Consider the following 72,089-nt stretch of genomic DNA (forward strand, 5'->3'; position numbering starts at 1 on the left):
TTTCTTATACTTCCAAAAATTAAAAATAAATAAAAAGCAATTCTTTAAAAAGAGAAAGAAAACCTCTGCCACCTTTCTGTTTCACAGAGGGAAGCTTATTTTCACTGCCAATGGCATGTCTAAATTGAACCCTATCAGCCTTTGGAAGGAAGACATTTCTGTCCGATTTTGATGACATGTTGACTGCATGCTTGTTTCATTGTCAATCGTCAGATTTGTCTGCTGTTATAGATATTTTAGTAGGAATCTTGAGAGAAGGCTTACTGGAAACCATTAACTTGTTGAGAAAATACTACCTCTCTAGAATCTAAATATCTCTTTTTTAGATTAAAATTATTGAAAATGAATAAAGTGATTTATTATAAGGAACCACTATTTCTATATGTTAGTAAAAGTTCTTAAAATGATAAAATGCCACTTCTGTAAGATATAGTAAAACTCAAAAACTATACATTACATTTAGAAATTAGTTATGGCAATCAAACTGATACAAATCTTTTTGTAAAAAAGTAAAACATATTGAAGAGCTTTAATAGCGTTTTTTCCTTCACAAGTATGTTTCTTTGAGAAATTTATCATGAGAAAATACTGTTAATAATATTAAAAGTAAAGATAAATTGAAAATGACTCAATTTTAAGTAGTAAGTAGTTGTAACTATTTACTGTAAGAAATGAGATACTAAGAGAAGACTAAACAGAAGATGTTAATGAAGTGATTGAAAATGTAAATGTATACAATTGTTGAATTCAATAAAATATAAAACGAAAAATTGTTGGTAGAATGAATGAAGTGGTGTTGAAAAAGAGGAGTGACTATGTGATTGTGGTTTCATATATTTTCTTTCTGAAATTTTCAAATTAAAATAGTTCAGTATTACATCGATAATGCAAAAATAAATGTCTATCAAGCATTTTAAATGTCTAAGGTGCTCACTACACACTAGCACTACACATGCTGTTTTCCTGGCTGATGATCTTAAAGACAGAAAAGCTGAGAACTGAAGATTGGGATCAAATTCTGAGGGATCACCATAACCTCTTTTACTATTACTAAAAAGTGACTATTACTACAACTTTGTCATCTGATTTGATTTACATGTCTATGCGACTCTAGCCAAATGTAATAACCATCTTGGAAGCAATTCTGACAGTATAAGGGTAATACCCCTCTTAATTGGTTTTTTTGCAGCTATAGAATGAAGGGTAAGGAGACCCATAATTTATTCCAGTTTTCCAGGTTCTGGCTGTGTAACCTTTGGTATAATCTTTCTATTTCTTCCTTCATTCACTGAAAAAGGAGTGAATTATAATATAACAGTACATTTATAAGGTATCTTCACACTTCCAGTTTTTCTGGATCAGTGCAAAATTTCACTAGCCAAGTAAGCTTGTTATATTAATTTGTTACTTTTATAATTCTGAATCTGGAAACATTTTTTTTAGTTAACGGCAAATGGCAGCTTATTTGCAATTACCAGGAAACTCCCTAGAGACAGTAGTTATAATGGTAATTCGCACCACAATTTGAATTAACTTGATCATTATCTAAAAAATTAACTGATTTGCTAACATTTTGATGATTTATTTTCTTTCTGAGATGGCAGCTTACCCAGTCACACTTAAAATTATCTGTGAAATGTATGAAGTCACCATCAATTTCGAGGTATTTTAATTTAATGTTGCAGCATAGGATTTTTTTTACAACATTACAGTTAACCTAATGGAGCATGTTTTGGTTTTAAGTTGCAACTAATTGAGAGAAATATTATTACACTTCCCATTGGAAGTCTTGCACTGGACTTCTCCAAAACACACTATTCTACTCTGCTGTTTTAAAATCCAATTTATATTTTATTCTCTGCTGGCTAGCTTAGAGTGAGATACAATAATTTATATAGGTACTTATCTTTTTTTCTTTGTTAACTTCTGTAAAAGGCATACAACATGACAGCATGTTCTATGAAGTCATTACTTTCCAGAAATACCCTGCAGTCATGGAACACAGACTAAAGTTATTTGACAGTGTTTTGCAATTAAATTGACAAACAGCATCTTAAGGTCTAGAAGCATGGCCTGCTATCTCTGCATTTGATCGGTCTCTTATAATGACTCTCATACATATTTTTAAAAAAGGCTTTAACGTGTAAACAAATTTTCTAGTTGCCTAATTTTTACAGTGTCTTTTAAGATCTTCTGCATATGTTGCCTTATTTAATCAGGTAACCTGAAGCAGGCAAAGCAACTTTTAAAGACATTATCTGCCGGTATGGGACCTGTAGCGACAGGTAATCTTTTACCCAAAATGTGTTACAGCCAGGGAAGTGGCTGAGCTACAGGGACAGACATGATTCTAAGAAGGCTACTGGGGCTGGAAAACATTCATCAATTCCTTCTTTCTAGAAGTGTTATTTTGTGTGTTTTTCATTTAGGAGTCTTATGCTTCCTACCTGATTAAGTGAAAAAATTTACCTGAAAGTCTACTTGTTCAGCCATCCATCATTCATTCATTCTTTCATTCAGAACGTACTGCAGAACTCAAGGTTTGAAGCCCTAGAGGAGAGGCCTGTACAGACTATGAAGACTGCATTTTATTTCTGAGCCAGCTCAGAATGCATAGGGGAAACAGAGAGGAAGTCAACACACCGCTGGGCAGCTCCTTCCATCAGCACCCTGGGCTTTGGGATGGCAAAGGAGGAGCTCTCCAGCTCCGACTGCCCTGCAGGAGGCTGGGCCAGCACAGGGCGCTTCTGCGATCGGGTGCACACTGTCAACACAGTTTTGGTGCCTAAAAATGGTGGTGGCAAAAAGCAAAAAACTTAGAAAATTTATGTATTTAAAATAGCCATAGAATAAACAATATAACTAAATATGTTTTCTGGCTTCCTGCATTAAAACATGTTTGGTGGAAAATAACTATTTTCTTCAATAAATAATTATTTAAAAATAAGGAATTACTTAAAATTGATAGTTTGAATACAATCGAATGACTATAAAACTCTGTTACTCTAAAATGTTGTATTACAAACTGAGTAGTCATTCAGAGTTTTCATTGCTTCCCAGAATAATGCACAGTACAGACAAATGTAAACGTATAATAAGACTTCCCACAATATTCCCATATAATGAAATTCCATTATTAATATTTTTTGATGTTTTCTTTAAAATGTTCTATGCATTTTATGATTTGAGAACATATCTTATATAAAGTTTTATCTTCCTTTTTCAGCAATGGCCTCTTTGCCTTAAGCCACCATTGGAAGCGTCCTGAGGCCTCTGCAGAAGCTAAGCAGATGGCGGTGCCATGCTTGTATAGCCTGCAGAACCATGAGCAAATTAAACCTCTTTTCTTTAGAAATTGACTAATCTCAGATATTCCTGTAAGCAACACAAAGAATTTCTATGTTATAAAATTCTTGTGAAATAATGTTAAAGTATATTATTTTTTACTGTTACACATTTAATAAACTGAAAAATTTAGAAAACACAAAAGATCAAATACTAGATTCAAAACAAAAAAAAATAATCAAAAATGATGCCACCCAGCTAATAAATTTGTTTTAACCACATGGCTGTCTTTCTTTACCTCATAATTCAAAATTAAAACCATTAAGCTATAATTACTCCACAGTTTTATATTTATATAGTCTCTCTTGATGCGTGAATGTGTGATATATTATTTTTTACAAGAGGGTAATTCCACTATGAATATTATTTTGTAATCTTTTACCCAAAATGTGTATCATGATTATTTTCTGATTTTCTTAGTCTTATAAAAACATGTTTTATATTGTTACAGATAAGAAAAAATATGCATATATATATATAATTTCATATATACTATTTCTAACATACCTTAAAAGCTATATATATATATGATAAATACACTTGTGACTCTGAGAAATTTACTTAACTCTTTTGTGTTTGAATTTTCTCATCAGTAAAATGGAAATGAGGATAATACTGCAACAGTTAGGTTACAGTCAACAGAAAGCACTCTGGATATTTCACTTAGGAAATCTGACATGGGAAATTGGTCATTCAGTTATTGGAAAGCTGAAAAATCAATAAGCCAGTAATACTGAAGTGAAGTGAGATTCATATCCTTAAGAAGCAAGTATGCCCCATAGAACTTGGGGAACAAAGGGCCTCCAACTGGCAGAACCTAAACAAAAAGCCAACAGGTGAAGGAGTGTGAGAAATACACAAAATCCCAGGACACACATCAAAGTACCTAGTATAGGATGGCCTCAAAGCTGAGAGACCACAGACAAATAACTAGCACAAGTCCCCCTCACAGGGTTGGTGACAGAATTAAACGAACTGATACACACAGAGCATTTACAGCGAAGCCTGACAACAGGGTAAAAACCAAATAGCTGTTGACTGGTATTATTATTATTTAATTAACTTAAATATCTCATTCCTTATTTTCTTCATTTTTTAGCTGAAATTTCAAAATCCTTGTGGTCAATTAGCTGAAGAAAAATTGAACTCTAAAAACTACATGATGCAGGAACTCCGAGCGGTGACTTACTCTGATTATATTTCTCTTTTCTCCAATAAGAAGATGCTCCTGATTGAAACTTTATCAAACCAGTTCTCTTTGTAAACTTTTTTCCTCTCTCTTTGTAGGGTTAAATGCTTTGTTTGCTTATAATTCTTGAGGAGTCTTTTTTTTTTTTTTTTTTTTTTTTTGAGATGGAGTCTCTCTCTGTTGCCCAGGCTAGAGTGCTTTGACATGATCTCGGCACACTGCAACCTCTGCCTCCCAGGTTCAAGTGATTCTCCTGCCTCAGCCTCCTAAGTAGCTGGGACTACAGGCGCCTGCCCCCATGCCTGACTAAGTTTTTTGTATTTTTAGTAGAGACAGGGTTTCACCATGTTGGCCAGGCTGGTCTCAAACTCCTAACGTTAGGTGATACACCCGCCTTGGCCTCCCAAAGTGTTGGGATTACGGGCGTGAGCTGCACAGTAGTGATGATGTTTTCTGATGCACAGCAGTGATGATGTGGAAAGAACGCTGGAGGTGCACACATTAAATTCATGGCAGAGCCACACATGAGGGGTGAAGTATGGTTGCCAAGCAGACCACGCTGCACGAGTCCCTGTGTCACTGCAGGTTTCTAATCAGAGAGTGGCTTCGTTTGACTTATGTTTATAAAAATCACTTTCACATCTGTTTGCAGACTGATAAGGTGAGGATGACAAGTGAACAATCAGGGTGAGGATTTAGGAGTCTACTGATGTAATCTAGATGGGAAGTGACTGTGCCCAGACTCAGCTGAGGAAAGTGCACCTTGATGGAAAAGCAAGTTTTGAGATCTATTTTTAAGAAATAAATGACTCACAATAAGTAATACTTCCTTTAGAAAAGAAGGGAAATTATCTCATCAGTACTTCAATTTTTATATATTTTAGCTGCATATTTTATTCTATTGTCTATACAGAGGACCTAGTTTTACTTACCATTATTTGAAAATAGAAATTGATGACTACTTTGATCTTAGAAATGACAATTTCTATGATGTGTACATATCCAATATACACTTATCTTAGAAATAATATGTAATATATATTAGTTCTTATTTTTACGTATTTCCAAGTATTTATATGCAATGGTACTATAAATACCATAGCTTGGTTGGTTGTAATTTTATTTGACTGGAATGAAAGAAAAATCAGAATGCCTTACAAAAAAATTGAGTGTTAAGGAAAACCAGCATGAATAAATTCTAAATATTTCATTTAGATCACACTGTGGCATAAGTTTTAGATTTAAATTGGCCAATTTTAAGTCATTTCAGTGCATTTCCATATTAATAGATTCAAGAAGAGAAAACTTTATTTAAGACACTTAATAACTGAGATACTTAGAACTTGAAATAGACTGAGAAGAAATGCTTGTTTCAGGATAGTAAATGGTACTTCTTTTGGAGGCCTAGAATGATCTGAAATGTAGTATCTATTAGCAAGTTAACCAATATAAGCATTTAAAGAATAATGCTGAAAAATACTCTAAAGCTCTTGCTTCAACCATGGAGGACTAGTCTTACACTTTGGGAGTTAAAAGCTAAACAAAATTATGTTAAAATAGCTAGAAATCTAACTTTTGGTCATTTTAGAATCAGCCTATGAATTGGAAAAGGGGTGTGATAAACAGCCTCTTCCCGACCTCACTGTTGCCACAGTTACCAGCTAGAAAGCAGAGAACAGAGTCACTTACTTCACAAAAGCTGAGGGTCAGTCAGTGATCTCTTCTGGCACCTCTGTAAACAAAACCAGGAAGAGAAATCACAGCAGTTTCTACTACATCCGAGTTCTTAGAAAAAAAAAAAAAAAAAACAAGAATGGAAGCATATGGCAGTCAGTAGTATTCATCTTAGTCTATTTAGTATTGCTAGAAAGGGATACCTGAGACTGGGTTATTCATAAAGAAAAGAGGGTTATTGGCTTGTGATTTTGCAGGCTGTACAAGAGGCATGGTGCCAGCATCCACATCTGCATCTGGAGAGAGCCTCAAGCTGCTCCCACTCATGGCAGAAGACGAAGGGGAGCTGGCAGGTGCAGAGGTCACAGGGCCAAAGAGAAAGCAAGAGAGAGATTAGGGAGGTGTGAGGCTGTTTTTAACAACTAGCTGTTGGGAACTAATAGAGAGAACTCACTCATTCCTTGAGGATTGCACCTAGACATTTATGAGGGATTCACCCCATGGCCCAAACATCTCCCACCAGGACACACTTCCAACACTGGGGATCACATTTCAACATGAGGTTTCAAGGTGACAAACATCCGAACTATAAAATATTCTCTTCAAGATGTAAACATGTCAGTTTATTTTTAGGGTCTGTCAGTCTACAGGATGTTAAAATGCTAGCATCTCTAATGATTTATTGTCTAGAAAAGCCAGAGAAAAGTTAAAATTCAACTAATTCAGATCAATCTATTGCATTAAATAATGAACATATTATAAATTTGCACATTGCTATTTGGAAATAAGTTGATAGAATGCCTTTAAGGTGCCACCTAGGGCCGGGCGTGGTGGCTCACGCCTGTAATCCCAACACTTTGGGAGGCTGAGGCGGGCAGATCACCACGTCAGGTGTTTGAGACCAGTCTGGCCAACATAGTGAAACCTCATCTCTACCAAAAAATACAAAACTTAGCCAGTGTGGTGGTGTGCGCCTGTAATCTCAGCTACTCGATAGAGTGAGGCAGGAGACTTGCATGAACCCCAGAGGCAGAGGTTGCAGTGAGCCGAGATCGCGCCATTGCACCCTACCCTGGGTGACAGTGCAAGACTCCGTCTCAAAAAAAAAAAAAAAAAAAAGAAAGAAAGAAAAAAGAAAACAACAACAAAATGCCACCTAGAAGGAAAAGGCCAACAAATTGGTTTAACTCATAATAAAAACTATGTTTCTTATAATGCAATAATTGATTTACTTCCATCAATAAAGACCCAAGTGGTTCAATCTTTCAAACAACATCAGAAGATATTAGAAATCAAATTTCAAATGAGTTTAGAAAACATATGCAAAATATTTAAGAAAATAATCTGCTGGAAGATAGTTGTGGTGATTATTTGGCCATTTCCCCAATGCACATGCTGATTTCAGGAGAGGATACTGAGAAGCTGAGAAGCACATCAGAACTTTGGACAACTCACAAGGGTAGTGTTATACATTCAGGAGTTCCAGTCTGCTGAGGGAGATCTGCTAATCCTTCCCAGGACTTTAGGTCAGGCCAAAATGAACTAAACTCACGTCTCAAGGAAATTTTTTCATATACTATAACATGAATGAACCTGTAGGATGCTATGGTAAGTGAATAAGCCAGTCACAAAAAGACAGCTTCCATTATAGGAGGTATCTAAAGCAATCAGACTCAATTAACCAGAAAGCAGAGCAGTAGTCAAAAAGTTAGGAGCCGGGGGGGAAGGGAGAATGGGGAGTTGTTGGTTGTTGAGTACGGAGTTTCAGTTTTCCTGGATGAAAAGCATTCCGGAGGTGAATAGTGGCAATGGCTGTACAACATTATAAATGTATTTAATACCCCCTAATACACTTAAAAATGGCTAAAATGACAAATTGTATAGTATGTATCTCTTACCACAGTAGAAAAAAATTGGAAGAAAAAAAAACTGAATTCTTGATTAAATTAAGATGAGATCAGTTTGCCAGAGTTCCTGATTAACTCCTGAAAGGAAAGCTAATCTCTAAAGGAAAATATCATCCAAGGTTGCAAATAATTTATAAAATCTTAATAGTCATTGACCAGCAATAATGATGCATAACCAGAAATTGGAGGAGGTGGGATGATATGATATTCAAATAAGAATAATAACGTAAAATGAGAGCACACTCACAGAGGATCCGGATAAAAGTATTATCTTGCTGGGTGCAGTGGTTCATGCCTGTAATCCCAGCACTTTGGGAGGCTAAGGCAGGCAGAGCACGAGGTCAGGAGTTTGAAACTAGCCTGGCTAATATGCTGAAACCTCATCTCTACTAAAAAATGCAAAAATTAGCTGGGCGTGGTGGCATGCACCTGTAGTCCCAGCTACTCGGAAGGCTGAGGCAGGAGAATCGCTGGAACCCAGAGGGCGGAGGTTGCAGTGAGCCAAGATAGTGCTACTGCACTCCAGCTTGGGTGACAGACCTAAACTCTGTCTCAAAAACAAAACAAAAAAATTATCAGACACAGCCTTGGAGAGCTATGGCTATTATGCTAAGGAAATATAAGATTGAGAACGTTGGGAGAGAAATAGAAAATATACAGAACAATTAAATGGAAATTAGAAAACTGAAAAATAGAGTAACTGAATAAAAAACTTAATGAAGGAGTTTAATAAGAGACTAGAAACAACAAAAGAGAGAAGTCAAAAACTGGGACACAGGTTAGAAAACTTTCAGAATAGAGCAAACACATTGTTCTTTTTTCTCTCTGACTTTTTCAAGCAATTCTTTTCTGGCTTTTGGCTCTAGTCTCACCTTGCATCTCCTCTGTCCCCGCCCTTGAATAAGTCATTTGTCCTCAATAGATTATTTTTAAAATAATCTATAAAATTCAAAGGAAATTTTTAAAAAAATATTTTTTAAAGAATGATGATTGGGAGGCCGAGGAAGTGTGGATCACCTGAGGTCAGGAGTTCAAGACCAGCCAGGCCAACATAGTGAAACCCCGTCTCTACTAAAAATACAAAAAATTAGCCAGGCGCGGTGGCGGGCACCTGTAATCTCAGCTACTCGGGAGACTGAGGCAGGAGAATGGCTTGAACTCAGGAGATGGAGGTTGCAGTGAGCCAAGATCACACCATTGCACTCCAGCCTAGACAACAAGAGCAAAACTCCCTCTCAACAAAAAACAAAACAAAATAACAATAACAAAAAAAGCAAAGAATGATGAATACAGGAAAGAGCATCAGAGACACAGGGTACCAGTGAGGGGTCTAAAGTACATGTAATTGGTGTTCCTGAAGAAAAGGAGAGAGTGCTGGCAGAATTCATAGACATGGGGATTATTATACAAATCCCAGGCTGGATAAACAAAAAGAAAATTACATCTATTCACACAGAAATAAAAGTGTTGAAGGGATACAAAAAATATAACTTCACAAATAATACGTTACCAAAAATTAGACTGACACCTGACTTCTTAACAGAAACAATGTAAGACTGACATGAAATGATGTACTTGAAATCACCACAGGGAAAGTCAGAGATACTGGAAAAAATAAGAAGAAACGAAAGTGGAAAACAAAGCAATAATAGATCTATGTCACAACCGTGGAAACATAGAAAAGCTATTGAAGGTCCTTTAATTTTCTGGGATTAAGTACAAGAAAAACTCATTAGAATTTGTTAAGTAAGAGGTTCATATTGCAATCTCCAGGGTAACATATGAAGTAATATTTGAAAAGAATGTAATTTCTAATATAACAGAGATAAACATTGGAATTACAAACAATACTCTGTTAAAAGGTCATAAGTAACAGAAATAGATACAGAATATTTGGAAGAAGTAAAAGAAAACCAAATGTGAAGAAAGTATATTAAACACAAAAATATCAAGTCTCACATTAAATATAAAAACTAAGATTATCAGACTAGATTTTAAAAAATCATGTACTGCTTTAAAGAAATATCTAAATTTATAAGGATATAGAGATGTTGGAAGTGAAAGAATGGAAATAGATGTATAAGAAAACACACAAGAGCATAAACCAATAAATAAATAAATAAATAAATTCTGGATGTACTATAATAATATACTACACAAAGATCAAACAAAGAAAGTGTTATTATGCATTATTAGAGATAAAGCTGAACATTATAATAATAATATTTGAAATCGCCAGACAGTTATAACTATTCTAAATTTTGTGTGCACCTGATAACACGCTTCACACTACAGAAAGAGGTAATCTATAAAATTCAAAGGAAATATTGTTTTTAAATTCTAACTGTACTAAAGGATTTTCATGTCTCTCTCAATATCAGATAGTCCAATCCAATAACAATTTCGAGAGCACTAAGAACTTACATAGCATGATTTCAAAAGCACACTCATTGATTACAAGCGGCACTATGCCCCCAAACTGTAGAACACACCTTCTTTTCAAGTGCACAATTGACCATGTCGAATAACAAAGCAAGCCTTGATAAATAGACAAGATTGATATCACATAGAGTATGACACCTGATGAAAGTGCAGTTAAAGTAGAAATCAATCATTAAGAAGAAAGACGAAGAGTAGGAGGGGAAGGAGAAGGAGAAGAGAAGGGAAAAAGGAAATAGCTTGGTCTTCATTTTCCCGGCTGACTTCCCATTCTATTATCCAGAGGGAATGCTGTCAATTATTTTAGATTTGCTTATTTTTCTTTGAACCTAGAGTCTTGTTTTCTTTACATCCTCTAACAGATCTATACAACAGCTCTCATTACAATTCTTACACAGTCCAATGTGTCAGTTCCTTGGAGAAATGACTGATCCTACTGCAGGAGCAGAGGAAATGCAACATGAAACTGGAGCCAACACCAAGAAAAGAAGTGCTTAAAAAAGACAGAGCGAGAAAAAAAAAAAAAAAAGAAGAACAATGCATTTAAAAGGACAGAGGAGCCAACCTGAAAGAACTTCTAATGGCAAATGCTGCGAAAATGTAAGCTACAAAATCGTGATACTATTGGATTTTAACACAAAGAGTACAACCCATGTCTGTGAAACTATGCTGATATAAGTAAACAATAGCATAAATGATAAGTGGGGGGAAAGGGGCACATCTTTCTTATAGAAGAGCATCAAACAGTAATCATGGGAGGAACGACGGAAATAGAAAGTCACCATCTCTGTGGCAAGCTGACCGAAAAACCATAAACCCAGTCTAGTCATGAGAAATCATTAGGCAAACCCAAATTGGGAGACATTCTACAAAATATCTGACCATCACTCCTCAAAAGTTTCAAGGTCATGAAAGCTAAGGAAAGACTGAGAAAGGGTCATAAATGAAAGGGAACTAAGGAGATAAAAGCAACTCAATGTAATATGGGATCTTGGATTGAATCCTGGAAGAAAAACATCAACGATTTTGCAAAATCTGGGTAAAATCTTTAGTTTAGGTAATAATATTGTACCAATGTTAATTGCTTAGTGTTGATAAACAGACCATAATTTGTTATATGTTAACATTGTGGGGAAGCTGAGTAAGGGATATACGAGGACTCTAGACTTTATTTGCAACTCTATAAATCTAAAATTATTTCAAAATTAAAAACTGAAAAATAAAAATCAATAAATAGAATTCTTCAAAAGTAATATCATAAATAAACATGTGATAGTTTCAGGAGTGTCATCGTAAGGGTTTGTCAGTGGAGTTTCTGGTGAAGTTTCTCTTTCTCTCACTACCTGAAGTTTTGGATGGAAATTATTCTCCATACCTAAGAGAAACCTAGGAAGAATATGCTGCAAAACTTGCACACTTAAATTTCATACATGGTGTTAATACTCTGGAATTAATTTTTTGTAATTTGTTTCATGTGATAATTAGTGCAAATGACATAAATATATTTATAACATAATATGTCATATTTTGATTATAAAATGTAAATCTATCTATATTTTACAGATAATTAAAACATAAATGAAATAGTATCTACCTAAATTTCTCATTTGCAAATAACAGCATTTAGTGAATGTATGTATTAGGTAGTAAAATAATGTATTCATTATTCTAAATGCCTATTCTTGTTATTTATATTACATATAGAGTGTTCTTTCTAGATATCCATGGAATATTTTTGTGATATCTTATATTTAGATTAATCAATTGTCTTTTCTAATCTATTTTTGCAATTGAAAAACTGAATGAAAATATTGATTCCTACCTAGAGAAAGATTCCTATGGGAATAAAACTCAGGTTACTTTCTTAAAGATATTGAAAGTAAAATCTATTTTTATAATGATATGCAGAAAAATTACATGTGTAAATGGAGAATTATTAAATTAATCAAAACACATTGAAAAAATAAAAATTATATTTTGAGGTTTATAAAGATAAATTCATTAATTATTTTTGAAGAGTCGTGTAAAATACCACTATTTTCTCATAATTTAAAAGTACTAACTTAAAAATCTAAATATTATGTAGATCATGTACAAAACACTTTCAACCACTTTGACACTGTTTCAGCATTAATCACATTATTAAGACCATTTTCTTCAAATAATGGTTACACTGATGTTAGCAATATAATTTTTCTTTGGATTGTTTCTATAGATTGTTCTCATATTTGTATATGTAGAATCTCAAAATATTTTTTAAAACCCTCAATTGTGTAAAAAACCTTTCAATAAATACAGATATTTTAGTCTTGGTAGTATACTAGAACTAATTTTGAAAGTAAACTAAGGAGGTCAGCAATGTAATATCGATAATTTTTTCAAACTTATATTAAAAGTTCAAGATGCAACTTTTTGAGGAATCGTATTTTTGCTATATGTTTCAAAACATGCACATGTACATACACACAGAAATAGCATATTTCAGTTACATATTTATATTTATGTTGTTTAAAGATAATCCCTGATATAAGTAATATCTTGACAATTTGGGAACCACTACCCAAGGGTTAAATTTTCAGTAAATCAGAAAGTGTAGTTACAAGTTATTGCATGTAAGGTTTTAACACAGGTGTTCAAATATGAGCACTAATAAAGCTCATACAAACATTTTTTATTTCTGTATTCCATTACAAATATACCGTAAACGCAGACAGAAATCACAAATGCTATTTTTGGGGCTTTTTCTGGTTGAAATTTCTACTAGCATCACTGTGTTTGGGATGTGATATTGACAGGCACCAACCAAGGAAGCTGTCCAGATGTGTGGCTTCTTATAAGTGCTTTGTGGGGGTCACTGATCCTTTTTGTTTTGGTTTGGTTTAACTATTTCAGAGCTGGTTAGCATGTGGCTTCTCTCTATGTGATCCCAAACCTAACATTAGATAAACTCTTTGTTGAGGACCCTTAGTAGTAATTGTTCTTGTTTTGCATGCCTAGCTAATGTCTACATTCAGCAGATAGTACAAGAAGAACTGAAGGCTCCTCCATTTCCACCACTCATCTCAGAGTTAGTTTCAGGAAGGGCCCTTGGCCTGGGCAGCTGAAGAATCAGCACATTCTGGCCTGACTTTGTAGACAGATGTACCTTGCAGACAGAGCTCAACAGACGCCCAAAGGGCTGTGCCTGAGAAATGTTTGTAATGAGACCAGCTCTACCCAGTCCACTTTTTGGCATAGCCTGTTTCCCAGACTCCCTTTTTGTACCCCAGGAAATGCAATGCCCCTTCCTTAGGTCCTGACTTTAAACACAGAGACCGTGTCATCTGAGGAACTTTCTGTTTCTTCAGCCCATTCCTGCTGCTTGCTGTACACTGAGGTTTTGAGTGCCAGAGCTTTTAATACTAAATTCACCAACTTTTATAGTCGATACCTTATTATAAGGTATTAATAACATAATATCCTCACCTTAAGGATGATAAAGTGTGGAATATGGCAAAGTTTCTCTTCAAACAGCCTGATCAATCCTTTACTCTTTAATTTCCAGTACCAATCCCTCCTTCTCTTTCTTCTTCTTTCCTTCTTTCTACTGTTACTACATACCCAGGCATGCCACATCACCAGTGGTGTTATCAGCAACAGCTCCCACTCCTTTCCTTATTTGGGAAAAGACTGACTCTCTAGCTCGCCACAGACAACCCCTTCCCCCTCTCCCTTCTCTCCCTTACGTGCCCACCTTAGCTAAAAAAAAGTTTAAATATTTAGACAATCGGGTCTAGCTTAGATTCTGAGGTCTGACCCCAGCCAATGGGGAAAGGGCAGAGGAGCAGAATTTGCATCTGGAAAAAAAACTTTCACTCTCTTTGTTCTGTGTGCTCTCATGCTGACCGGCCATATGGGATGCACTCCTCTGCACAGGAGGAAATTTGCTTTGCTGAGAAACCCTTTGTCTGAGTGCTCGTTTTCCTTACGACTCTAAGCTCTATTTCTAACATAAAGTTTGTGACAAGTTCCTCATGTACATTTACTGCAAATGTTAATCCATTTTAAATGCAGTCAATAGAGGGAAAAATAATTATCTTTAAGTGTTTTTATTTAAAGTGCACATCAATGACAAAGGTCAGTAGCAAAAATTAGTTTTACATAAATTTTTCTATTTTTCACAAGTGATGGTTTTAAGTCTAAAAACAATTTTACTCTTCTCCCTGAAGGACCCTAATCTAAGTAGACAATGATTTTTACACTCTGTCAGTAAACACAATTCTTAAAAATTTTTGTAAGAAAACATGTCAGTCTGAGAGAGATACCTGTAAGAAGTATTTAGTATACATAATTTAAAATGGAGCAGCTAAACTAAGTTTTTATAGAGACATTGTATATCGCTTAACTTTTTATTAGGTAAGGCATTTTGCATTTCTAACATTAATAAAACAAATGTTAATAGCATTATCATCACACACAAAGAATTATTACTGGCATTATTAAGATAGTTTTAAATAATATTTTTATATGTTACTCTCCCTGGATTGTAACACCATAACTTAATTTAATGTAATTTTGTTCAGCTGTATAACCCCGGACAGCTACCCAACTTCTCTTTTCCCTAGTTTTGCTATCTGGGGAAGGAAGATAGAGAAGGAAGACAGGAGGCCCTGCATCAAAAGACTGCAGTTAGAAAAAAAACACAAAAAAAGTAATAACATAAAAAGCACCAAGAAAAGCATCTGACACACATCAAGCCTCAAAGAATTGTCCATCATCATCACTGTCGTTTATACTATAAAAGCCCATTTATCTTCTATTAAAGAAAGAAACAATTATTCTAACTCTTGTTAAAGGTGGTCAGGAAGGCCGGGCATGGTGGCTCACTCCTGTAATCCCAGTACTTTGGGAGACTGAGGCGGGTGGATCACCTGAGATCAGGAGTTCAGCACCAGCCTGACCAACATGGTGAAAGCCTGTCCCTACTAAAAATACAAAAATTAGCCCAGCGTGGTGGTGGGCGCTTGTAATCCCAGCAACTTGGGAGGCTGAGGCAGGAGAATCATTTGAGCCTAGGAGGCAGAGGTTGCAGTGAGCTGAGATCACACCACTGCCCTCCAGCCTGGGCAGCAAAGCGAGACTCTGTCTCAAAAAAAAAAAAAAAAAAAAGATAGCAAGACTTTCCTCAGAACCACAGGGATGAGCATATGGATTTACAGCCAAGGAGCAGGGCCGGGGTCATGGGACAGAAAATGACTAAGAGGAAATTCGGGGTGAGTAGGATTCTGGCTAAATAAACCTGAAAGGATTCTTGCTGCAGGCAGGCCAGGGTGATCAGACACCATTTGGAGGATGGGAGAGGATGAAGAATTTGACCCAATATCCAGGGTGATGTAGTTATCATTGGTGTGGGTGCTTCCTAAAATGACTTAGCAGGATCTTTTAAACCTGGGTGATATGGATCTGACAAGGACAGACACTGGAGGCCGACCTGAGTTTTCTTTTTAACTTATGAAAAGCTCATTGCTGTTGATTGTAATAGATGTCGTTTATCCAATCTATATTTTTATTAACTGTCATCCACCAAAATATTGACTCAAATCCTGCAGCTATTTTATTTCGGGCTTTAAATTGATCTAGTATTCCCCGTGGGACTCCAATTGCGTCTAAATAGACGTGAGTGTCTAAAGACCCATAAGGGACTTCTCTCGCTTTAGGGTGTCTTATTTTTCCTCCTTCTGGCTGATGAAATGCCAGGGTGAAAGGGATAGCCAATTGGACTAATGCACAAGTGCCACTCCAGTTATTCAGCAGAGTGCCCAGTAAAGGTCCACCACAATACCACCACACATCCACTCAGGGATGAACAAGGACTGATTGATTGATAAGCTCTTGAAAATTCTTAAGCTCACTGCATCCCTTCAGGTCTCCAAGGAACGCTCAGTTTTCTCTCTGTCATGAGAGAGATGAAGTGAACTTAGTGTTGGGAGACGAAAGCTGGATACCCCTTCAGGGCTGACCCGCAGGGTGCTGGATTTCAGGATATAGCAGAGAGAGCTTGGCACGACTTGTTGCTCCAGGCTGTAGAATCCTGAAAAAGAGCTACCATGCGCCCACGCCTGGCCGACTGGAGGACTACCTTAGTGGAAAGGGGACAATCTGGACCTCTGGCCTGCCATGTGCACAAACGTAACAGCTTTTGTTTAATGTATGGACGAATATTTGATCTATTCCAACCAGGCATTTGTATCTTAGTATCCTGTCTTAATTGCCAAAGTTTGTTTTACATCTTTAACTTCTATGATCCTCTAGTAAAATGAATGTATGGTTTTAGGAAATTACAAAAACCGGTTGGGGCAGTCCATCCTTGCTGTTTAGTGGTCTGCAGAATGTTGGACCAACTATGGCATAAAAGCTTTACATCGGGGGTCGGGGCAAGACTCCTGGTTGACACTGGGGCCTTTATCGAAATCTCCCCGGATTAAACGGTTCCAATTTACTAATGCCAAGTCTGAGGAGAGTCAAGAGGGACAGAGGTACCTTTCTGAAGTAGAAAGCTGTCTTTGACTTGGCGAGTCCCCCAGGGTGTAACAAGGCAAGCATTAAATATAATAGTTTGAGGTGAAATTAACTTGGTTATGTTAATAACTAGATGTTCAGCAATAGAGTGAGGAAAGAAGAAAAAGGAATAGAATAGATGAAAGAGTTACATTTTTCTCAGCTTTAGTTTGGTAGGGTTTTCCCCTGGGACTGTGGCCTGTGACTCTGGAGGGCATGGTTCTTTGACTCGGGTGTGATGAGTCCATCCCTTTTTCGCTGTACAAACAGCAGTCTTGGTGGTTAGCAGCACAAGGTAAGGTCCTTCCCAGGCTGGCTCGAGTTTTTTTTTCTTTCCACCCTTTAATTAGAAAGCGGTCTTCAGGCTAGTGCTAGTTTACCAGAAATTTTAGGAGTGGTACCTGTGCTAAAATACCTTTAGTTTTGAGGGAAAGGGAAGTGAAGATAAACCAAGTATATAATTTTTAAGAAATTAACCTTTTGTTTTAAATGTGGGGACAGTAGCAGTGGACTTTATAGTCCTTGGTGCCTTCTTACTGAGAAATTTCCTTTAGCACTTATTTTTATTAGTTTTTTAGACCAAAGAAAGCCAAACACCATTTTATATTTGACAATGCTTCCTGTATGATTTTTATACCAGACAAGCTAAATTTCACCTTTATAGTAGTGTGTTATTAATGTTAAACTTAGTTTTAATAAAACTTTGTAGACATATATATTCAATTTTTAATGTTTGACCATAAGGTAAGATTTTTAGAGACTCTTTTTAACCTTTTATAATTTTTGTTAAAGAGCAAGTTAGTGCTTAAGAAAAACCCATTGTGTTTTTATTTTAATGTTCAGTTCACAGAAAAACTGGATGATACACTTTCAACTTTAGCCAATATGGTTATACACAGAATTCCCTTTACAATTAACGTTTTAAAACTTGCTTAAGCCTTCAAAACAATTTTTTTAACTTCTTAATGTAGGTAAAAATCCACATTCTTATGCCTCCTTATAATCCCTTTACCAAAGGTATATTTTATTTTCCTTATACACCTTGCACATAAACTGTTACTTCAATAGTATTTAGGAGGCCTAATTACTTTTAATTTATGCAACATTTCTTGCATAAATTCTTTTTTTATATATAACTTTTTTTCTTTCACAACTTTCACAGACAATTCTTCGACATGTCTTAACTTTCTGACTTATTACAAACATTTCTTTCTTTAAACAACCAGTTAATTTATTTCAGGACAAGAATTTACCATATAACATTCTTTTTACATAAATCCTGCCCCCCCTCACCCCTTTTTTTTGCCTTTTTTTGCGAAGATAACCATTCTTTTCCAAAGTGAACTTCCTTTATGTCTGTGGACTAGACTGTCTAAGGTCACAAGATTAGAAGTTACTATAATACATGTTACACTGTTAACTTTTAGCAAACTTTACTTTTGTTGAAAACCTTGTAAGTTTGGGATTTCAATTATCCTTTACTATTAATAAGACCTTGTTTAGTCCAAATTAACTTAGAATTTGTATAGATGGATTTTTTTTTTTTCCTTCAATTACCTGGGAGGAACCATTTATCCTCCCATCCTGAAGGGTTTAGATCCCCTGTTAGGAAACCTGCGGGGTTAAGGGAATTTTCAGTAGTTAATGTGAAGTCACCTTTTTTTTTTTTTTAACTTAGGATACTTCAGAACTGGTGAGGTGTACTCACAGTGAGGTTTCCTCTAAAAGTTACTTTTCTACTTTCTTCTGTTAGCAAAGCAGTTGCCACTACAGATTAAATGCATTTGGGCCATCTGCAGGTTACTGGGTTAAGGATTTTTGATAGGAAGGCCTCAGTACTTTTGGGATACGCCCTTTTTTACAATGACAACAAAGTGGTATTGGAGTGTTAATAGGGCTACTGAGAATACCTTTAATTATCCATTATAAGTTTTAAATTTACCTTGGCTTTTAAAGGAATAGGGTACACTGTTTTTATTCTTAACTACTTGTATATCTCTATCTTTCTCTCTTTCTTTCTGTCTTTGACTTTCGGTTTCCTTCTCTCTTTGACTTTCCTTTTGCCTCTGTCTCTTCCTCTCGCTCTACCTCTCTCTCTCTCTTTCTTTGACTCGCTCTTTGTCTTTCTGTCTCTTTCCTCTCTCTCTCTCTCTCTGCTGGTCTTTCCTTTCCTCTGCCAGCTGCTTATGCTGCTGTTCTCTCAACCACTGTGTGTGGGTGGGGGGCATCCAAAACCAGCTGTAACCAAGTGTCTATGTACAGGAACTGGTCTGGGGGCCCTGGCTTACAGGTTATCTTGTGCCATACCTTTGAAACAAGGGACATGTCCAGGCTTCCTTCTGATGGTCAACCAACATCTAATGCTGGCCAGTGTATCTCACACAAAGTTCTAAGTTTTCCAGGTGTCATAGTAACTCCATAGTCTCCCTTAAATTCCTTTTTGAAAATTTTCAACGTATTTCCTAGTGGGCTGGGCTCACTTTGTGCCTGACCCATGCTTCCTCGAGACAAAACACCATGCTCATACCACACGCGCATCACAAAACAAAGAACGGGTAAAAAGGGCACACATACACTTTTACAGTTTACACCAAACCAGAATCAAAACCAAAATCAGAGTATCAAGAAATCCAAGCCAGGTCAAAACCAAAACTAAAATATCAAGCAATCCAAGTCAAGTCAAAAACAAAACCAAAGTGCCGGTACAGGCATGCTGTCATGATCAGGCCACGCTTCCACTCAAATGGAGTGGGCAAGTTCCAAAGACCAGTCTTACCAAGTTTCAGATGTCTGGACTCCAAGTGCCAAGTTCCTTTCTGGTGTTCAGCCACTGCGTTGATCCCCCATGGGGGCCTGCCACGCACTGCTCTGGTGAGGCATTCCACCCGGGCAATTGCCTTCCCAGGAGCACTCTCAGGATGTGTGTCACTCAAGCCGGCCAGAGTCCCCCGCAGGAATGCTCCACAGGGCAGGCCTAAGCCACCTAAGGGGCTGCCTTGACCATCCATTAATCACCTCGCTTCCCGGTCAGGGAGCCAAGAAATGCAGCAGGACGAGCCATAGACAAAACTCCTCAGACACCGAGTTAAAGAAAGAAGGGCTTTATTCGGCCGGAAGCGTCGGCAAGACTCACGTCCCAAAAACCGAGCTCACCAAGTGAGCAATTCCTGTCCCTTTTAAGGGCTGACAACCCTAAGGGGGTCCTCGTGAGAGGGTCGTGATCGATCGAGCAAGCAGGGGTTACGTGACTGGGGGCTGCATGCACTGGTAATCAGAACAGAACAGAACAGGACAGGGATTTTCACAATGCTTTTCCATACAATGTCTGAAATCTATAGATAATATAAGCAGTTACGTCAGGGGTTGATTTTTAACTACCAGGCCCAGGGCGCAGTGCTGGTCTATCTGCCTGTGGATTCCATTTCTGCCTTTTAGTTTTTACTTCTTTCTTTGGAGGCAGAAATTGGGCATAAGACAATATGAGAGGTGGCCTCCTCCCTTAATCTTACATCCCAGAGACCACCTGAAACATGCATGCTGGATATGAGCAGAAAGGGGTGAAAACACCTAGGCAGAAAGGAGAGCCTTTTCACATGCCCAGTAATCATTGGCTCAGCAGTTAAAATGTCAGAATGTCGCTAGGTGCATGCCTAATAACGAGGTGAAGAGCGCAAAGGAGAAATTACTGAGATACACAGGCATGCGAAGTACAGGTTTACGGCCTTCCTGGGGTGATGGGAATAATCAACGCTGCTATTAGGTGGAATTTGTATCCAGTATGGCGAAGGGGTATGCCCATCAACTAACAGTAAGGGGGAATCCCACAAAATCCGGGCAGGTTCCAGGAGGGGAAAAGGCAGAGACTCATGGCAGAAGCAGGAAAACAGACAAAACCAAAGGACGAGATTTGACACAAAGAGGCAGGAACGTCAAGAAAGTTTAACATCATGAAAGACAGCAAGGCAGCTGTCTTGGGACTGTTGGCTCGTTTTCTCTTTGGAGCAGCCCGCTCTGCCTCCTGTTTCAGAGTGGACTGTCTTGGCTATGACTTAACCCCTGCTGCTACTGCTGCTGTCTTTCCAGCAGGGCCAGCACTCACCTCTCCTGGAATGTACTTTTATCTCCTTAATAAAACTTTTGCTTACGTTACTATTTGTCTCTTGGTGGAATTCTTTCTCCTAAACTAGACAAGAACTGAGGATTCCTGCACTTCTAGGTAACAAAGGCAGAGTCTTTGTCACCCTTGGTCAAAACTGGGCTTCCTAACGTAGCGCTTATAGTCCTTCTGGAGGTTGCTGAAACAAATTGCCAGAAATGGGGCAGCTTAAAAAGGAGAAATTTATTCTATCACACTTTAGGAAGCCAGAAGACTGACACCAGAGTGTCAGTGGGGTACATGCCCTCCAAGGGTTCTAGGGAAGAACTTTTCTTGCCTCTTTTATTGTACAGAGGCCGCTGACTGTTCCAGGGTTTTCCTGAGTGTTGGTCACATCACTATGGTCACTCCTTCCCTCTTCATGTCAACGTCTCTGCTCCATGTCCCTCTACTCTGTGTGTCTCTTATGAGGACGCTAGTCACTGAATTTAGGACTCAGATAACTCCCTATAGCGTATTTCCAAACTCAATGCAGAACTGAATTTTAAATGCTGTTTCATTTTCTTCCAGTCTGCAAGCTTTCCTTTTCTTTTTAAAATGAGTTAATAAAACTTATTAAGATAACCTAATTATGCCAAATACTCTACACGTATTTAAAGTAAATGCACAGCATTCAAAGATAACAAATATCTGAACGTAAGTTGTTTGCAGAAGCCTAAGTGATATATTTAAAACTTTTTTCTGCATCGTTTACTCCTTATAAGAGTTTGGAGCTAAGAAATCCAGAGCTTTTAAAAGGTCCTCTTCCAACCTCTCCCATATTCATCCAATTCTAAACTATTTTAGGTTATTTTTGTTTCAAAGACAGATATTTAATGTTGTAAGAAATGGCAGTCACGATCCAAATGGAAATATACTTAAATCACCTTAATTGAGTTGAATCATCCAGCTACTGGGAATTTTCATGTGGAATTTTCCCAGGTAAAGAAGCACAAATTGTTGAAGCACTTGAAATTCTTGAAATTATTTTTGTACTTTCCCTCATTCATGAAGTTTTTACATCCTTTTTTCACTAGGATTTTTGTTTGTTTGTTTTATCATTTTCCCTTTCTTTCAAACTAACTACAGTGGGAACAGAATTCCTTATTTTAGTCAGAAAAAGAAGTGAATTCATGTAAGAATTCGTGTCATGGGAAATCTCTTATCTTGAGAAATAGTTTACACCACCTGCCTTTTTGCAATCAGATGCATTTCCTGCATTTCTGACTGAGCTCCATAAACTCATCTGTGAATTTGGCTACGGACGTTACATTTCAAAGATTACCTGAGTGTAAACAGAGGGCAGGGATTTTTTTGTAATCTACAGTGAGTATGCAACAGAATGCAGATTTCAACCTCATTTTTTTCTTTTTCCTGACTCAAGAGCTAGATTGAGTATCTGCTATGTTCTGTGCTGTTCATTTAAAAATTAAATATTTCTAAGTTGAATTAAAACATAAACATCCCAGGACATACACTGTTTATGAGAAATATGCCTTAAGCAAGATAGAATCAGAGTAAACAGCTAATCTACACAAGGTGAATATCAATTTTTTAAAAATGAATGGATGACAATAATCATATCAAAAGAACATGTGATTTAATATTTCAAATAGTGTTATATTTTATTAATGATGTATACACTCACAAAGATGAAAATGGCAAAACCATATTTTTGTGATAAAAACATCAACATATTAAAAATGAAGTCTGCAGGAAATAGATAAAAGAATATTCAAAATCAATATTCTCATGTAAAATATTAGTAAAATTACTTCAGTTAATGGCTGATAAAATAGGAACATTAAAGGGAGATGTGGTTCTTGAACTATTAAGTAATGGACTCTAACAACATGAAAGAGACCTCTCTCCAATGTGTGATTCTTGCACATTGCTTTATGGGATCCAGGAACCACCTAAGGCTCCAGTTTTGGAAATTCCAGTGAATTAGTTATAAATAATATATACTTAAATTTTTAAAAAAACATAAAGCATATGAATGTCAAATTTTACATTTTAACCTATTGTTCTCATAGAAATCTTATCACTTATTTCAATTTATTTTTATTTTTAAGTGTTTACTTTGGTAAGTTTTTTGAAAGCAGGTGTTATGTCTATTTCACTCATAATAGTACAAAAACTATTATGTAGTATCTATCAATTCTTATTTGATTTTTGTTTTTGGTATTAATCTAGGACTTTATACCAGAAAGAGTCATAGAAACAAGGAATAATGCTGCAGAGTATCCATAGCATCTAGATGACAGTCTCAAAATGCCATCTCATTGAAAGTCAGTAGGGCTCTGCAGAGCAAGGTTAGAGTGCAGTCTGGGCAGTAAATGTACACAATAAGCATAATGGTCTCATCACAAAAAGCAAGGAAGCTACCACTGATCATCAAAAGGAAACATTTGACAGATTTATTTAAATACATTAACCTATAAAGACACAAAACACACACACACACAAACACACACTCACAAACTAATCCCACAAATATTCATGCACACTTACACCCCTAATTTTTCCCATTTGGATGATATTTACTAATTAACTTGTTACCTAAGTAAATTTGAAAAAAAGAAGCATTTCTCTTTATTTTCTTGTTCACATTTTATCTCAGGAAACCATAACATTGATGATGATATATGGATAACCAAATAGTTGATGACGAAATGTGTCCTCTATAGAATATTTATTTTATATAAAGAAAAGGAATGAAAGAATTAGAACAGACCCTATTGAGCTAATGGATTTAGTCAGTGGTCATCAATAGCTGCTTATACACACATAAAGGGAGACAAGCATTTACCAACTGGCTCCTTTAGAGAGGCAGACAATGCCAGCTATGACACATTCTCGTGAAAATATCAAACCTGAGTTTGATTAAGATCCTGGATACAATCACGAATTTCTAACAATTACAGGGATCGGAGGAACATAGGAAGTGGCCCCACAGTGATGCAGTCAGCAAAGTCCAGGATGTGGAAAAAAAAATCTACAGGACCATAAAACTTAAGTCCTTCAATGAATAATTTGAAAAGTTATTAATATACACCATATAAAAGATTTAAAAGACACACCAACCAATTTCAATATGTACTCCGTAATTTGATAGATTCTTGATTCGAACAAATAAGCTATAAAAACAAATTTAAATAAATAAAAATGAACACAATGTAACTATATTAAGCACTTATTAATTTTTAGGTTGGATACAAATATTTTATTAAAGTTTAAAAATGGTGATGTTTTGAGATATATTTTGAAATATTTCCAGATAAAACAATATGGTATTTGATTCAAAATATTTCCAAGGGAGTGAGGAAGTTTGTAGGAATAGAGTTGAAATAAGATTTTTCATGATTTGTAAATGATGTAAAATTATGGCAATTAAATACGGTAAATAGTAGTTTATAGTCCTTTATAAAAATGTTTTTAAAATGTACCTCAAACTAAATGACATTTTTGAAATAATTTGAGTAAAGAATTTTAATAAATGTTTACATTATTCAACTAATTTTTTACAGTTCATTTGCCCATAAATAGACTTTATTTTTGGTGAGTCACATTTATCAAATCTTTCTGAATTATTTAAATTAGTCTTCACAGATTTGTAACTCCTTATTTGCCCATTATTTCTCAGCAATTTAATTTAACTGTTTAATTATCACAAAAAGTATAAGTGATATAACTCTAAGAAATAAACCCAGCTGACTTTTAGTAAGTAAACAGTTCAGTTGCTAGAAAACATGTTGGAAATTTATAAGATGTCCTATTAGTCATTCACTTGCTGGGCATTAGCAGTATGATTTCTCAACGAAGTAAAGATTATTAATCTGGTAAATTGATTAAGCACAAATTTCTCCTACTTCTTCATAATACATCCACAAAAATCACCTGATGTCTTTCTGCAAATCAGGCTTTACATGAAATTACAGGGCCATTGATGCCTAAAGAGTTCAATTAAGTGTCATTTTCAAGTCTTCCTTTAATTTTCATCAACAAGAAAATAACATAAAAGGCCACTTATTATATTTGGGGAGCACATCCAATGGTCTTATCCTTGATTCCTCACTTTTTTCTATGTCACAATCGACAGCTAGGCTGGGCACGGTGGCTAGCACCTATAATCTCAGCACATTGGAAAGCCGAAGTGGGAAAATCGCTTGAGCCCAGGGTTTGAGACCACCCTGGGCATAGTGAGACCCCATCTGTACAAAAGGATAAAAATGTTAACCAGGTGTGGTGGTGTGCTCCTGTGGTCTTAGCTACCTAGGAGTCTAAGGTGGGAGGATCACTTGAGCCCAGGAGATCAAGGTTGCAGTGAACCGTGATCACACCACTGCACTCCAGCCTGGCTGAAAGAGCAAGACCCCATCTCAGAACATAAACAAAAACAAAAATCCACAGCTAGATTATCAGTTAATCAATTATAATCCAATTTATTACTCTTCTTGACCCAGCAGTTGATGTGAAATAAACTAGTTAAGGACTATTTCTAAAACAAACAAAAGTAATTATAGTGAGATCAGGGCAGGATCTTTACAATAAGCTTGAAAAGTGATAGTTTTACAGCCCCATGGAACGTACATACTGGAAATGCAGCTTTAGACTTATTCAACATGAAAGACAGCAGGAAAGATCAAAGCCCATTCCAAAACCAGACTTAACAAAAATATCCCCCAGCTATGTGTACTGGCTTCTTGCTGATGTCACCTGCTGAGCAAGTAGCCAACCAGCAAAATAAATTTGCTGAGTGTGTGATTAGGCCAGCACACACGTGCCAGAAGAGAGGGGTTTGAAACCTGCTAAAGGGGAAAAAAAGGAAATAGAAAAGACTCATATCATTCCCCAAGCGCCATGAGTATTGGAGGTGTGTTCCTCTTCTCGGGAACAATGTTAGGAGGAATTGACTTCTAGAGTCCTTGTACTAAGGATGAGTTTCTATAGAAACCCTTGGACTCTTCACCTTTGGATGCCCTACAAAAATAATATATACCTATCATTAACTTATGGTGATTGTTCAGTTACTCACAAATGCATTTTTATCAACTGTATAAATTGAATCCTCAAAAATATTAAATAAATTATGGAATAATTAAATAGTTTATTCAATTAAGGATAAATAAATTATGGAATAATTTATTTAATATTATTCTGTGAAATATTACATTTGATCCATAAAACCTGCCTATCTAAATGTCAATATAATTTTAATTGCTGCAAGCTAGTATATTTTATATCAAAAAAGAATGGCAGGATACAGTAGTATTTAAATAATTACAAAATAAAAGCACTCACCTGAAGCAGCTGTTAAAAATAATAAGCTGAATACAAAATAAAAGCACTCACCTGAAGCAGCTGTTAAAAATAATAAGCTGAATACAAAATTAGTTCATGTTATATAGCTTATGGAAAAAGTGTGTTGTAGAATGTTGATTTCATGATTATATATTTTTGTAATTATCTGCTCTTGAATATCTGATTTTTATAGCATAGTGTACCATATTTTATCAAATTATATAAATTGAAATGTCATGCTATTATGCCAACAAAGCTGCTCATAATGGTTAACTCTGGGTAGATGGATTAGCAGAGTGAGGGTACATTCATTATTTTGACTGCATTTGCATCCAAATTGTTGATTATTTTACAACAAAGATGCATTATTAACGTGATGTTTAAAAATAAGAGAAAAACTTACAATCATTCCACCTCATTACAAAATAAATGTATATTATTTTTTAAATTTAGTGTTTTCATGCCTACTACATAGAAAAAATACAAAATAAAAGTATATTACAGCTGCATGCAAATTTTTAGTGAACAATAAAATTTTCAGGCATAACAGTTTCTTTCAGAAAGCTGTTTGCCAATAAATATGTTTCAATCCATATTCAAGGAATTTTATTCTTAAGAATATTAATTAAGAAAATAATATACTTTAAATATCTATATTTTTAATCATATTTTTATATTTATAACTAAAATACTAATTGCATCATGCAAGTACAAAATTGATACAATTAAAAACAAATCATGTATTCTTTGTGAGGCAGTGGTTATAATAAGAAATTAAATTTACAAACCAGATAAACTTGTTTTCATATGAAAACGATGACTATGTGGAACCAAAGCTAACACAGAATGAGCTCTTCATAAGTGTCATGTACTTCTCCAGGAAATGTTATTTTTGCTTATTTCATAGAGGAGAGGTCTTGAGTATAGAGAGTTCTACTTGCCTGCCCAAGGCCACAGAGGTAATCAGGAACAGAAGTTGTATTTTAGACCCATTCTACTGACTTCAAAATATTTTAAAAATATATTTATGATAAAGTAGAGGAATAAATAATTTGCAAAACCAGCAACTGAAAAAACTAATTTAATGTTTGCATATTCAATCTAGTTGTCCTAGATTAGGCTACTATAATAAAATACCATAGTCTGGGTAGTTTAAACAACAGACATTTATTTTGTACAGTTCTGGAGACTGAGAAACTCAAGATCAAGGTGCTGGCCCTTTAGGTCCTGGCAAGGACTCTCTGTCTGGTTTGCAGATGGCTGCCTTCTCCGGTATCCTCACAAGGGAGAGAGAAAGGAAATTCTGGTGTCTCTTTCTCTCCTTATAAGGGCACTGATGACATCATGGGGATCCCAACCTCAGGACCTCATCTAAAGCTAATTACCTGCCCACCTCCTAATACCATTACCCTGTGGGTTAAGGTTTCAACATGTAAATTTTGGGAGGACACAAACATTTGATCCATAAAACCTGCCTATCTAAATGTCAACATAATTTTAATTGTTGCAAACTAGCATATTTTATATCGAAAAAGAATGACAGAATATAGTAGTATTCAAATAATTACAAAATGAAAGCATTCACCTGAGTCTATTCTTATCATATACTTCTATGAAACTCGGAATTTTGAAATTAATCATGGAATCATAGAACAAATCCAGGGCATAGGAGGCATCTCATTTCCATGTGCAGTTCCACTGGATTCTATGTTCTCTGTACAGAGTTCCCACAGCCAAGATACTGACACACACACACACACACACACACACACACACACTAGAGTACCAGGGACTTCCATCCAAGTGCAGACGCGAAAGTATGTCATTAAACGTTAAGTATGTACCTAAAATTTTACAGTTTGCATGATAGAGTGTAAAGGGAATACATCCTTGGATTTCATAAACAATCAAATTTCGAAACTTGCTTTTTTGGACATTTCCACGTGAGGTATGATCACTTATATCTTGCAATGCACCCACCCAAAATCACTGGATGAGAATTTTTTTTCCCGGTTTTGTAAAGTCTTTAGCTAAGAAAATATGGCCTTTAATTAATCTCAGATAACTGTATCAAGAGTGTTCCTCTTTTTGCTTTATTCACTAAGGAATCTAAATACAAATCTGCCTGACGATAGAAACTTTCTTTAGCTTTGGTTTTATATTTAATTATTCCAAGATCTCTCCTTTATTACTTGACTTTTTCCATTTTATTCTTGGGCTTCTTGTTTTTAAAATGATATTAAATATTTGTTGTATCTCAAATCATCTTGGTTCATTTGGGAAGTCTATATGGTATGTTTTAAAATTATACTTATTTATATATTTATTTTTCAGAGATGGGGTCTCACTATGTTGCCCAGGCTGAACTCCTGGACTCAAGTGCTCCTCCTGCCTCAGTCCCCTGAGTAGCTGATACTACAGGTGGGTACTACAGCATCTGGCTATTTTCTGAGCATCATTAAGTAGCTAACGAAGTAACTTACAACTACTAGGCTTTAAAAGGTACCTTGTTTCATTATTATGGAAGACAGAACATGTCCTATTGCTGAATATCATCTTAAAGAGTATTCAGATTTCAAACAGCATATTAAGCATCAAGATTTTGATGATTAAAAGATACCTGCTTATGACCAATTGGCTGAATTTGAATGGACAGCCACCCCCTTTTAAAACATTTTAAATAAACACAGAGGCTCCTCTTGCCCTTGCTTTCTATACTGATTGATCTAGGAGGGGCCATCTCCATACCTGTGTTGCCTCATGTCCATGTATAAAGTGCAGTGCCACACTTATCTACACAAACCTCCCCACCTGAAGAGAGTAATTTAAAGAGTAAGAGGATTTGCTTATAAATACTGAGTTACTGCCGCGCGGTGGCTTACATCTGTAATCCCAGCACTTTGGGAGGCCGAGGTGGGCAGATCACCTGAGGTCGGGAGTTCAAGACCAGCCTGACCAACATGGTGAATCCCCGTTTCTACTAAAAATACAAAAATTAGTCATGCATGGTGGTGCATACCTGTAATCCCAGCTACTCAGGAGGCTGAGGCAGGTGAATCACTTGAACCAGGAGGCAGAGGTTGCAGTGAGCTGAGATTGCACCACTGGACTCCAGCCTGGGCTACAAGAGTAAAAGTCCATCTCAAAAAAAAAAAAAAAAAAAAAAGAAAAAAGAAAAAAGAACAACTGAGTTACCTATTACCATCTGAGACTTAGTTCCTGGAGGCAAGGGGGTCTATGACACATGCACAGAAAAGTGCAGATGTATACTGCAGGCTGTGCTATCAGGCAATCTACAGTCTACAGAGCTCGACTCTGCTGCTCACTCTTTGTTAACTTCCAAAATCTAACTTTTTTCTCATTTGTATTAAAAAGAAGGATAATACAATACAGCATTGTTGTGAGGACTTGATTTTTGCAGTACATGTAGGCATTAGTTTGTAGGAATTAGTCTAGAGAAGCTTTTTACATGGTGGCAGCTGAATAAGTGTTATTTCCCTGAATTATTATTTTTTATTTCATTTTTAGTGTGATTTTAATAATGTTGCACATGTGTGTGTTGCTTAACTGTGTATTTGTATTGTACTATAACATGGGCCTTTTATTTAATTTTTTTGAAGATCAAACATTCTCTAAGGTTTAGTAATGGAAAAAGAAATTATGTATAACTGAGCAGCTGAGTGTCCATCTAACGTGAAGGGAAACTTTCCTAAAGGGACATCACACTTTTGGGATAGGAAAGAAGCCTGTGTGTAGAGAGTGAGGAGTAAGCACTGGTGGCTGGCATTGTCCTGGACATGTTCTGAGAGGGATTTTATCAGAACAGAGGCCGGAGGGTGAGTAGATCCACCTAGAGCAAGCTGAGCAAGATGGTGCGGTAATGCCTGGGAGCATGACTGAAGCAAAGTGCCTGCCATCCAGGCAGTCACAACACAGTTCTGAACCTCACACCATCTGCACTGGAACAACTTGCTGACTGTATGTCAATTATCTGAGAGGAACAATCTGCTATGCAGGATCTGTTACCTGCCATTTAATGGCCATGCTCAAAATTCACCAAGGCAATGAGTCAATGTGCCCCATGTCCAGGGGGTTTGGAGAAAGGGTGCCCACTCTTATTGTTGGGTTAAATTAAGCATGAAAAGAACTTTTTCAACCAGAATAAGAAGATACTACAAGATTAAAACCAACCCATCAAATAGCTATCAGACATATTCAAAGGTAATATTAATACCAACCATTTCATAGATATTTGTGCATTGTAAGAAGTTACTACCAACACATTTATTTTCCTGCAAATGTAAATGTATGCTTGACTCTAAGTTTTCAAGATGCTCTTTAATGAAGTCATTGTTTTACTTATGTAAGATGACTAATATCATTTTACATAGCGAGCTAACCTTTTATTATGCAAATTATAAAAAAGTAAATAATAAAAATAATATCCTATATATGATACAAGGCTTTTCTATTTCCTTTCTGTTCCTGTGCATCTTCCATAATGGCATTCTTTTGTTGCCTCTGCCTAAGATATATATATATTTATACACACACACACACACACACACACACACACACACATACATATACTAATTCTGCATCCCTTGTTGCTATGGCTTTGTTTCTCTTCCAACATGATAATTTACAATAAAATTCTGCTATCTCAGCAGGAAGATTTTACTTCTATGGCTCTTGGTTTAACAGACTGCAAATTATTTATCCTGTAATTCCTTCAGAAAATATTATTTCCTTTAATTTTGTTTAAAAACTCACAAATAATCGGTATTGATTTTAAGACACATAGGATCGCTGAAAGTTTGAAAGTATGATTTAATATAAAATGTTTTTGGTAATTTTAAACTGGTCTGCAACTATTTTGTTGAACAGTTTTATAACTGTCCACTTCTTATAACCTAATACGGTGTGTTTCCAGGGAAGAGTAAACAGCCATTACCTTCTCATCTGTTTCAATTTTCTCTTCTTGTCAGTTACCTCTTTCCTTGGCTAACCATGGAAACTCATAAACATCAAAGTTGGTTCATTTGTATTCCTGTTTCCAAACATCAAATAAAGCCATCCATAAATTAATTTTATGAGCAATTAAGTTCTTCCAAGTCAATACTTTCTAAATTGATTTCTCTTTTACAATCAAGACACAGTTTAGCTTCATTTTATAACATTAGGCACAGCTCTCAGTTGGTTTTTCCATTTTAATTTTGGTGTCTACTTACTTTTTATTTTTTAAAGTAAAAATAAAATTTGGCACGAGAGAGTGAAAGACAGGAAGAATACTTAAAAAAGGTTGGTGAAGGAGAGGCTGATGCCATGACCTGAAGAACTAAGTGGTGAAGGCAAAGGGATACCTGCAGGAGGGACACTGTCGGGGTGGCATCCAGAGCTGGCACTTAGCGGGCACAGGGAGGGGATTCAAATCAGCCAGCAGCCCGGGACAGACACGGGACATTCAGCATTTGTTATGGATGTCAGGAGATGTGGTTTGGGATAAACATTTGGCTTCTCCAAGGTCTTCATATGGTCACCTGGAAGAAATTTTCACAGAACATTGACAACTTTGATTCTAAGAGTATTTGAAACAATACTAGAAAAAAATAAAAAAGGAAAGTGGGGAGGTTCCCCCAAATTGTATGCCTGTTCTGAAGAAAAATAAACAGTGTTGGTCCAAGGAGAAATAGAAAGTCAAATATTACTTCAAATGGTTGCTACAGAGATTAAATTAAATGAGATGATAAAAGGGTTAACACAGCGCCTGGTTGTAATAAGTTGCCAATGTTTACAGATCGTATGCTTATGACTGTGATTATCATTACTGTCTGTATCAAGGTTTGTAACTGCAGTAGACTTTTCTTTATTTATACTTCCTTTTTGTTCCATTTTATCCGTGTTCTTTATTTCTCCCGTTTTTGTGAAATTACTACTGACTAGAACTTTTTGTTTGATCCCCATGGAGGAAAGCTATGGTGCAGATCCAAGAAATAGCTCAGCTGTTGGAATTCCGACTACAGTGCAAGATAGAGTCCCCCATGCTTATCGACTAAAATCTGGCAAGACCAGGGTACATCAAAAGCTTCAGATCAATTTGTTGAAGAGAAGGCTGAATCCATTATCAAAACACCATTGCAACAGCATAGTATAATGGTGACAAAGGTAAAAATCAGATACATGGGGAAACAAGTACCTAAGTGTGAGGCCACACGTGTCATTGATGAGATTAGCATTAGCTTGGTGCAAAAGTAATTGCAGTTTTTGCATTACTTTTAATGGCAAAAACTGCAATTACTTTTGCACCAACCTAAAATGAAAAAAAATGAAGCAAGAATAGAAGTATAGCTATAGTGTGAGAAAGAGCTTGTGAAAACCAGGAACCAGGAAATAAGATGCATCCCTTCTCTGGAAATCACTCTTTTATACACACTATGGCATATTTGGCATGAAGCAGAAAACAACTATTGTTGGTTTGGGCTGCTATACCAAAATAACTTAGAGTGGGTAATTTATAAACCACAGAATTTCATTGCTCACAGTTCTAGGGACTGGGAAGTCCATGACCACAGTGCCAATAGATTCAGTGTCTGATGAGGGCCCCATCTTTCTGGATGGCACTTTTTATGTGTCCTCACATGGCAGAAGGGCAGAAAGGACCCCAGAGCTCTCTTATGCCTCTTTGGGTACTAATCCAATGCATGAAGTTTTATCCTCATGGACTAATCCCCTTTCAAAGGTCCCACTTTCTAATACCATCATCTTTGTGATTAGGTTTCAATACATGAGCCGTGGAGAGACACAAACACTCAGACCACAGCACACCCATTTTTCTCATGCTCTTCATTCTGGATGGGGCAAGGCCATAGGCTGTCTGGGTACACCCTCTACAACAGCACTATCTCATTTGGGAAGCCCTAGCCACCTGTGGGTAGTGAAATTTTGACAGTCACGAGTCTGAAAAAGGATGTTATAAATGTAAAGCACACTCCATATTTTGAAGACTTGCACACAGAAAAAAAAAATGTAAAGTATCTCATTCACACTTTTTAATATTATTTATGTTCAAATGATATTTTGGATGTTTTGTGCTGAATAAAATATATTAAAATTAATTTTATCTGTTTCACTTCACTTATTTAAATATGTCCACCAGAAAATACAGAATTGTATCCATGGCTAGCATTATATTCCTTTTATGTAGAACTGCTCCGGGAATCTTGCTCTACTCTCCTTGTTCTGACTACAATGTTTCAGAGCACTGGGCTTGGCTGTCATGTCATTAGGAGTGCAGTATTTCTTTCAATGCATCCATGCTCAGATGCTGTGTCAAGGTAGTTATTATATTAAGGTGTGGTCTTCAGGGCAAGATGTGAGTGAATCTGGGAAACTGATACAAAGGAAGAAGACATATAATTAAAGTTAAACAGGTCATGAAGTTTCCATTATAAAGTTGTCATCATTAACCCAGGCACACATTCTCTGCCCATTTAAATTTATTTCTTAAATTTAATTCTCGAAGCACTGTTACCAGCTTGATACTACTAGCTTTGTTTTACAGATAATAAAACTTATACGTCCGGAAGTCCAGTAACTAGCCCAAAGTCCCAATTTAGGCAGTGGAGCTAGAATTCCAGTAGAGTTCTATGCTGAGCGCAGTGCTGTGGTCTCTATGAGTGAGAGCCTATTGCACCCAGCTCCAGGGCAAAAGTCTCGTACCCAGGAAGTGAATAGGCTGAAAATTTCTTCTCAAAGGAATTATGTAAGGACCCAATAGGTCTCCAAATCCATTTGTGTCTTTATTTGGATTTCAAAGTATCTCCTAATACTAAATTTGTTCAGGATGTACTATTAAATGAAAGGTTCAAGAATCTCTGAATAACTTCTAGTCTTAAAGAAAAAAAGTATACACATTCCAACAAATTAAATATTCAGCTGGAATTAATTCAAGTAAAGCTCAATACCTAACCTTGTTTTGAATGTTTTAATTTGATGAGTTGTAAACAAATTGTGATTAATATACTCCTTCAGCCTACATTCAGCGATTTGTGCTTAAGTAGTAAGGAAAACAAAGATAAGTAAGAACTAGTTTTTGTTCTTTTAGACTAAACAGCTTGTAGAAGAGGGAGGGAATGCAAGCAATTAATGTGATGAATTTTTGTAAATGCCATAATAAGTGTACAAGATAGAAAAGTGACAAAGTTAAAATAATAACATGGATTGGAGGAGAACAGAAAATGCTTAATGGAAAAGTATGTGTTTTGGGATTTGAACAAAGACTACATGTAATAAGACAGAGATGTGAAACAGCAACGCACAGTCTGGAAACGTTAGATCCTGGCAATACCTTTTGTGCTCCCAATAACATGCAACAGGAGAGGTCAGGCTGGTATTGAGTAGCAACCTTGACAAAGTGTGGAATATTTCTAACCACAACTGTGGGGATGGAAGATGAAAATAACATTGAGCAGACATACAGTGAATTAATGGATCACTGAACATCTTGGAGTTTCTAACTATCTTGGTCGTGGGCTTTTCTTTGCTCACACTCAGCTGCTAAAGCCTAACAGCAAGAAAGGCAGATGGGTGATCAGTACTGTAATGTCAACTTATACTATGAGAGCAAGACACAGTTAAGGAGGCCAGGTGTTGAAGAGTTTTAGCCAAAGAGTGGATAAATTGGCATTCTAAGGGATTAAACTTGTTAAGGAATAAAGCTAAGAAAAAGTTGAAGAAACAGACAATGGGAGTGGCCAAGAGCCTGAGAATAGTATCTCTTGACTGTCCAAGTAGAATAGTATATACTGACTGGCCAAGTAGAATGGGTTAAGTAAGGGATAGAGGTGAAGACAGATTAAATAATAGGCTTTATTGGTTTATTGATTTTTAAAAATTTATATCCCTAAATATCCATAAAATGGCATTGCTTAAGTAGTATAATACTTAAAATGGAGAGATAACATAGTTAATATTTTTCTGTAAATTTTTCCGGGGAAAATAACTTAAAAATACAAATAATAATGATCTGACATTGAAATTTACCTCTGCAGAGAATATAAAAAGGCAATATACTGTTAGATGACAACAATGAAATATCAAAGGTCATATATTCTTAAGGATATTGTTTAAATTTAATATATATTCTCACAAAATATCCAAAAAATTCAATTCCTTTCACTTTATTTCTTAAAGTGTTCATATATAAGCAAATAATCTATGCTTTATATATATATATATATATATATTTTTTTTTTTTTTTTTTTTTTTGCTGCGTGATGATTAATATAAAGTCAGTGCAGAAGTGTTTGTGCAAATGCAAGGGAAATTCACCCGTGGGGAATTCCAGCAGCAGGGGCGGCTTGCCCACCCCCTGGAGAGAACGACTCCAGTCTTCTGCTGTGGGATCCTGTGAATTTCTCTCACCCCAGAAATTAGTCCTGCGTGGGCCTAGATCTGATTTCAAGAACAGGTTCAATAGTTTTAACAGCAGAGAATCTCAGCGGCCCGCTAGGTCTCTTCCGTATCTCGCGCGGGGGAGCTGGGCTTGCGGGACTCTCGGGGTTGCGCCGGCGGCTGTGCGGTCTCGCCTGGTCACGTCTCCTCTGGTGGAGCCCCCAAAACCGCCGCTCAGCCCCGCACAGCGCAGAGAAAAACCCACCCCAAAACCGGCGTCTAGGTACCCGCGTGTCCCCCCATATCCAGCTTTCAAGGAAGCAGGAAGAATTCTGTGAATTCCGCCCATCCGGCAAGGGAAAGGGCGGCATTCCCAGTCCTGCCCCGCAGCTCCGCGCACTAAACCCGGACCATGGCCGCAGCGCCCCGCAGGGAGGAACCTGAAGCCGCGGAGCCCCCGCTGCCCTGAGCGCCCTGGGGTTTCTGGTCTCGTTGATGATCCCTGCAGCGTCGAGTGCTCTCCGTCCTGGGTATTTTCCAATCTATTTTAGCCATCTAGTAATAATGGGGGGAGGGAAGGATGACTTCAAAGAAAGGAGAAAGTCACGACAAAGAACAGAAACTCCTTGTAAGTACGGAGCGGGAAGGGAGACAGCAGGGGCCAAATGGAAGCCGGGAATACTGGTGCGGGGAAGAGGCTTTGCGAGGCCGCCAAAAGCTGAGCACGACCTGAGTTATAGGGACAGATTCAAGGTGCTGCAGCTCAACAGATTTTAATCTTCTTCCTACTAGTGAGCATTCGACGTTACTGGTCCTACGGAGCATTTTCTTCCACATCCTCTGACTTAGACATAACTGATTAAAAAAGAAAGATATACCAAAATTAAAATATGAGCATAGCTATCCATGTGTATATCTGTAAATATAAAGGTGAAATGTGAGCTTCTGAAATTTATTCGGTAATAAAAATTGAAGAATACTATTAACTCATGTATTGGCAAATTTTGTTTGTTGACATAGAAAGCATGCTTCAAATTGTGAGTAAAATTGATTTTGGGGATCTGTGTTCATGGAATAGAGAATTCTTTTCCAAGAACAAGAACCCTTTAAAATTAAATATAATGGAATTTGTCGAGAAGACCCTTTTTCAAAGACTAATTATCTCTGTTCCTAAAATAAAATCTTCTCATTTCATAACCGTATTGAATTTTATAGTAGAGGATAAAATAGGAGTTGTTACAGTAAGCATTTTGACAAATCAATTGACACTTCAACTAAAATCAGCTTAAATTTACACAAATAGCCGTCCTTTGCAAAGCACTTACTGTCATGCCAGCCCCAGTGCTAGGTGTTTTTAATGCATTATGTCATTTATCATTGCCGTTATGGTAGAGATGAAGAAGTGAATTCTGAGATTTAACAAATTAAGTAATACCCTAGTGGTATTTTTAAGATTAGCAGAAGTGGAATTCCAGCCAAGGCATTCTGACTCCAAGGTCCTTGCTGTGAAGCCCTCAGTTATTCTCCACCCTGCCTTTCTCACTAAGGCAAATGGAGGGAACCTTAGAAGAGATCCATATTTATCCAAATAAGTAGTGGATACATTCTTGCCATTAATGTCTCTGGGTGAAATGTTTAGTCCGTTAAACCTTTGTAACAAAGATCGGCATCATAAAATGTTACAGACCCTTATACAGACTCCCATGCTCAACCTCTCATATGCGCATACAACAGTGTGAGATCTTCCAAATACATGCAACCCTCATTTCTACATTTAGGTCATATTGTGTCCAGAATTGGTTCCTTCCAGTGGGTTCTTGGTCTGGCTGACTTCAAGAAGGAAGTGTGGACCCTAGTTGTGAATGTTACAGTTCTTAAAGATGATGTGTCCAGCTTTGTTCCTCCCGGTGGGTTCCTGGTCTTGCTGACTTCAGGAGTGAAGCCACAGACCTTGGCAGTGAGTGTTACAGCTCATAAAGGTAGTGCAGCCCCAAAGAGTGAGCAACAGCGGGATTTATTGTGAAGAACTAAACAACAAACCTTCCACAGCGTGGAAAGGGACCCGAGTGGGATGCAGCTGCTGGCCCTGTGGCCAGCTTTTATTCCCTTATTTGGCTCACATCCTGCGGATTAGTCCATTTTACAGAGTGCTGATTGGTCCATTTTACAGAGTGCCGATTGGTGCGTTTACAAACCTTTAGCTAGAACACAGAGTGCTGATCGGTGCGTTTACTATCCTTTAGCTACACAGAAAAGTTCTCTAAGTCCCCACCCAATGCGAAAGCCCAGCTGGCTTCACCTCTTAATATGATGCTAAATTTACAGCTCAGCAGAGGTCTGATTTTGGCCTGGTGAGAAGGAAGGGGCCATTTTTTATTATACATGGAACGGGTTTTCCCAGAGCAATACCGTTTCACGCTTTCCATTTGCCTTCTGGTGGTCTGCAAGAGTCCCTGTTTTGGAGCTGTCCATTTTACACTGCAGCTTCCTTGTCTCACCAGTTTCAAAGCTCCATGGTCCACGTTGCTACCAGTTATCTATGTTCATTAGGATTATTCTCACTAGAATTAGGATTGAGAGCTATTTTCTTTCTCTCTTTCTTTCCCTCTTTTTTCCTTTTTCTTTTTTTTTTTTTTTTTTTTTTTGGCCTGTGGAGAATCATATTTGAATAATTGCTTCCATTAAAACCTTAGTCTGTTAGATCTTCATCTTACAAGAGTGTAAATTTGCACATCCTTTTTACACAAGTCTTTTCAAATTTTTTCTCTCTGGCAAGTAATACTGTTAATAAAAACTAAAAAGTAATTTTTTATTTTACTATTTTACTACTCATTGCAATTATAACATAAATTATTGAATATTAAGATGATGTTTTCCCTTCCCTTCTTCTGTAACTCATGTGCTTTCCTTTCTCATTTCCTGTGATTTAAGGCAAGCTAGCAGGCTCTTCTGTCTGGTCTTCCTCTGCCATTAACTCTCCTCTGAAACACTCCTGTCTCAGTGACCAGTTTCTCTCAGCTCTTATGTCATGTATAACTGGTATTGCTCCTTGAAATCTCAGACAGAGTGAAGCACCTCTTTCTTCTCAATAAAGTCGTAAGCCTCTCAAACCAACAAATGCTTTCTGAGACAAAGAACCTACCACTGCTGAAGTTCTTTCCCTTTTGAGGAATAATGCCTTTCTAGTTGGAACTGCTTTCTGCTTTTTTTTTTTTTCTTTTTTGAGACCGAGTTTCACCCTCACTCTGTGGCCGAAGCTGGAGTGCTGTGATGTGATCTCGGCTGGCTGCAACCTCCACCTCTCGGGTTAGAGTGATTCTCCTGCCTCAGCCTCCCAAGTAGTTGAGATTACAGGCCCACACCACCACACCTGGTAAAGTTTTGTATTTTTAGTAGAGATAGGGTTTCACCATGTTGGCCAGTCTTGTCTCAAACTCCTGACCTCAAGTGATCCACCCCCTTGACCTCCCAAAGTGCTGGGATTACAGGCGTGAGCCACCACGCCTGGCCAAAAACTGCTTTCTTTGATGGTGTCTTTAAATAAGTTGCTTTATGTCTGATTGTGGTACTAAGCACAATTGGTCTTTGTGGTTACTGGAATTTCATCTTTAATATCAGGAACATTAACTGGCCAAGCAATGGTGTCATTCTAAAGTAGAAGACTATCTCTCTGTTGGTAAGAATTTGGTGAACTCATCTAAGCCAGCATCACAGTATATAAGGAGCATACTCAGCAGGGGTTTCTACTAAATTAATGGATACTAAAAAGACTAATAAAATATACAATTCTTAAACAAACATAACCTTAATATACAAAATCTGTTTGTATTTCACTAATTATTTTGCCAATTCAGGATGTTTTCTGTAACTTGTATTAAAGTCTGAGCTTCTAAAAGACTATTCTTGTTCTCACAGCATTTTGTATGTTTAGGTACATTTATGTCAGATGCCTATGTATTTATGACTGTTATAATCCTCCTGATGAATGGACTCTTTTATCACAACGTGATTACCTAGATTACCTACTTTGGCTCTGGAGACATTTCTTGACATAAAATCTATGTTGTCTGATGTAAGTATTACTAGTCAGCCTTCTTTTGTTTACCATTCACATGGAATGTATTTTTCCATCTCTTTGCATTCAGCCTGTCTTTAAATCTTGAGTTTTATTTTTGTAGAAAGCAAATAGTTGGATTTTGTCTATATATTTACCTTTACAAACAAGTTTCATCATTTTTATGCTATTGTGTTGTTGTTTAGTTGTCCTTTCATGTAAACTTGAAAAATTAACTTTTTGTAAGGCAAGTCAAGTAGTGAGGCGTTTCTTTAGGTTTTGATTGTCTGAGAAAGTCTTTGTCTCCCCTTCATTTTGGAAGGACAGCTTTGCCAAGGATGGTATCCTTTCTTGGAAGTTTTTCTTTTTCTTTTTCTTTTTTTTTTTAGAGAAAACAATTTATCTCATTCCACTCTTTTCTGGAATGCAACGTTTCTACTGGAAAATCCACTGGTAGTGTTATAGAAGTTCCCTTGTATGGGACAAGTCATATTTTTCTTGCTGCTTTCAAGAAGAAACTTTCTTCTTATTTCTTTCTCTTCCACTTCTGAGACTCTCAAAATATATTAATCTAGTTGATAATGTCCCATAATTTCGTAGGCTTCCTTCACAATTTTTCATTATATTTCTTTATTCCACTGAATAGATGACTTCCAATGACCTGCCCATGTGTTCACAATCCTTTCTTCTACTTATTTATTCTGTTGTTGAATCCCTCTATTGACTTCTTCAGTTTACTTACTGTATTCTTCAGCTCTATAATTTCTGTTTGGTACTTTTCAATATTTTCTATCACTTTAATGAAATTCTTATTTTGCTTATGCATTGCTCTCCTGACCTCAGTTAACACACTTATGCACATTATTTTCTGTTGGGTAAATCACATATATCCTTTTCATTAAGATTGGTTTATGGAGATTTACCTTTTTAAATTAATTTTCTTTGTCTGCATCATTTCATTAGATAAAACAATGACCTCTCTCTGTTTTCACATACTGTTCTTTTACAGGAGAAGACCCTCATCAATCAGCCTAGATAAAGATTCTGGTACCTCTCTAATGTCTGTGTTGGTCTCAACCATCACCTTTGTTTTTAGCAGCCCTTGTAATCTAGAGTATGTCAAGTCCCATGAGTACCCTGAGACAGCTAAGATAGAAGCTAGTCTCTTAGTAGAAGCCAGAAAAGTTGGGGCACTAGATATCTGTTCTAATACCTTTCCTCTGCAGAGAAATTGGGAGTTGCAGTTCTTGCTCACTCACTTTCTACTAAGCTGGAGAGGGGAGCTGCAGCAAACACCCACATGCTTGTTCACAGTGCACTCTCTTTTAAACCAGTTCTTTTTTATCTGTATCCCTCAGGGGCCTAGCCAATGCCAGGCCTCATCAGCTCTTGGAGACAGGCAGGTTAGAAGCCAATCCTTCAGTCCCTACTGGAAAAGTAGGGAAGCAGATGTGTAGTAAAATGCCTTATAGGAAGAACCTAGAAGGATTAGTTTTATTGCTGGAGCAAGCTGGAAGCAAGCAACAGGAAGTGCCCCCACACATTCATTCAGGCTTTCAGGGGACTAGTGATTGCCTGTCCCATTAGCTCCCAGAAACAGGAGCGTTAAAAACCATATCCTTGGGCAGCAGATGGAAAAAATAAGGCACTAGGTGTATAGTATAACACCCAATGAGAAACGAGGATCTGGGTTTTAGTCTCTGTTCACTGTACTGAACTGAAGGGATCAGCCACAGTGAGTGCTTGCACACCTGTTCAGAACTATCCTTTGGCTCCTTGTAGTCCCTGGAAAGCTAGTTAATCCTGGACCCACTGGCTTTCAGAAACAGGCAAATTAGAAGCCAGAGCCTCACGTAGCAACTGGAAAATTTGTGGTGCTAGATGTGTGGTTCAAATCTTTCACTTCTCAGGGAAACACTGGAAGTTGTGACCTCCCTCCTGATTGCATGTCCTGTGCTAGGGATGGGGTTTATATTGAGATTGTGTCTCAGATTTTCATATCAATTTCAATATGGGTATTGTCTCACCCTCTGAATGTGCAGCAGTTCAAATACTGACTGGATTTCTCACAAAGGGAGTTAATCCATGTCTAGCTGGTAATTTGGGGGGAGGGAGAGTCTGAAACCTCCTACTCAACTGTCTTGAAGATCATCCCTTCTCCCCACAGCATTTAAAACATGCTTTACTGACTTCATTTAACACATAACATTTTATGAACTATCAGAACTTCTTAAATATTGCATTAGATTGCTATAGCTGTAATGACAATGTACCATAGATCAGGTGGCTCAAACAGCAGAATTCTTTTTTTCTCTCACAGTTCTAGAGGCTAGAAATTTGACATCAAGGTGTTAACAGGGCTGGTGTCTTCTGAGTTCTCTCCCTTTGGCTTATAGATGGCCATTTCCCCCCTACATCTTCACATGGTCTTCCTTTTGTACATGTCTGCATCCTAATATCATCTTCTTGTAAGCACACTAGTCATATTGTGTTACAGTTCACCCTAATGAACTCATTATAACTTAGTCACTTAGTTATAACTTATTCACTAAGTTATAACTTAGGTCTTTAAAGACCTTATCTCCAAATACATTCACATTCTGAAGTACTGGGAGTTAGGACTTGAACATAGGAATTTTGTAGGGACACAATTCATCCCATACCACTCAATCCTCTGACCCCACAAAGTTTATGTCCTCACATGCAAAATGCATTTACGTATTCCCAACAGACCCATTTGATGCTTAACCCATTCTAGCATCAAATTTAAGTGAATGTCTCATCTAAGTATCATCAAAATCAATTATGAGTGATATGAAGGCATTATTCATCCTGAGGCAAAATTTTTCTCTAGCTGTGAACTTGTGAAAATGGACAACAGATCTGTAAATTCCAAAATGCAAGGGTGGGACAGGCATATGATAGACATTTGCATTCTAAAGGGGAGAAATCAGAAAGGAGAAGGGGACTGCAGGTCCCAAGCAAGTCTAAAACTTAGCAGGGCATATCCTGTAAGATTTTAGCACAATTAAGTGAACTACCCTGGAAAGTAAGTAGAAAAAGGAGGGAGATTTCATTACCTCAGAGTGTTGTCAGGACTCTATCTTTAGGGAGATATTTTCCCTAGCTTCCAAAGGTGTTGTTATGCAAATACTTTTGTAGTTGCTCAGAAGACTTGGAGAGACACCAGAATTATAAATAATCATCTCCCCAAAAAAATGATATCAGATTCCATATTCAGAGAGTTCAAATTCCTACTTTCAAAAAGTTGAAGCCTATTGCTTACAATGTCTAACCTCAACTTGACTGAAACAAGAGATGAGAATTTCATAAACACTGGGATACACTAAATAAAAAGTACTGAAAGAGATTAAGGGGGGAAATGTCTGTCAGTGTGATTAGGTCCTCAATGTCTGCTAATTGGCATTTATCAAAGTCAGTTTCCAACCCTCCCACAAAGACTTCAGGACAGAGGTTCTATCCTTCTTGATGATGACATTTATAAGGAATGCTTCCAAGGTCCTTAAAAAACATTTTGGATTGCAAAAGATTTACATCTCAAAGAGCAGAGAAAGGTTACGAGTACATTCTAGTACTTCAGAATGTACGTTGCATGTTTACTAATGTAAATGTTCTAAGATAAAGGTCAGGGGCCTATAGTCCGGTTTTGGTTGGAACAGACCTGGCATGTTAAGGGAGCTGGAATCATGTGAGGGCATGGCCTGGAACTGACAGCAGCCATCCTAGAATTTGATCTAGTCTGTTAGTGTGGGACAGGTAGATGAACCCATTCGTACTGGGTGTGCGGTTCTCAGTAACAAGAAGCTAAATCCAAAAACATAATATATTGATATATTTGGTATAAATTTTTTAAATAAATGCATATTTTAATGTATTACATGTTTTCAAAGAATGAATAATGATGAAGTACAAATAATATCATAGAGTCAAAAGTGTCAAAAGTAAGTAATGTCATTAGAGGCAGGTGAGAAATGGGATCTCCATATATGTCTATGGAATGAGGACACTGTGTAAGCAAGGATTTCCTTTCAGTGTTAGTGTGAGAATATTCTCCTGGGTTAATCTTTTACATATTCAGTAGAAGATGGAAGGCAAAATTTACTTTTCCTGGAGAATTATTAAATCATTTCTATGCAAGATTTGAAGGAGAATTACTGAGAGCTGGAGCACTTGGAAGATAGTCCTGTTTATAGTATGAATTTTCTGGTATGATGCCTTTTTTTCCTGGTGATGGGCGTATGCATTCATCAAAATCTTGAGACTATATGTGTATGTATATACACATATATATGTATACTCTATATATACACACATACACATATAGTATACATATGTATATATGTATATAGATCACCTGCCTCTAATGACATTATTTACTTTTGACACTTTTGACTCTATGATATTATTTGTACTTCGCCATTATTCATTCTTTGAAAACATGTAATACATTAAAATAGGCATTTATTTTAAAAATTTATACCAAATATATCAATATATTATGTTTTTGGATTGTGGATATATATACATATACACACACACACATATATATTTAAGTGAAATACAAAGACATCAACTCAGAAAATATTTATTATATTTAGGAAGTATTATAATTATTCTGACTTTAAATTAAGTTGGTTAAATTACTTAATGTTTCCTAAAGACATTTCCAGTAAGTGATTTCATTTTCATATGTCATCTTAAACCATTTAAAGAGGCTATAAGAAATTTTATGTTGGATCAAGAGAAGTAAGGTAAGACAGTATCGCTAAACAAAGTAAAGACAGAGACTCTTTGATTTCTGGGCAGTAAGTGTCAAAGAATTCCAGGTGGCTATAAAAATAGGCCTGAAAAATATAATTCCCAAGGAGCTATCATTGTCTGGCCTCTGCATGTCGTTATTATGATCTGCCGCAGCCACACCTCAGAGAATCCAGAATAATAAGCATAAAGTGACATCAGTGCTGCTATTTTATAATAAAGCATTTTTTATAATAAAGTTTATGTTTTTTGTTGTCAAAGAATACATGGAGAAATTATTGAATGTGCAAAAGATACAGAGATTGAGAAGCACGTATTATCTGATGAAAGTATTCATTCTAATCATTTTATTGAATGTATGTCTTAAGTATAATGCTAGAAATACATAACTTTATATGATAGTTTTAAACGGCTCTTTCTTCTATCAATGTATATGTTATTTTGGAAAATGTAAAAGAGAGAAATTAAGGGGCAATTATATTAAAAATTATTTAAAACTTACTTCTTAGAAGTAGATACAATTAGTACTTACATTTGGGTGTGTTTAGTGTTTTTTTTTTCTGTGAATAATTATGTATCTTAGCACATATCCATATTAATTTGGATATTTAATGCAGAAGTTTTAAAATTGTCAAATAAAATAAGTAGGATGTCTTAGTAATATCTCATAAAATGGATGCAAATTTTGTTGACTCTTGTTTTGTCTAATAATTGCATGCACATGTTAAGTGAGGCCTTTTCTGCCCCTTTTAGCCAAATTGTACCTTAATCTCAGGAACTCATTTAATCTAGAAGAATGCATATTATTTCCAAATGTCTACAGGGTAACATTAAGTAAGATAAGGTCACTTGTATTGGTAGTATCAATCAAAAGAAAAATTTAGTATGTGGGATGAGGGAAACATTGGTTTTAACTAGTAAAAATGAAATATTTGGAGTCAGTAAATTTAGATAAGTGAACATGGGTTAACAGACTTTGTGTGAGGACAAAATATAAAACTCTGATAACATGCTGGCCTTCCTGACATGAAGTGATGTGAGCCAGGAAAAGATGGCATTAGGAAAATGAAGTAGGGATCCTAGTAAAGCTACACTGTGCCTGAGAAACAGGACCCCCCCGGTGGTAATGATAGCATAAAATGTGCCTCTCTATGAACCTTAAAATCCTTTTTCTGTGATTAGGGCCACCCTAAAAGTCTTCTCAGATTTTTATTCTCAGGGGTGAAGGATTAGGTTTTAGTGGGATACTCATGTGAGTGAATCCATTTACGCTATGGTGATGCTTTTTCCAACTAAAGATTATTTCAAAAGGTGAAGAGTGTAGGAATATTTTAAATTCTTATATTTGCATAAACAGGAGATCAACCAAGTCACTCTTCTCAGAATTTAGTTAATTTGGTTTCTAGAGGACATGATAAATTTAAGAAGTCAGAGAAGTAAAGGTAGAATTTGAGGGTTCAATCATTGGTTCCTCATTATATCAATTTGTTTAAAATGTTGTTTCCTTAAGTATTATTTTAAATTATGCCAAACAGCATTCCTTAATAATGCAGGAAGCCACACAGAACTCCAGAATTGGTATGATTATTTTAACCTGAAAACATGTGTGGATTTATTTAAATTTATCCTACTTGAAATTTATTGAGCTTTGTGGATAGCTAGATTCATGTATTTTATCTAACTGGAGACATTTTCTGCTATTATTTTTTCAAATATTCTTTCCAACCCTTTATCTCTTTCTTCTTCTGAAATTCCAGTAACACGTGTGTTGGTGTCCTTGGTGGCATCCCACAGGTTCCCTAGCCTCTGTTTAATTTTCTTCATTCTCCTTTCCTTCTGTTCCTCAAGCTGGATCATTTATCTAGTCTTCACGTTCACTGATTCCTTTTTCTTTCTGTTCAGATCTTCTGTTAAACACCTCTAGTACATTTTTTCAATTCATTTTTTATAATTTTCAGCTCCATAATTTCCACTTGAATCATTTTTATCATTTCTTTCTCTTATCAATAAACTCATTGTGTTCATGTATCATTTTATAGAATTCTTTTCGCTTTTGGTCCATGGTTTTCTTTAGCATTTTGAGCATATTTATGAAAGTTGGTTTAAAGTTTTATCTAATAATTTTAATGTCTGGTTATCCTCAGAAACAGTTTCTGGCAATTTCTACTTTTCCTTTAATTTGGCCGTATTTTTGTTTATTTGTCTGACTATTACTTTTATTGTTGAAAACTGGGCATTTGAATTTTATAATGTCATAACTCTGAAAATCTGATTTTCCCTCTTTCTGAAAATTTACTGTTTCTGGTTGTTCAGGTCTGCAGTCATACATTTGTTTTAGACCTTTTCCAAACTTTTATTGCAACGACTATAGCTATTGTCATCTGGATTCACAGAAGTCTGCTCCATTATCTGAGTGGTCAGCCAGTGACCAGACCTGAGACAGATTTTCTTAAATGCCTGGAGAGAGGGAGAGAGAGAGAGAACACTCCTCTGCTTGTCATTATGTCATTACAGCTTGGTTCTAATACAGCTGAGCTGGGATACTGCTCAATGCTAAGCAGGCTGCCTGCGGCACTTCCTTTTCCTTCACCCTTTGCTTGAACAAAGCCCACATATCTGCCAGACACGCAGGTCTACGTCTTCTCAGATCCTTTCTGAGCGTGCATCCTGTCCAGGGTATATGCATCACACCCTTTCTTCGAGCCCTTCATTCCACAAGAGACCTACTTCCTTGCCTTCTCCTGCTCAGCACGCTTGAGCCTTCATACCACTTGCCCCATCTGCCATCTCTTGGCCCAGGTGGGTACAGAAAATATGTATCTATATCTTTCGACAGACACTATCACTGCCTTGGGTAGAGGGAGGGAAGGAGCAGCAAAACAAGGATCAGCCTCTGTGCTAGTTCCGCAGGGAAACAGCAGACATGTCAAAATACAAAACCACAGCATTTTAAGAACAAAGACCTTTTCACTGCCCTGGCACCAGCAAACAGCCCCAGAAACACAGGAAATCCTTCCCCTGGCTGCTGCCACTGCCCTAGAAAATGAAAGATGGTAAGCAGATGGATGAAAGTGCCACAGTGCTCTCTCACCAAAAATCAGTTGTCCTTTTCTCTATTGATGAGTTCTTTGGTTGCTGTTAAATTTTAGATTAGGGCCGGGTGTGGTAGCTCACACCTGTAATCCCAGCACTTTGGGAGGCTGAGGCAGGCAGATCACCTGCCAGGCATGATGACCCATGCCTGTAATTCAAGGCTACTGTAGAATTTTTAAAACGTTCATTGTTGATATTTTAGGGATGCCATTTTCAGTCTTTAACATTTTTTTTCTTTTCTTTTTCTTTCTATATTTTTAAGATGGAGTCTCACTCTGTCGCCCAGGCTGGAGCGCAGTGGTGGGATCGCAGCTCACTGCAACCTTTGCCTCCTGGGTTCAAGTGATTCTTCTGCCTCAGTCTCTGAAGTAGCTGGGACTACAGGTGTGAGCCACTATGCCTGGCTAATTTTTGTATTTTTAGTAGAGAAGGGGTTTTACCACATTGGCCAGGCTAGTCTTGAACTCCTGAACTCAGGTGATCCGCTCACCTCGGCCTCCCAAAGTGCTGGGATTACAGGTGTGAGCCACCACGCCTGGCCTCTTTAATGTTTTTATTAGTTATTTTTCTAATTCTAATATGTCCAACACTTGGTATATTCGCTTATTTTATTGCTTTTGAATTTTTCTCAAAAACGATAAAAGAACGAATTTTGATTTTGTTGTTGCTCAGCAATTAGTCACGGTTAGAACTAATTCAGTGATGCGGTTTTGTATGAATAGTTAAGGGATCCTGTACTGCTGGGCTTAGGGAGTATCTTCTGCTTTCTCGTTTCCTGGCTTTAAGTTTTATATACGTTCCATAGTTTACAAATTTTTTCTCCAGATAAGCAATATAAATTCAAACTTCAGACCAACTTAATATACAAGATCAGAGTTTGGATTTCTCGTGGTACATTTTATTGTATTTAACCCTAGACAGTAGCAAAAATCTTCTTTGTCTTTTTGAGTCAGACAGATGTCTTTCTCTAGAAAGACATTCTGCTAATGGGTCTATCTTTTATGAAGGTTTCTCATTTCCTACCTTAACCGTCATGTTTTCTTTCAGGCGTATTTAAAGCCATCACTATGTATAACACAGTCTACGTTTTCTTCTGTGGCTCCCAATTCTCTTTCAATAGCTAGGTATGTTCTTTTCTTTTTTTACAAGATACAGAGTGTACTCTTAAAAAACTTCTAGTTGCACAATATTTCTAAAGATTTACCGAAATCCTACATAAACTTATCTCATGTTGCTAAAGTTGAACTATCATTATTGACTCTTTAACTTACTTTAATCTGCATCTATTCATATCCCTTCACTGAATTACCAAATTCAACAGTATCTCTTATAGTCTTACTTTACTTGATCTCTTGGAAGCAAATGGTTTAATAAATCAATTTCTTCTTTTTAAACACATTTCTATTTATTCTCTGTGCCCGAATATTCCTTTTCCCATCTGATTGTTTCTTTCAGTATTTTTTTTCAGATATTCCTTGAATAATGTTTTGTTATGAAAAATTTCCTACAGTTTATTGCTTGATTCTTTCTAATTTCACTGAAATCAATTATTTTTTATTACTTTTGATATTCTAGATTAGATTTCAAGAAGGAGGAAAAAAACTATTTTATTACATTAACTTTAAATAGAAAGCAAATAATTCTCAGCACTGTTTAGGCTTTTGGATGGATAGGTTTCCTACCTTAGTAGCCTTTAGTAGTAGCTGGTCACTAACTGATGTTAGGCTTGTCCATGGATATAAAACAGGTTAAACCATGCCCTAATTGTGTCATGCGTGTGGTAATGGTGATATGCCTAGTAACAGAAAAACTATTCCAAAATATATTCAGTTAAATATTTTAAAGCACTTATTTCCTCAAGAAATCTGAGTAAAACCAATTCCAGTGGGAGTCTCTTAGCTTACATATTAAGACTATTAATAAATATAGATTCCGGGACAAAGTTGCCTTGTGGCTATAATCAGAGTGATTGTGGAAGCACAGATTTCCATTGACATCTGGTTGACCTAATTCTCCTACATTTATAGAGATTGGTAACTGAAGAGAATTTTCAATAGCTGAATATTTCTCCAGGGCACACCTCCTAACCATTTTTGTAAACATAATCGTGTTCATAATTCTGAATTGATTACTTTTTTATTGGAGAAAATTTTGTTACACTGACAATTTTAATGTGTTTTTTTTTCAGAAAACATTAAACATCTTCTGTCTGCTAAACAATTCAGTTTAATTAACTTGTGAGTTTTGTTTCCCTCTGTAAAAATGGAAAACTACTCCCCAAAATAGAAGATCTAACACATTTATTCTTTTTTAAAAACTTTATATGGAGCTTATGAACTTCACAATTACATTTTCAGGATAAAAAAGTTTTTAGTCCATAACACTCAAACATTCTGATAGAAAGAATGTTAAATTTTCACAACAGTGGGAAGAATGTCAGTGGGAGAGGCATGGCCAGAGCTGTCTTCCCCTGCCCTAAGAAAGAGGCCGGCAGCTGCCAAGTCACATGGAATTCAGGGACACAGTGAATTTCCCTCTCACTTGATAGATGTATGAAGATTGTCTTGACAGGGTCAAGAATAACAACATCATTGTTCCAGGGAGCTTTATTATTATTATTATTATTTTCCAGATAGTAAAAATTTTATCTGATTAAGGAATTGAGATGGGCTATAAGATACAGCACATTTGTAAAGACAACTGCAGTTCAAAGTTAAAGGATACGCTCCAGAGAAAAGCTTAAATCAGCTTATTTTACATTTTAGGGCCTTCATCTACAACATCCCACTCCTGGCCCAAAATTCTCTATATAATTCAGAATGTTTTTAGTTAGAGGTATTAGAAGTCCTTATGGAACCACCAACATTTCTAAATAGATGATAAATTGTTCACTAGAGGTCCAGATAACAGAATGCAGGAAGTAGTTATGAGAATGATCATGATTTCCAGAAACCTCAAACATAGGAACCACAACCACACACTGAAAACTGCAATCAGTTCACATCAGAAGGATGCTTCACAAGGATGAGACTGCAAGAAAGATAATTGCCAAAGTACAGGGGAGCATCAATCTTTCCATAAAACATAGTAACAATGGCCAGATACAAAAGAAGTAGTCACAATTCTATTGCTCTATTATCAAATTCTCACCAAAAAGTAAAATGTTCAACTATTAAAATATCTTTAAATATTTTGCACTCTTTCTCATTTAAAAATTATAATAAACTTAATAACTAGCATGTGCTATAGGAGCATGTGCTGACATTGATGGTAATTGCACCAAATAACTGGGTAGGTCCCTCAAAATTTCTTTCAGACAATATTAGAAACATTGCTTTTAGGAGTTAAGAGTAGATAAGATAACAAAATAAAATGGTTTTCACTATGTTTATAAACTACCCAACAATAAAATTGGTATATTTCACACGCCCCGGTAAGATCATTTTGATTCTCCCAAAGTTGAAAATCTGATAATACATGTGTTGCCGACAAGTCCACATCTGTACATGTAGCAGATATTAATATCAGTTACTAAATTGATTGTGAGTGACTTCTGGCTGGCAGCAAATGTTCTGGAGCAATAATATAATTTTCTCTTTTAGGAGAGGAGTCAGCCAAGGTCAAAAGTTGTCAGGAACTTGAGAGGATATGGAAAGTAGAAGTAATGTCAGAGTAAAAATCAAGACAAAAAGAAATGATTTAATGTGGCTTTCTGCCTCTTCTTTTTCTATATTTATTCTATTCTCTCATCCAGATTTAGTTTTGGAGACAGTGGAGGATAAAGGTTAAGAAATGCTGGGGTTTATTCCTTGTCTGACTACTTGTAGCTTTGTAGTCATAGGCAAATTCCTTAATGTCTTTATATTGCTGAATTTTCCTTTAAAAACCCAATTGTTCACCCTCAAAGTGTAGGAGAAAAGCATACTCTAGCTCAGAGGGAGGACCTTCTTCCTAATTTCCCCTTCTCAGCCTGTGGAATTAGAAGAACTTCATGGAAGTTGCCATCTGCCAGGAACCTTGAGCGTCTCTTGCTCATTCTTGCTCATTATTCCCAGAAAGCAAGATGGGGCTGGTTTTGATCTGGACCCTGCCTCAGGGTTCTGTTTCCATGGAGCAAACTTGAAGGATTAGGCAACAAAGATGATGCTTGTTTTTATTCACTGTAAAAGTGGTAAATCCCCCAGTTCAGTGTTCCTTTCCAGAAATACTGCCCACCACATATCCGGACTGGGCCTCTGTGTAACTCTTGGGGAGCAAGGAACCAGCATGAACACTGAGCATCCTGCCTGCGATTCCACCACGGCTCTTCCTGTGAGTCTCACAGTCTTTGACTTTGATTTAGGAATCTTGTGTTTTCACGAAACTATGTATGGGAGGCTAGTTTGTTAGCTTAAATGCTGCAAGAGATTTAATTTTCTCACACCTTTCACAATTATTTGCAGCCACACTTCCCTATGGAAGTAACATAATTTTGTTTCTCAAAATTGAGGAGGTAACTTTTTTAACTTACATAGAATGAACAATTTGCAAGAGGGATTTCTGAAGTGCACAGAGCCTGATCTGGAAAAAATATTGTAGGACAAAACAAGAGACTTTGGGATGTGTTCATGAAAGACTAGGAAATAAAGTTAGCCTGTGTATAGGAAGCAGTCTTAGTATGGAAAAATCTAAAGGTATGGGTATAAGGTTGTTATGGTCCAAATGTTAAACTGAGTGTGCAACAATTGGGTTTCCTGATCCACATATTGGAAGACAGAGGATGCGTCACAGGATGACGCATGGAGAATGATCCATAACAAAGGAGTGCTGTTGCCGGGGCTGATTCAAAACCCTTTGAGATGAAGTAGTGAGAACAGTGATGAATATTCCATAATCAACAAAACCACCAAGTAACAACTAACATTCAATAAAATACGCCATCAATGGTTCATAGCTGTGAAGAAGTGGGATAATCTGCTTTGAATTGCTTTGTTTTAGAGAGTGAAATTTAACAACTTAGAAAAATCGCTAGGAAAAAAAGGCAAGCATACTGTACAAATCCATTTATTAGCCTTATTATAAGCTACTTACAAATTGGTAAATTTAACCTATGGTCATGAATTCAATACATATGGTTAGACTAGTTTAAGTAAAATACCACAAAAAATAAATGAAGACAATTTCAGTATGTCTTATAAAATCAGAAGACAGACACAAGTTCCCAATTAGCGTAAGTAGGATGAAAATATTGATTAAGCTTCTGCATATGGGTAGGATGGTATAGTCTATGGCAGGCCAATGCTTTCATTCCAATAAGCAGGAAAAACTGGATAAATTATGAAAATCATGTTTAAAGGCTTAAGAGAACTTCAGAAGCAACCAAAGAAGGGGAGAATCTTTTATGTGGCAGCTGAGGATCTGCAGCTATCCACAGAGGCATTTACTATTTCAAGGGAAGGCCAGAGTCTAAGAATTTAGGATTGGCTCAGCCAGTAGACATTACTAAAAGACACAGAGGTGAGACAGTACCACCGCTGATACTACCACCGCTGATACTAGTTGTCACCAGCGCACCTTATTAATACACCTTTGTGGGATGCCTTCCTTTCTCTGGCCCACTTTCTAACTTCTCCACCTCCAAAACTTACCTTTTGATCCTTCACTCAGAGTCTGTTTTTGAAAACCTGTGTTAACTTTACTGTTTTAAATTTAAGGATGTTCTGGGCTTTGTTGGTAATATGACAGCTAGCATGAAAATATGAGTTACAGCAATACAATGCCAGGCTTGATACTCTGGGCTTGTATAGTTAAGACTTGAGGGATTGTATGTTACATGAGGATTTCTTAGACAACTGTGATTATATAATCAAGTGTGACCACAATCCTTGGGGTACTACACACACAGCTGCCTGAACCTAAAGAGAGACATGACCTCAATAAGGTGTACATAAAACTGTATGCAAAGTTTCATATATCAACTGATATTAATCAAATTAAAAATAGTAGTAACAAGCTGATAAGAGATGAATATTTAGACATACCATACATATGCACATGTAAATGTATAAATAGTCCTGAATTGAAATAATTGAATTTTTAACTTTAAAAATAATTTTCAGTGTGGAAAATTTATATCAAAAAGTGAAAATAGCTACATGTACCAATAGGATAAGACATAATTATTTTGTAACCAGTTTTTCTACTGAAAATATATTGGAAGTACATCTGAATCAATCAAATACTTCAATGATTCATAATGCAGACAACTACATTGAGTATCTAGTGTTTGACTTATAATTGCAGGACATCTACATCATGCTGTATTTGGCTCTTCTAAACAATGATTCTGAAAATTTTTTGTAATAAAACAAAACGTATTTTCAATTATTCCCACAGGCTATTTGTATCAAAGATAATGCATATATCGAAATAGTTTTCTAAATTTTTCCCAGTGAAAAATATAAAATTTACATTTTCTTCTAGAATATTTGAGTGTGCACGTTCCCGCAGACATAGACTCATACTGAGATTTATCATTATTTTTATCATAAAATGCTAAGAAGGGTAAAATGTGTTTGTGTTTTAGGCATTTCTGAACTAATTAGTTTATATATTTATTGGCCACATATATTTTTTCTTTTGAGAATTGCTTTTTCACTTCATTGCAAATTGTTTTTTAAAACCCATTTATGTCTAGTGTTCCATTAGTGGAACGCTAAGCATGTAGAAATTATTTATATCCTACTTCTCAAGGTCATCGCCAAGGTCTATTGAGAAAATTCAAAAAATTGCAACCTCAGGCACAAATGAATTATGTTTTTGAGGCTCTTTATATGTACAGATATTAGTTCTTAGTCTTTTATACATTTTAAGTATTATTTTTCCCGTTTTAAATAATATTTTAATAATAATTGCTCTTCTTTCTTTTGTTTTCCTTATATATCTTTATTATTTTATTCATTCCCTTTTTCCCTTCTTCCTACCTTCCTTCACTCCCTCCTTTTGTTCCTTTTTAATTTTACTTTGTTTCTTCTCATTTTGCTTGTTTTCTATTTTAAATTGTCAAATGTATCAGTATTTTAATTTATAAATTGTATTCTTGAAGTCAGGCTTAGAAAGCCCTCAATCATGTTAAAATACATAAAGTTTCATCTGCATTTTATTCTGGGTTTCATATTTTTACATGTTCACTTCCTAATTCTTTTATAACATACCATGCTATAGTAATGGCTACATTTTAAGGGATGTCAATAGAATTAGTGATTATGGAAATACTGCATTTTAAGGCTGGATGAGTCATTTGAGGAAACAACAGACCTAAGTAGTTTAAACAATTTTTTAATTACTATTTATTTAAATGAAAGAGGGATAATCATCTCTGGAAGCATTATTTGGGAGCTTAAAGTTACTTCTGGTGAGCCCTTAGGTAAAGAGCTTATGGCCAAACATAAGGGAGAAAGGAGCTGATGATGCAGAATCTAACCTGAAGAAAAGGTCCCAGCAGCAGACCAGCAGGCCAGGCTAAGTCTAAGCAAATAAAATGCCAATAGGGTCTCCATTTACTGAAATAGCAGCAACATTTTGGTAGTGCGAGAAAATGTGTTACTTAAAGTTTACCTTTCCATGTTATAAATCCCTTCCAAAGCTCTCAGTTATTTGTTAAGTGTATTATAGAATGCAGACTCAATGCCAGTTGCTTATTAATTCCCTTTGGATAATGAAAAAATATATGCACCAGGGTGATTAGCTGAGATGCAGGGGTGAGATTATTTGAGAGGATGCTGGAGAAGCATGAACCCACAGGTTGGACCAAAGGTCACACATGACATCACTGACACATAAGTGTTCCCTGGAAATCTCCTAAAAGCACTGAAATAAACGGAATTATTTAGCAGTCAAGCAAGATGTTCCTCAGGTGGGTAGAAAAATTTGGGAAATTCAGGTAAAGGTGAACTTAGACACTAGAAATTTCAAAACTTAAGACAGGGACCTTTCTTTTGCTCTCCTTGTGATATTTGTGTTATGAATGCATGTTATTAGATAAATTGTAAAATCACTTAATCACATGAAATACCTCTAGAGTTTTTACTTAAAATGTATTCTATTTAAAGATTAATTTGGGGATAATGTACCCATTCTTAACATGCATTGTTTTTGTTTTTGTTTTTTTTTTTCATAAAAGAGCAAGGCAGTCTCTTTTCCTGCTCAAAGTTTATGTGTGTTTCCCAGTGGCATTTTGTGATATTTCTTAGAGCTCCTGCATAGCAAACAGTTGTTCCTAGTTTTCTGAAATATTCACCTACTACTCTAAATGAGATTCTTAATTGTGTAAATTGTTTTGCCACATATGCTACAAAGGATATACTTTTGACTTTTCATTTTTTTGATTTCCCAATATAATTCTCCTTTTAGTCCTAGTGTGTTTCAGTAGATTTGCTTGGGGTTTTGGTGACAAAATCTCTCCAGTGACAAATAATTATAACGGTACTTACTTGATTGTTACGTGTATGTTTAATTGATTTATTCATACTCTATTTCAATGACTAAAATCCAAGAATTTTTTTTTTTTTTTTTTTTTTTTTTTTGAGACGGAGTCTCGCTCTGTCGCCCAGGCTGGAGTGCAGTGGCCGGATCTCAGCTCACTGCAAGCTCCGCCTCCCAGGTTTACGCCATTCTCCTGCCTCAGCCTCCCGAGTAGCTGGGACTACAGGCGTCCGCCACCTTGCCCGGCTAGTTTTTTGTATTTTTTAGTAGAGACGGGGTTTCACCATGTTAGCCAGGATGGTCTCGATCTCCTGACCTCGTGATCCGCCCGTCTCGGCCTCCCAAAGTGCTGGGATTACAGGCTTAAGCCACCGTGCCCGGCCCAAGAAAATATTTAAAACAAATAACCTTGCATTCTTAAGGCCTTTTATTGGTAAGATCTGCAATGTTTCAGTATTTTTATGATGCTTGCTATTGACAGTGTACCATACTAAGGAAGTGAAATTATATTATTTTTCTTAATGATTTATTTCTTTAAAATGAGAGGCTGTTAAATTTCAATGGTTTTTCTATGCATAGTGAAGTACTAAGAAGTCTTTTCTGTTGAAAATTTATCCATAGTGTGATTAGCTTGCAGTATTTTAATAAACTTTATTATCATTGTGAATTATTTCTTTAGATATACAGAATACTTCAATTTGGGGTGTATATATATCATGATTGAAGACCTCATGATTTTATGGTGATTTTTTTTCATCTGTTGCCATCAGGGCATTACTGGTCTTATAAAATGTATTGAGAAGAATTTCTGTCTTCTGTGTCCAGAAAATTCAAAAAAATAGTTTATTATAATGGAAATCATCTAATCATGAAAAACATTAATGTTATTCTAGTTCATGTAACCATCTGGCTGGTACTTTTCTAAGACAATTTTAAAACTATCTTTTTTTTTTGTCTGTTCAATTTTTCCAATATTTTGAGATAAATTTAGAAATTACTAGTTTTTATGGGAACTTACTACAGAAAATCAAAATCTAAAAATATAACAAGAATAAGTTGTAATTTTGTAAGCCTCAACTAATTGGGTTTATTTCCAAATATTCTAATTTCTTCCCTTTCATTTAGTGTTTTGGCTCTGCCCATTTATTTATTTATTCATTTTTAAGCAATTTTTTAAACTTTGATCATTCATTTCCACCAGATTTCAGTCTCCTAATTAAAAAATAGTTCCTTTTACTTTTCTTATTTTTTTTACTTTTCAAATTTTGTTTTATTTAGATTTTTAAACCCTCTTAGTTAAACTTGTAATTCATTTATTCTTGGACTTTTAAATGTGAGTACCATTTGTGGGATAAGTATTCCTTTTGTATGCCTTTGGCTAAACACCATTTTTCACATTTCATTCGAATTTGTCCACTGAATGTTGCGCTATGTTTGTTTACAATGGCACTAAATAGACTGCATTACTGTTTTTGCCAATAGTTATGCCTGGAAGACTTTCGCATTTCTCGTGTTCCTGATTGCACCTTACACGCCACTATTTAATATAGTACATTCTGCTCCCTTGTTCCTTTGAAACTATTGTTACCAGAAGCTACAATCTCCTGAGTGGATGTAGAAAATGGGATAGATCATTAGGCTCTTTGCAGAAGGAGCTCTGTGGGGGAACAAATGCGATGTTTGTATCTTATTACCAGGCCTAATTGTCTTATATAAGGTTGGAGGGTGGGCATGGGGTGGAAGCTAACGCCATTTTCTGTTTTTTCAAACATTTATGGGTGAGTTTGCTACCAGTTATCACTTTTTATGGCCAATTCTTTTGCAATTAGTGGTAATTCTTCTTGATATTTGGTACATTATCGGACAATACATGCTATTTCAGTATAGGTTCTTCTTGTTTGTTTGCTTTGTTTGGAGTTTGCTAATTTTAACAGGGAGATTGAAAAAAGATGAATCGGTGCCATGTAATTAACCAAAATTGCATTCCAGATATCTTCTGGATAGCTTGTTTGCAAACCTCATTATATACCTTGAGATAAGGATTTTTGTTGGAGTTTATGTTATATGGTATTTTATCAATAATTTTCTGATTTTCTATATAAGAAAGATTTTAGATTGGTCAGAGAGATATAAGTTTGAACAAATAATATTGGGTGCACTTGTCCGGACTTATGCCCAAGGATAATTTATGTCCAGGGAGATGGACATAAATTGCTAAAGTATGACTGTTTTTGCATTACATACAGTATACTGGCAAGTGTTTAACAAACAGTTATTGGAAACAGCATATACATATATGTAAGAGATATACAGTATATATAAATAGATATACTTGTTCATTACAAGTATTACTAATATAGATGGTATGTAACAACACTTAATTTACAAATAACAATAAAATATTTTTGATAATTTAATTTAGCCATCTGATTCTCACAGAATGTTTCATTGATTTTTGCCAAGCTTCTCTTGTGTTTGTAGCTAACTTGCGGTTGAAATTAACACGAGTATAGATCCAACATAAATATTGGTTGATTTTTTTCACATGAATAAGAAAGATGAACATAATAAAGACATACACATGTTGGAGCTTTGCTCATTAATTGTTGAGAGTAACTTTATTGAACTATATATGATATTACTTTTCTAGTACTAAATAATTTTCAGTAATTTTGTGTTATTCATAATGTCATGGCTACAGACACATATCACACTTTTAAGCTTAATCCACATTATCTTTAGGTAGAAGACTTCAAAAATGTATGGGCAGAATTTCATTTCTTCATCACTTTCTTAATTGTAGTTAAGGTAACAATACATCAAGCCCTGATGCAGAGAGTTTTCAGATATCCGGGTGTGACTCCTCCCATTGTGGCTAATGTGAAGCTGGACAACATGACACACAGCGGCACTCTGCTGTGCATGGTTTCTCCCGCCCAGGTTCAGTGGAGGGATCTAACCACCGGGTGAAGAGGATAGTATAAAGCATAGAATAACTGGAAAAGGAGGTTTAACTATGTATTTACTTTTTTTTTAATATATTTATTTTTCTTTAATTTAATCTTTAAAAATTGCCATGTTTAAAACCAGTTCATAACATTTCTGAAAATGTAACAGTTGTTTCTGTGAGACCAGGTGAGTCAGCCACCACACACCATCGATTCCATACTTGTCCTGCCATCTCAGCTCAATTAACCGGAGTCTGCACTTTCCAGTGGTGTGTTCGCTAAATGCTGGCAGTGCGGTCAGTGTGATTACTTTGGTAAAGTAATTCACAGCAACAAGAAAATGAGTCCTATTTATTTACTCGTATTCATAGGAAACTTATTAACCCAAGGTTTGAATAGAAGCCATTGGGGAATAATTTTGAAAAGTGATTTTCCTTAGTCCAGGATAAATGTATACCAATAAACTCTCCTTAAAAAAATCTCACAGCTAGCTTGCCTATATAAAGAAAAACACAGAACAGGCATTATAGCCAAACAAATAATCAACTCTCTCCCCACAAAGGCAAGTGTCCTCCCAATAAACACAAAATCACAAACATGAAATGCACCGTTACACAATGTTGAATAAACATGTAGAGTTAAACACCAGGAAAAGCATATAAGGGAATTATGAGTATAAAAATAGAGGAGAATTTCAAGTATTCCCATATTCCATGTAAACATTTTGTTTAAACTCTTTCTGTCCTCTGCTTTCCTCTTCTCAATTAGGTGTTACGAATGTGAAAAACTGGACAATAATTTGTCAGTTAAATTGCAAGTTAAATCACAATAAACTAACATGATTACAAGTATATTTTAATTTACTTATACAATTTAGTTTCCTTAATGTTTCATTAAATGAGTGAACTAAATTTCAATGAGAGCAAATTTATTGATAATGAGGACTGATTTGCCATCATGTCTATACGTGAGTTAAGTACTGCATGTAATGTATGTTGTCCAGACTCTCCTCAACACATCTTTGAATATAACCAATAAAACAACACACTTATTTTCTTATATGCAAGCTTATTTATTGTGAGAAAACTCTAATTAGGATAGTAAGATAGCTTTGGAGTTTTAGTGCTTCCCTTGGCTGAGATAATGAGTAAATTTGAACACTCACCTTTAACTTACTGACCCATCAAGGTCTCTACCAAATTTCGATTGTACCAAGGCAAGTACATTTTTAAAGTTTTCCACCTAAAGTGGCATTGTTGCTAGGGTGTTTATATTTTAATTTGGCTTATCTTTTGATTTTTCTCTTTAAGATAGGATAATTCTCCTTCTCTATCACCAAATTCACAAATTAACCTTAATTGCCATGAGAGTATTATTTCTGCCTTAAAGCAGTTTCTTTATTACAGATGTGTATTTTAGATAGATTATACAAATTGCATGGACTCCACATACCTTATTATTGTGATAATAAAACTAAATGTTATTAGAAAGAACATCTTTCTTACTATATTCTTACTATATATTTTAATGCCATATTTCTTATAAGGCATATCTTTCAAATGTTTAAATTGGATTATTAATTTATTCTTATAGCTCAGGGGCAGAGTTTAAATTTATATGCAAATGTCACCACTTCTAAAGGTCTGAATTCATCTAGTTTGTTGAAGTGTGACTTTGCATCACAGTTACATAGTGTGCATAGAATCTCCTGGAAGAGAAATGACTTTCTCCAGTTATCTTTAGTATAATAACTGAACAGGAATATTTGAATACTTAGAAATGTAGAAGATCTATTTTATGATTCCATAAATATTTCATATGAGAAAACCTTGCAATCTGCATTATCATTCACTTTCAAGTTGATATCACAAGTATCAAGATTAAGCCAAATAAATATCTCCTTGAATTTATGGTCAAGCACTAATAAAATTAAAATTACAAAATATGCATAAAATAACATGTAAAGAAAAGAGTATTTTGATATAATCCCTTACAGAAAAAATATACATATATACAAGTTGATTCAGTCTTATTTTGAAATAGCACCAAAAATAAAAATCGTGCACCCTATGTTAACCTATTTTTTAACAACAACTACTTATAAAAACTTATTCATATAGTGCTTAATAGTCTTTTTGGATCTTCAGAATGATTGAGAGCAGTTTAATGCATCTACTTTTCTAACCTTAATATGATCACAGTGTGTTATTAAATCATCCTTAATGGTTCTGTTTTTCAAGCTAAGTGCATCCAGATCCTTTTTTTATAGTAAATTTTTCCTGCAGGTCAAACTGCCTCAACCACTGGGCTATGGAACCATTCCAGGGCAACGACCAGGTCTTATTTATCGTCACTCTGTCTCTCACAGCTCATACCATCCCCTACATTTATAGTAGACACTCAATAAATGTTTGTGAAATGAAACATTTCCAAACCAAATTAGTACATTGCTTAGCCCCAATCACGTATTGGGAAAACAGCTAGAGATAAACATCAGTAAACACAGTCTTTACAACTAGAGAGATTTCAGACATGGACAGAGCATGTTTAGAAACAAAATAATAAATGAAATCATGAAATAGTATACAAGTCCCGGTGGAGTTCAAAAACAAGGGAAAGAAAGCTGAAAATGACTTGAAAGATAAAAAGTAAGATAGACTCTGAAATAGGATCGTGTGGGACCTGAAGTGGAAGAACTGTAATATTCAATAACCTGGAGCCATGGAATAGGCAGCAGTTTTCCATGAAATGCAAGTAATTGAGTATTTGTAGTGACCCCAGGTCAAGGGAAGTTTATGTCGGTGTAGGCATGAGTGTGGCATGGGAACTTCTGGCTGGTCAGGCATTCTCATAGCACGCATCTTATCAAGCTTCTGTGTCTCCACTGCTGTGAAATGCCACTTCTATTTTAAACTTACATTTGTATATATACTTGCTTTATCCTTACGTTTGTATGTCCTAGGTTTTGAACTTTGCATTAAACTCAATTCATTGTCTATTCTTATGCTATTACACACATATTTATTCTTCTAGATTTATAATTAATTGGATTTGATTGTATGGTGAGACTTCTTTGTTATTTTCTGTTTTCAATGATTTGCTGAGTGAAGAGGTGTGGGAATGGATTTGGTTTGCAGAGGATGGGCAGAGATGGAACAACTTCTGTAGGGTGTAGAGAGAGTTTCTAGATAAGCTTACACAACAATTTTGCTGGCCAGGATTGGGACCCTAGCCAAGATTGAATGAGATTGAGTTGAGACCCTAGCCATGAATCTGAAAATGCCTTGCTCTTAAGCCATGTGGCTTTTTCCCTCAGCCCTCAGAATTCCAGATGTAGAACTCAAAAGGCAAGTGGTAACATGTATTCAACCATGAGTTGTGGAAGTTTTGAATGTTAGCAAGAAAGTGACTGCATCCTTGGGCCATTGGCTTAAAGCTTCTATGTGTAAATAAAAGTCACAGTTGAGGTATTGTACTTGGTTAACAAAAGGAAACATCTATATTTACAAAATGGAAAGACAGTGGAAAAGAGGAGAGAGAATGCTAAGAGAAAGGAATATTTCAGAATTAGTTTTCAGTGTTAAAGACGTTCCTAGTAAGGAAAACATAAAAGTGTGGCCGTGAAGGTCCATAAAAAAGTGAATTAAATATGTTAGTCATAGGAATTAAACAGGTCTAAGAAATCAGAGGTTAGAATGTTACAAGTTCTTTCTTCAAAGATATTGAAACCCCACCCGGCTCCCCTACCCCGCCGTAGTGAGAGATTTTACTCTGAAACATGGGAATGAGGTCACTGTTTTGTTCTGCTTGTTTTTTGTTAGGCAGGAAATGTGATAAGCAGTGCATCCGGGAAATCCTAGATAAGAGGAGTGAGGGAGGAAAGAATTGGAATGAAAAGAAATGTGGCAGTTGTGGTTATCTCTGGAATCACCTGGGCTGTTTGCACAGCTTCATGCTAGATATGATGAAGATTCTGAAAAAAGATTATTTGGATGGCTGAACATGTACTTAACAAAAGAATTCTATCTAGTTTGCTAGAGTCAATCATGATTATACAAGTAACATATAATGAGGTTGTAATAATGACATCCAATACTTAATGGTTAAGAAATCCTTGGCTTATTTTTTTTCAAGATATTATTACTTAGCTACTATTTCTGTGTCATATGTTTTCTTCACTCATACCATTCTAAACTGGGATGATATCACCATGTATCTGGGTCCTGCTCTCCAACTCTCTGTATGTACTTAATCAAACAATTTATGTTAGAAATGGATCAATTTTATTTAAAGGGTCTTTAATTTCTTTCTTATACTCTGCCAGATTCTCACCAGTGGTACTCAAAATTAAACCAAGATGCTCTTGGTGTGCTCCAGTCTCCAGTGACAGCACTTATGGGAGCATATCCACACCTCTCACCTCTGCTTTTGCTGTGCCATGGGGAGGCTGTATTTAGATTTTGTAAGTGCACACACAAGGCGGCACTGTGGTTTTTGGCAGGACTGCCAAACACGCTCCGTGGCTCGGGAGTCTACTGTGCTGTTTTATGCCTGCCAGCAATCATTCGGGCTGATACTGCACATATTTGGCACTCACTGAATTCCTGTGACTTTATTCCCATTTTGTCTCTTTAATCTTGTCTGTGATATTGTGGTTGTGGGCCACAAAGTGTTAGAGGAGGAAGAAAAAGTGAGACCACTTTGCTTTGGCTGGAATACATCAGTTGAGACTGGCGGAATTTCTGTGAGTAAAAACAAAATATGTTTATCCTTATTTTTATGACTTCCTTAGCTTAGTAACGGAACAAATTTCATTCAGAATTCCTGTTATAAAGCACTTCGCTGTTCACCAAGCAAATGTGAAATACGTCTTCTGTGCACAACCCTCTTTTCTGGGCTTCCAAACTAAAAACTCACGATGCACCCAAGAGCTGTATGGACTTTGGATTTTGCCTCGCAGGCTTGCTTACACTTTTTAAAAATTGGTGTTTCATTTATGAATACATAAATACACCCAGATAACTAGCTTGGAGCTTAGCCTTATGTAGGAAGACAGACTTATTTCAAGGGAAGAGCAGGAAATAAATTTTTCTGTAAATAAGGAAGCTGAAATGGTATCTCATTATTTAATTCAATTTGTTCATGGATTTATTGGATGTTTAATTAGCTCTTTGTGAACTGCTTCTTTTTAAACTAATTTAAAAATATTTTTGCAGAATTAAAATGTTAATATTTTTTGGCATTATGTTCATTGCAAATGTCATCATATTTTATCAAGATTTTAAGTTGAATAATCAATTAAAGGAAATTTTATAGGCTTTTGTCATTCAAAAATTTCAAATTAATGTTACAAGCCATTGAAATTAAAAATAGGACATACGGACATACTCAAAAATGGATCAAAGACTTAAGAATGGAAACTATAAAATGCCTTTGGGTGTATACTCAGCAATTGGACTGCTAGTTAAATGGTATTTCTCTCTTTAGGTCTTTAAGGAATCGCCACACTGTCTTCCACAATGATTGAACCAATTTACACTCCGAAATGTTTATAAGCAATCCTATTTCTCCACAACCTTACCAAGATCTGTTATTTTTTTATTTTTTAACAGTAGCCATTCTGTCTGGTGTGAGATGATATCTCATTGTGGTTTTGATTTGGATTTCTCTAATGATGTTGTAGCAAAGACATGCAATCAACCTAAATGCCCATCATTTGGGTAAAGAAAATGTGGTACATATACACCATGGAATACTATGCAGCCATAAAAATGAATGAGATATGTCTTTGCACAGTCATGGATGAAACTGGAGGCCATTATCCTTAGCAAACTAATGCTGAAACAGAAAACCAAAAACCACATGTTCTCACTTATAAGTGTGAGCTAAATCAGAGGGTGGCGGCTGGAAGGAGAGTGAGGATCAGGAAAAATAACTAATGGTTATTAGGTGTAATACTTGGGTGATGAAACAGTCTATATATCAAATTCCCATCACACACGTCTGCCTATGTAACAAACCTGCACACCCTGCACATGTGCGCTTGAACTTCAAATGAAAGTTAAAAAAAGTAAAGGTGTCAATAAAAACTGAAAAGTATAAACTCTTAGAGAAAAACATGGGGGGAAACTTCATGGCATTAGGTCTGGCAACGATTTCTGTGTTATGACATCAAACAAGAGTATAGGTACTTCAGGAATGAGGTATTGCTTTTGCTTTACTGTTTTTCTAAATAGAGGCAATCATGTATCAGAGAACTAGCAGGGAGATTCTGCCAGCTACTAAGTGTACGTACTTCAGTTATGCATTCTGGACCTGAGGAAGTAACCACAGCATGGGCCTGGAACCACCATGCAATGGATCTGACCTACATCTCCATGGATCCCTTGCTTCCATGAGCCCTACTTTCACTAGAAGGCCACAGGGATGTTTTGTGTCTCTGGGAATTAGTGTCAGGCAAGACAAGTAATCAGTAGACCCTTAAAAGTCTGATTATTTCCTTTCTTCTAATTAACAGTTATTCTGGTAAAAGACCATAAGACCCTTTAGAGAAGGCTGCAGAAAATAAGATGAACGCTTCACATTTTTGGCAGTATAGCAAAAGTCATTTTCAAGATGACCCAGCCTCCCTTTCATTCAAGGGGTTCTGAGCCTGCAAACTGGCTCAAATATGAGCATTAATTGAGGGGCCAAATTCTCTATTTGAAAATTCAACTTAGAATTATGTTCACATGACCTGTAATTTTTTTGCTTATACACATTGAGTATGAACTCAGTTGGCTTCTTATCTATTTAACTTTAGGGACAGCACAATCAGCTAGCCGATACCATAGGGTTCTACAAGTCAGATATTTCTGATTGCTGCTTTGATTCTGGACCCTGTTATGGTAATCACCCATCTTATCTTTGGCAATTAAATGTCACCTCTGGCACTTGCCACTCCAGGATTCAGTTACCCTTGTTATATTTATGGATTCCAGTTCAGTGAACAGCAGTTCCCATTGCAATTTCTGACCTACGGGGAAAAGCAACCACAGAGTTCCTCAAGGATGCTGGGGCTCCCATCTCATCCTTATTCCTCACAGACATGGAAAAAAAATATGTCTTCTGGACCCTTCCAGGGCAAGTAACCAGACATCACATGAGAAATCCACTCTTCCAATCTTAGTAAGCCTTTCAATACCTTCCTCTATGGTATATCAAGACAGTTCTGGCATTTAATGTCATTTAGTGTTGGCCACGTTTTAGTACATGTTTTAGCCGATCAAGCAAACAAATTAATTGAATTATTTCTGACCTCGAAAGCTACAACATTAAATCCAGAAACTCTGCTTGGTGGGCTCATATCAATAAATTTGGCCTGATTCAACTTTATGTTCTTTCCACCATTATTCTGCACCCTTGATTTCCATTCCCACACCTATTCCCTAGATTTCTGCTTGGATAAATTGGAAAAACCATGCAGTTATTTTGGAGTGTAGCAAATCTTTTCATGAGTCTTTTTAGGACTTGCTGAGACTGATTCTAGTTATAGGTCTAGAAGCAAAGCAGCATGGTATCGATGGGTCCTGAGGAGAATCGCACTGCCTTGCATGGAAAATCCTCCAGCAGAGGCCATTATAGGCTCATCAGGAACAGAAGGATTAACCTTTACAGGAGTGGAGTGGCAGCTTCTACTGGCAAAGAAGACTCAAGTGAATTTAGAGGATCATTGTCCTCTCCTTCATCAGGATCTACACATATGTCACAATGTCAGTTTTCAGGATTTCATCACTTTACAATCAATGCACCCACTTTAAGAGCAGATACCCTGAGAGGCTGGGGATTCTATTTTCATTATAAGTCTGCCACTCACAAGATGAGACTGTGGGTTTGTTTTTCCAAGATCTCAGCTCTGTGACTGCAGGAGAAAAAGATTTCTTTCAAAACATACATAGAAACTTTCCGATCATTTATACAGTTCTTGAGCCAAGAATTTGAATTTCTAAGCTCTTCCTTTTCTTTCCCAACTTTGTGCATCAGAAATAACAATAACTGGCCAATCATGTCACACTCATGAGTTTGACCTAAACAGAGTGAGGTATTAAATGCATGGCTCAACAGAAAATTGCTCATTATACCAAGAACAGCATGACCTTAAACAGAATGAAAAATGACAATTACAGACAGATGCCAGCACCAAAATTGCAAGGATGTTGGAAATATGTCTCAAGAATTTTAAAGCAGATAACATAAAATCTTTAGCAAGAAATTATGAATACATTTTAAATCAATGAAAAAATAGAAATTATCTTCTACTACCTTGAATACTTCGGCCAAAAAAGGAGATAAAAATATAGAAATTTTAGTCAAAATAAAATGACTGAAAAAAATTTTCAGTGGATGAACTCAAGAGCAGAGTGGAAAGGACAGAAGAAAAAATCAGTGGACCAGAAGAAAGAGCAATTAAAATGACCAATCTGAACAATAGAGACCTGTAAGACTTATAGAGACCTAGAAATTCATGGTATTGGTATTTTAGAACATACGCAAAGACATACCATATCCTGGGTTATAAAGCAAATTTCAATGAATTTTTAAGAATGAAAATAATAGACATCATGATCTCTGATCACAATTAATTCAAATTAGAAATAAATAACAGAAAGATAAAATCTCTAAACATTTGGAAAGTAAACAAATTTCAAAATAATCCATGGGTCAAAGAGAAAAGCTCAAGGAAAATAAAAATGTTCAGTGCACTGAAAAACAATGAAAATACAACATTTCCAAATTATAACACAGATAAAGCAGTTTGATTGGAAAATTTCTAGCACCAAATACATACATTAAAATAGAGAACAAATATTTAATTCAATAACCTAAGATCTCACCCAAAAATTATAGAAAGGGAAAAATAAACTAAAAGATGGATAGAAATAATAAAGATAAATCAACAGATTTGAATACAGAAAAACAATAAAGGAAAGTCAATGAAACGGAAAGCTTTTGTTAAAAGGATCAATAATTTGGCAAATCTCTAGATAGGGTAATAAAGTTAAAGAAAGAAGACACAAATTACAGATTCATAAATTCAAAATGAAAGAGACGGTATCGCTATTGACTCTGCAGACTTAAAAAGGATAGGTTTCCTGAGTTTTTAATGATTGCCATTCTAACTGGTGTGAGATGGTATCTCATTGTGGTTTTGATTTGCATTTCTCTGACAGTCAGTGATGATGACAATTTTTTCATGTGTCTGTTGGCTGTATGAATGTCTTCTTTTGAGAAATGTCTGTTCATATCCTTTGCCCACTTTTTGATAGGGTTGTTTGTTTTTTTCTTGTAAATTTGTTTGAGTTCTTTGTAGGTTCTGGATATTAGCCCTTTGTCAGATGAGTAGATTGCAAAAATTTTCTCCCATTCTGTAGGTTGCCTCTTCACTCTGATGGTAGTTTCTTTTGCTGTGCAGAAGCTCTTTAGTTTAATTAGATCCCATTTGTCAATTTTGGCTTTTGTTGCCATTGCTTTTGGTGTTTTAGACATGAAGTCTTTGCCCATGCCTATGTCCTGAATGGTACTACCTAGGTTTTCTTCTAGGATTGTTTTGGTATTAGGTCTAACATTTAAGTCTCCAATCCATCTTGAATTAATTTTCGTATAAGGAATAAAGAAAGGATCCAGTTTCAGCTTTCTACTTATGGCTAGCCAATTTTCCCAGCACCATTTATTAAATAGGGAATCCTTTCCCCATTTCTTGTTTTTGTCAGGTTTGTCAAAGATCAGATGGCTGTAGATGTGTGGTATTACTTCTGAGGACTCTGTTCTGTTCCATTGGTCTATATCTCTGTTTTGGTACCAGTACCATGCTGTTTTGGTTACTGTAGCCTTGTAGTATAGTTTGAAGTCAGGAAACAACAAGTGCTGGAGAGGATGTGGAGAAATAGGAACACTTTTACACTGTTGGTGGGATTGTAAACTAGTTCAACCATTATGGAAAACAGTATGGTGATTCCTCAAGGATCTAGAACTAGAAGTACCATATGACCCAGCCATCCCATTACTGGGTATATACCCAAAGGATTATAAATCATGCTGCTATAAAGACACATGCACACGTATGTTTACTGTGGCACTATTCACAATAGCAAAGACTTGGAATCAACCCAAATGTCCATCAGTGACAGACTGGATTAAGAAAATGTGGCACATATACACCATGGAATACTATGCAGCCATAAAAAAGGATGAGTTTGTGTCCTTTGTAGGGACATGGATGCAGCTGGAAACCATCATTCTCAGCAAACTATTGCAAGAACAGAAAACCAAACACCGCATGTTCTCACTCATAGGTGGAAACTGAACAATGAGATCACTTGGACTCCGGAAGAGGAACATCACACACCAGGGCCTATCATGGGGAGGAGGGAGGGGGGAGGGATTGCATTGGGAGTTATACCTGATGTAAATGATGAGTTGTTGGGTGCTGATGAGTTGATGGGTGCAGCACACCAACATGACACAAGTATACATATGTAACAAACCTGCACATTATGCACATGTACCCTAGAAATTAAAGTATAATAATACAAAAAAAAAGAAACATTAAAAAAAAAAGGATAGGTAATACTGCAAAGAACTCTACAATATAACTTTTACAACTTTGTTTAATTCCTCAAAAAACTACAAGCTATCACAACTTGTTCAACATGAAATAGAAAATAGTAAAGAAATCAATTTCTTGTTAAAAAATTCCTTAATATCAGTTATTGTAATTGTAGTACATTTGTAAACATTTTAAAAAATGACAATTCTGCAATGCTTTAGAAAATAGAAGAGAACAGACAGAAATTCATATTATGAAACTGGTATTAACCAGATGCCAAAATCAGATAATGACAGTACAAAATGTAAAATTATGGACTAATATAATTCATATAGATGGAAAAAGTCTCAATAAAATATTAGTCAGTAGAATTCAGCATCATATGAAGATTTTTTGATACAAAATAACAAAGTAAGATTTATTCTAGAGATGCAAGATTGGTTCACATTTGAAAATCAATTAAAGTCATTTATCATATTAACAAGCTATAGGATAAAAATCACATAATTGTGTTAATTGATGCAAAAAGCATTTTATAAAATTCAATATACATTTATAATTTTTGTAAAATCCTCTTTGGAGATTAAAAATGGAGGGGAACTTCTTATTCTGATAAAAAGCATGTACAGGCTGGGCATTGTGGCTCATGCCTATAGTCCCAGCACTTTGGGAGACCGAGGTGGGTGGATCACTTGAGATCCGGAGTTAGAGACCAGCCTGGACAACATGGCCAAACCCTGTCTCTACTAAAAATACAAAAATTATCTGAGCATGGTGGCACACACCTGTAGTCCCATCTACTCGGGAGACTGAAGCACAAAAATCACTTGAACCCAGGAGGTGGAGAATGCAGTGAGTCAAGATCGTGCCCCTCACTCCAGCCTGGGCAACAGAGCAAGACTGCATCTCAAAAAAAAAAAAAAAAAAAAAAAAATATATATATATATATACACACACACACACACACACACACCCCCCAAAAAAAAAACTTACAGCTAACTTTATACTTAATGGTGAAGGACTGAATGCATTTCTGTAATATTGAGAAGAAAATAAGGATGCCTGCTCCACCACTCTTATCAGACACAGCACTGACAATTCTTGCCAGTGCAATAAACAAATAAGAAAATAAAGGTCTGCAAATTGGAAAGGAAAACATACGATTGTCCGTATTTTCAGAGGTCATGTTTGAATAAACTGAGTTCAACAGCTTGTAGGATACAAAATAAAGATATAAAAATCAATTGCTTTTCCATACACTATCAATGGGTGTATGGACACAGAAATTAAAAACATGATACCATTTCAAATCACTCAAAAATAAAATACCTGGATATAAATCTAAGAAAACATGTGCAGGTATTATGTGTTAAAAACTATAAAAATGAAAAAGGTCAAACAAGATCTAATTAAATGAAAAAAAAATCATGTTCATATATTGGAAGTCACATAGTAAAGATGTCAATTCAACCTAAGTTGATATACAGGTTTAAATAAATTTCTATCAAAATATCAGAAAGATTTTTTTGTCCCTAAAGACAAGATGATTCTAACATTTATATGGAAATGCAGAGGAATAATATCTTCAAGATTTTTTAAAAAGAGTAAAGTCAGAGGAGTAGAGGCCAGGCGTGGTGGCTCACACCTGCAATCCCAGCACTTTGGGAGGCTGAGGCGGGCGGATCACGAGGTCAGGAGATCAAGACCATTCTGGCTAACACGGTGAAACTCCGTCTCTACGAAAAATACAAGAAAATTTAGCGGGCGTGGTGGCGGGCCCCTGTAGTCCCAGGTCCTCAGGAGGCTGAGGCAGGAGAATGGCGGGAACCTGGGGGGCGGAGCTCACAGTGAGCCGACATTGCGCCACTGCACTCCAGCTTGGGCGACAGTGAGACTCTATATCAAAAAACTAAATAAAATAAAATAAAGTAGGAGGAGTCACCTACTGGGTTTCAAGACCTGCTATATAACTACATAATCAAGATTGTGTGATATTTAGAGGAATAGACACTTGGTCAATGGAAGAGACTAGAGGACCTATAAATAGACACACTAAAATATGCCTAACTGATTTTTGACTAGGGTGCAAAAGCAAATCAATGGAAGAAGGATAGCCTTTTCAAAAAGAGTGCCCAACATGGTGAAACCTCATCTCTATTAAAAATACAAAAATTAGCCGGGCGTGGTGGCACACGCCTGTGGCACACAGATACTCAGAAGGCTGAGGCAGGAGAATCACTTAAA

General features: G+C 36.2%; 1 long non-coding RNA gene across 1 annotated transcript; it reads right to left on the bottom strand.

Annotated features, from left to right (window-relative positions):
* Positions 1 to 2,960: 2,960 nt before the first annotated feature.
* On the bottom strand, positions 2,961 to 15,479 carry LOC103882824. Its single transcript, XR_644774.4, has 3 exons — positions 14,020 to 15,479; positions 6,224 to 6,266; positions 2,961 to 3,375 (listed from the first exon to the last, which is right to left on the bottom strand). It is a non-coding gene; the product is annotated as an uncharacterized LOC103882824 (long non-coding RNA).
* Between the last annotated feature and the right edge of the window lie 56,610 nt (positions 15,480 to 72,089).

This window comes from Papio anubis, chromosome 4 (genome assembly GCF_008728515.1).
Source record: "Papio anubis isolate 15944 chromosome 4, Panubis1.0, whole genome shotgun sequence".
NCBI classification, from domain to species: Eukaryota; Metazoa; Chordata; class Mammalia; order Primates; family Cercopithecidae; genus Papio; species Papio anubis.